Here is a 72089-nt window from a genome sequence, read left to right as displayed (position 1 = left end):
TCCAAAGATTCTTGGATTAGGACATCTTATTGCGTTAATGGACTTTACTAATGGTTGTGGTGACATCTTCCTACTTGGATACTCAAAGCTTGGTTCTACCAGCTGCGATAATCCAGCTGCGATGCCCAAACCTTAATTCTAGAAGATTCATTTAAGGTAGGTATTGTTTTCCTTTACTACCATAATGAAAGTAATGGTACTTAGTAAGGTATTTACAATAGGCATTGTCCTGGTGGTTTAGTCCTACGAATGGATTAGACTCATTTAGTCCATCCAATCATGGCTTCTAGTTTATACTAGTTATCTTCCTTTTGGTTTCTTTAGGTTCCATGAAAGGAATTTTTCTAATAATCATCAATTTTGGTATGGTCAAACCCTTCGGTCTTTTGTTTTCTTAGGCTTTGATTGTCCTCCGATAACTTATTCCTCCAACTTCAGTATCTAAGGCTTACTTAAGTTCTCTTGGTTTCGAGTACTTATAACTACCCACGCAAGTTAAGGTCTAACCCTTACTTCCTCGAGATATGAACCTCGGCTTCTGGTCTGACAACATCCTGAGAGTACCATTATATGGATAGTTTCCAACAACCTTATGAAAATAAGATCGGACTTCCTCTCAGTTCAGACCTTTTTCTCCGCCTATCATACTACAAATAATATCTTATTACTTCTCCTTCAGCCTTCCTCTCCCCCTTGGAGTTTACTAATGATCTTCAAACTTCCTTTCTTCTAATCATTAAACTCCAAGGTTAGGTAGTTGGTCTAAGTCTGGTTTATATTTCGTACCTTTCTAAAGTCTCACGAAGAATTCTTTGTGGTGTATCCACACAATTGTGGATATCCATTGTAAATCCTCCAACTAAATATTTATTAGCTACGGAATACCAGCTACGGAATCCCTCTTTCCTTTAGAGTGAAAGAACGATTAAGTTGTGGACTATTTGTTACCAGCTGCAGACTATCTAACACAAGATGTGGCTTATTGGATACCAGTTGTGGCTATGTTATGGGCCTAGTCAATATCTACCTACCAGCTGTGGCTACTTACATAGTTTTAGTTAAGATATACCTCACTTTACAATCTTTATCTTCATGATTATCCTATATCAGCTGCGGTCTTATTATACCAGCTACGACTTCACTTGTCTATTTTCCTTCTTCCAGGGTTTGTTTTGCAAGAAAACTACTTGTTGACACTATGAAAATAGTATTGTAAGTGACTCTACTTGCAATCCCTTCTTCCAGAATGAATATGGCTCTACTTCTACTGCTCCATATTCACTATTTTTCTCACTTTCATGGTACTTCCAGGTTGAAGTACTCCTTAATTAAGGATAAAAGTGAGTTTTGATTAGTCCTTCCTTTAGAGTATTGTGGTTGCTTCCCACAAAATTACTTCCTTCTTTAAGTGAACCTTCATCATGTCTTCAAAATCTTCAGAATTCGTCACTTCCTTACACGAATACCTTTACCCTCTAGACCTATAACATCAAGTAAGAGCTTGATATTGCAACATGCATTTGCATATCAAAATCAAACTTCATGTATGGATCTAGTCAAACAATGAAAATCCAAGAAAATCCAGCTTTGTGCTTATAATACACCTCCTTATATGCCTGAATAAAATAGTTGGGTAAGACATCCCTAAACATCAGGATCAGATGTGTAGTATATAACACCACATAAGATAGGTTTAGGTTGTGATACTTAGCACAATACGTGAATTTCTACTATTTCTCTCAACATTTGTCTTGATTGCACATTTGCAATGAGACAACTTGAAACAAAATGGCCTGGGATAGTTGAATTAATCTAGTTTTCTTTGGAAGTACTAACAAAATAGTATACCATATATATGTGCTATTGAGTACTACTTCCTATAATACAATTAGTTCTAACATGTCTACTCTAAACACATGATTGTTTCGAATATACCACCTATAACTCTAGGATTTCTATGTGTGATATGCTCTAAATAAGCCTTCTTCAAATTAAGGACTATGGTTCTAACATACTTGGTACAGTTATTAGGATTTTAAGGCCTAAGCTTTCGAACTATTCCTTAAATCCTACTCCTCATCATCCTTTTGTTATCGTACTTATGATGTTCTACTCCATCATACCATAATTCTCCAGTGAATCATATATGAGTACCTAATTTATTATTGAAAGTAGACTCATGTAACTCCTATCACTCTTCCTTACCTCCTATGATTGACTTATCATAGGTATATATTACGTCATATTACTTATCTACATTACTTAACATTAGTCATTTGACATTTTAAATGATTCTTACTTAACTATAACTTGCATTGGTATACTTCTTCCAATAGGATATCTTCCTTATGGTTGTATCCTCTCTTTGGACTACCATGTGTTGTATACCAACTGTGGTTTACTACCACCATTTATCTTAAGCTTCAATGGTGTTCTAATTATTTGGAATGAAGCCATATAACTAACTAACTTTACTTAAGAAAGATAGATAAGAAAGATTGACTCAAGTGTGTCAGGATTATTCTCAAGTGAATACCCATCTCAAGTCAAAAAAGAATAGTTGGTTTGGCTAAGACAACTTCCTATAGACACTACCAAACCTATAGGTCTCATTTAAAGGGTTTTAATCCTAGGGTCAAAGCATTTGCTCTGATACCAGCTGTGATGACCCAGCGTACCACTGCATGGTGTAGTACACAAGTCGTTGATATAACACAAGTGAAACACCGTTCCACTCATATTACATCTCTCAGAGTGGTACAACAGAAACATATGCGAGTCCAAGGTATGTCTATAGAAGTACACACGAACTGTTACATAAGATCACACAGCCTCCTACTTTACATTGAGGTAAAACTTCAAATGAAGCTCCAGAAGAACGACTCGTAGTCTATCTTATTGCTAACTCAAGTTTAAGAGTTAATTGGCTTGCTATAGAACTCTAGCTACTTAGGTGCTAGGATTAGGGAAAGGTTCCCTTCTATTACTATTCTAGGTTTCCATTATAGCTGATGCAGAAGTTGAATCCATTGGCTTCTTTGATTGAATTCTTCATCTTGTTGCAGTTGACTCCTTTGTCTTCGAGTTCCACGATAGTTTCTCCTTCGGTGCATTTATCTAAGAAGGGGGTTCAAATGGGATAGAATGAGTACGAGCGTACTCAGCAAGTTCATATTAGGAAATAGGTGTATCATGCACTAGCTACAGCCATAGACCAGAAAGTCATAGGCCAATGCAAGTTTTCATAAACATTTCTTCAAAAGGTTTATTTTATTCTGAAAACTATGCCCGTCAGTCTTCACAGGTTGACTAGAACTTCGTGGAGTTCCTTTCCTGCCGCGTTCGCGATTCCTTCGGAACAGGGAGTGACAGTCACAATTCTTGATACCCTCTGCAGAGGTGCGTTACTTTACCCCACAAGAGATCTTAACTTTGTTGCCGACCGAGAGTATGTCCTCGTCCACACTTCCTTTGGTGTGAGGCCTAGTATAAGATCCAAGCCAATCACTGCCTTCTCCGCGACCCTGCAAACCCACCCTTTTGTCCGACCCTACACCCCCAGTAGACTTCTCCCGATAATACGGCTTTACTCACGATGTACTCCGGACAATCCATCATAGATCGTAGAGCTTATCATCACTAATGGATGGGGATTTAAAAGGCTATCCCAACCTACGGCAGTGCCTCCAACACCCCGCCAGCTCTACCAATCCGTTGGCGTGCAGAAGGGAAAAGATACAGCTGACTTCCCCAGAGCCATTATAGATCTTATGGATAACGCGATATGTACGGCGCTAGAATCACTGGACGGCATTGGTACTTAGTCCTAGATGAGTAGTACCCATGCAATGGAACCTCCACCATATCAACACATACCATGGTTCCATTGCCCACCACATAGTCATATTCATAATTGTAAAATAATACTTTGCTTTTCAATGCATGAGTGATAAGTATAGTACTTTGCATATAGTTTGATACAAATAATCAAATGACATGAGCAAGCGATGAACTTGCCTTTCTTGACTGCAAGATTATGCAGGCAAAAGCTTCGATATGTGATAACTCCAAATTCTGAAATACCCAGAGGTTCTTCTCGACGAGGCGCTTCCAACGAGCCACTGCACGGACTCCGGGGTGCTCTCAATCGACGGCTAGCCGGAGAACAGCCGTCGGTGATTCTTGTTGATTGCGAGAGATGGAGAGAGATTGAGGAAGAATGGGTAGGCGGCGAGGTTCTAGGGTTTCCTGGAGAAGCTCTAGGCCTATTTATAGAGCTTGGCGAGGTCAAATGAGGAAGTTCACCGCCGGCGACGGCCGAGATGTGGCGGTGACCTTTTTACTGCAAACAAGCACGAATCGGGACGCATTTAGGATCAAACGGACGTGAAGAGGATTGGACGCGATTCTAAGATGAGGGGCGAGGTCCAGGCCATCTTTATCGTCGGCGAGGACGTGGCCGAGCTCCTCCATCGCGCTGTCGTCCCTGGAGAAGACGACGGTCTCGTTTTTCCTCTCGCACGATTTTTAAAGTCATCGAAACGGTATGGTGGGTTGGTTTTGTTCACGGGCTGGGCTACGTCGTGGGCTGCTGTTGGGTTACTTCTGGGCTGCGTTGGTCCACGGTGGTAAGACAGGTGAGCCTTTCTCTTTTTCTGTTTTCCTTTTTATTTTCTGTTTTCATTTCCTATTTTCTGTTTTGTTGTTTGATTTCAAATTTTATTTCTGTTTTTGCAGGATCTAAAATATTTGAGTATCAAGATAATTTGATAACAATGCTCACTGTATTGTTTTGTTGTTAAACAACCATTTTATAATTGATTAATTTTAGTTCTTATAAGGCACAAGTTAAAAGTGCAAATAGATATTAATTTTAGGGTTCAATTCAATTACTTTAAATTTAGGAATCAATTCTGTTTTAAAAGATCTGAAATTGAGAACATGTGAATGGTGAACATATTATATTTTGCAAGTGCTTAACCATATTGATTATTCACATATAAATTAATTATGGCTAGGGTTTAACAAATGGTAAAGGAAATGGGTTTGGTTCATGATTTTATGTGTATGATAGTTCTTAGGGTTTAAGAAGAGTGGTGATATAACCTCTATAATCATCAATCCAGCTTTGACTTAAATTATTTAGGATGAATCCTATATTCCTCATGGTTAATTCAATTGCTCTTGTGGTGATTCTATTTTATAAACTACTATTTCATTTGGTTCCCAAAGCAAGTACTTGGGAAGCAAAATAGAATTGAATATTGGTTCACTCTACTCACCAAAGGCATTTATTCCTAAGTATAGATGGCTTGATTTATATTTGTGATCCATGATACACAAGTGGGGACATAATATTTTACGTGGGGTGGATCCTACATGAAAAGGTTTAGGGTTTTGGGAATGCTTCACTAATTGAAGTATAAATAGGCATGAGGTATGGCAGGGTTTTACTTATGATCCAAAGTAATGCTTGGATTGGAATTCAAATATGGCTTAGGGTTTTAGTAGTGATCATCAATGTGATACACAACTAGGATTAAAATATGGTATAAGATTTGATCATGTTTTAGTGGCTAGGGTTATCCTCCTCACTTAGGTGGAATTATTGTTTCAAGGCAATGCTATGTTTGTCTCAAGTGTTTGAGTAGGCAAGGTTTAAATACAACATCATGACTACTCTATACAAGGCATGAGTATTGGTTTGGTTAACTACTATTGATATATTTATCATTTCATGTGAAGAATGAGATCTATGGATCACATATATAGGTTTAACTTATCATCTCAATTTATAAAGTAAAATCATGCATTAGACAAGATTCACTCATTCCTCACTAATCCTTCTTTAATATTCCTCTCATCACACTCATCCTAGATTCTTAGGGTTTATGATCATCACCCAATTGTAATGATCAAAGTATGGGACTTATAATTATTCATTACTGAAACATGGTTCTTCTCTCCAAGATCAAGTATTGGTCCATATACTTGAGTATACCTCTTTAAGTTGAGCTCTTCTGAATAGGTAGGGTTTCTCTAGGGTTTATGATCATTACCAAGTTGTAATGATCACAACACTTGCCTCTCTATAATTACTAGAAGAATAGGTTTTTACTTACTATCAAGTATTAGCTAGGTCAAGTAGGGTTTAATACTTGACTTATATTTCTTGTATCATTGGTTAGTATCAGCAATTACCTCACTTGGATAAGGTTGTAAATAGTAAGCTAGGTTCTATTGAATACCTAATATAAGCATATGAATGGTACTCTCCTTTCTCTAAGGTTTAATGGAATGAGTTAGGAAACAAGGTTGGAATGGTCAAAGTTAATGAAGAATGATTATGAGTGTTCTTGACTTGGATTCAAGTCATGTAGTTGAAAAGATATACCATGTGACTCATGGTAGGAACATTTATTTAGTAGAAAACATGGATAAGATAATTATAGAATGGTTCCTTAATTCATTGAGTTCTTTGTTTTATAGTTGAATACTATTCATGAGTGGTTATTAGAATTATCATGTTGAGATCCTCTATAAGATCTTTTAGTTGATCCTTACTTAGGGTGTTGTTTGTTATAAAACTAATTCTATTTGATCTAGCCCATAGATCAAATCATCTCTACCCAAAACAAGGTTTTAGTAAAGGTCACAGTGAAGTTTATAGCGCTTGACTTGATGATCTACTTCAATTCCAGCAAGTCAAGTGAAACTTCAGTTACTGTGGTAAGTTTTATTTGAAAGCGCGAAAAATTCCCCGGATTTTCTATGCATGAATGCAATGCACACTTTGGTGTTCTCTCATTTTATTGCCTCTAAACCTGGGATATTACAGCCTCTCCCCCTTAAACTGAACTTCGTCCTGAAGTTCGAACGCTCTCATGTTTCAGAATGTTGAAATGTCTTGAACAGATCACCATCCTTCAACTCCATGGTGATCACACTAGATATAATTGGATATATCCCTTGTCCAGATCCTTCCTGGAGTCTTCGATGTACGCATGCGATACTTGCTTTAATTCTATGATTTCTTCCAACATTCTAAGCTTATAGGCTTACTCTCCAAAGATTCTTGGATTAGGACATCTTATTGCGTTAATGGACTTTACTAATGGTTGTGGTGACATCTTCCTACTTGGATACTCAAAGCTTGGTTCTACCAGCTGCGATAATCCAGCTGCGATGCCCAAACCTTAATTCTAGAAGATTCATTTAAGGTAGGTATTGTTTTCCTTTACTACCATAATGAAAGTAATGGTACTTAGTAAGGTATTTACAATAGGCATTGTCCTGGTGGTTTAGTCCTACGAATGGATTAGACTCATTTAGTCCATCCAATCATGGCTTCTAGTTTATACTAGTTATCTTCCTTTTGGTTTCTTTAGGTTCCATGAAAGGAATTTTTCTAATAATCATCAATTTTGGTATGGTCAAACCCTTCGGTCTTTTGTTTTCTTAGGCTTTGATTGTCCTCCGATAACTTATTCCTCCAACTTCAGTATCTAAGACTTACTTAAGTTCTCTTGGTTTCGAGTTCTTATAACTACCCACGCAAGTTAAGGTCTAACCCTTACTTCCTCGAGATATGAACCTCGGCTTCTGGTCTGACAACATCCTGAGAGTACCATTATATGGATAGTTTCCAACAACCTTATGAAAATAAGATCGGACTTCCTCTCAGTTCAGACCTTTTTCTCCGCCTATCATACTACAAATAATATCTTATTACTTCTCCTTCAGCCTTCCTCTCCCCCTTGGAGTTTACTAATGATCTTCAAACTTCCTTTCTTCTAATCATTAAACTCCAAGGTTAGGTAGTTGGTCTAAGTCTGGTTTATATTTCGTACCTTTCTAAAGTCTCACGAAGAATTCTTTGTGGTGTATCCACACAATTGTGGATATCCATTGTAAATCCTCCAACTAAATATTTATTAGCTACGGAATACCAGCTACGGAATACCAGCTACGGAATCCCTCTTTCCTTTAGAGTCAAAGAACGATTAAGCTGTGGACTATTTGTTACCAGCTGCAGACTATCTAACACAAGATGTGGCTTATTGGATACCAGTTGGGGCTATGTTATGGGCCTAGTCAATATCTACCTACCAGTTGTGGCTACTTACATAGTTTTAGTTAAGATATACCTCACTTTACAATCTTTATCTTCATGATTATCCTATATCAGCTGCGGTCTTATTATACCAGCTACGACTTCACTTGTCTATTTTCCTTCTTCCAGGGTTTGTTTTGCAAGAAAACTACTTGTTGACACTATGAAAATAGTATTGTAAGTGACTCTGCTTGCAATCCCTTCTTCCAGAATGAATATGGCTCTACTTCTACTGCTCCATATTCACTATTTTTCTCACTTTCATGGTACTTCCAGGTTGAAGTACTCCTTAATTAAGGATAAAAGTGAGTTTTGATTAGTCCTTCCTTTAGAGTATTGTGGTTGCTTCCCACAAAATTACTTCCTTCTTTAAGTGAACCTTCATCATGTCTTCAAAATCTTCAGAATTCGTCACTTCCTTACACGAATACCTTTACCCTCTAGACCTATAACATCAAGTAAGAGCTTGATATTGCAACATGCATTTGCATATCAAAATCAAACTTCATGTATGGATCTAGTCAAACAATGAAAATCCAAGAAAATCCAGCTTTGTGCTTATAATACACCTCCTTATATGCCTGAATAAAATAGTTGGGTAAGACATCCCTAAACATCAGGATCAGATGTGTAGTATATAACACCACATAAGATAGGTTTAGGTTGTGATACTTAGCACAATACGTGAATTTCTACTATTTCTCTCAACATTTGTCTTGATTGCACATTTGCAATGAGACAACTTGAAACAAAATGGCCTGGGATAGTTGAATTAATCTAGTTTTCTTTGGAAGTACTAACAAAATAGTATACCATATATATGTGCTATTGAGTACTACTTCCTATAATACAATTAGTTCTAACATGTCTACTCTAAACACATGATTGTTTCGAATATACCACCTATAACTCTAGGATTTCTATGTGTGATATGCTCTAAATAAGCCTTCTTCAAATTAAGGACTATGGTTCTAACATACTTGGTACAGTTATTAGGATTTTAAGGCCTAAGCTTTCGAACTATTCCTTAAATCCTACTCCTCATCATCCTTTTGTTATCGTACTTATGATGTTCTACTCCATCATACCATAATTCTCCAGTGAATCATATATGAGTACCTAATTTATTATTGAAAGTAGACTCATGTAACTCCTATCACTCTTCCTTACCTCCTATGATTGACTTATCATAGGTATATATTACCTCATATTACTTATCTACATTACTTAACATTAGTCATTTGACATTTTAAATGATTCTTACTTAACTATAACTTGCATTGGTATACTTCTTCCAATAGGATATCTTCCTTATGGTTGTATCCTCTCTTTGGACTACCATGTGTTGTATACCAACTGTGGTTTACTACCACCATTTATCTTAAGCTTCAATGGTGTTCTAATTATTTGGAATGAAGCCATATAACTAACTAACTTTACTTAAGAAAGATAGATAAGAAAGATTGACTCAAGTGTGTCAGGATTATTCTCAAGTGAATACCCATCTCAAGTCAAAAAAGAATAGTTGGTTTGGCTAAGACAACTTCCTATAGACACTACCAAACCTATAGGTCTCCTTTAAAGGGTTTTAATCCTAGGGTCAAAGCATTTGCTCTGATACCAGCTGTGATGACCCAGCGTACCACTGCATGGTGTAGTACACAAGTCGTTGATATAACATAAGTGAAACACCGTTCCACTCATATTACATCTCTCAGAGTGGTACAACAGAAACATATGCGAGTCCAAGGTATGTCTATAGAAGTACACACGAACTGTTACATAAGATCACACAGCCTCCTACTTTACAGTGAGGTAAAACTTCAAATAAAGCTCCAGAAGAACGACTCGTAGTCTATCTTATTGCTAACTCAAGTTTAAGAGCTAATTGGCTTGCTATAGAACTCTAGCTACTTAGGTGCTAGGATTAGGGAAAGGTTCCCTTCTATTACTATTCTAGGTTTCCATTATAGCTGATGCAGAAGTTGAATCCATTGGCTTCTTTGATTGAATTCTTCATCTTGTTGCAGTTGACTCCTTTGTCTTCGAGTTCCACGATAGTTTCTCCTTCGGTGCATTTATCTAAGAAGGGGGTTCAAATGGGATAGAATGAGTACGAGCGTACTCAGCAAGTTCATATTAGGAAATAGGTGTATCATGCACTAGCTACAGCCATAGACCAGAAAGTCATAGGCCAATGCAAGTTTTCATAAACATTTCTTCAAAAGGTTTATTTTATTCTGAAAACTATGCCCGTCAGTCTTCACAGGTTGACTAGAACTTCGTGGAGTTCCTTTCCTGCCGCGTTCGCAGTTCCCTTCCCGGAACAGGGAGTGACAGTCACAATTCTTGATACCCTCTGCAGAGGTGCGTTACTTTACCCCACAAGAGATCTTAACTTTGTTGCCGACCGAGAGTATGTCCTTGTCCACACTTCCTTTGGTGTGAGGCCTAGTATAAGATCCAAGCCAATCACTGCCTTCTCCGCGACCCTGCAAACCCACCCTTTTGTCCGACCCTACACCCCCAGTAGACTTCTCCCGATAATACGGCTTTACTCACGGTGTACTCCGGACAATCCATCATAGATCGTAGAGCTTATCATCACTAATGGATGGGGATTTAAAAGGCTATCCCAACCTACGGCAGTGCCTCCAACACCCCGCCAGCTCTACCAATCCGTTGGCGTGCAGAAGGGAAAAGATACAGCTGACTTCCCCAGAGCCATTATAGATCTTATGGATAACGCGATATGTACGGCGCTAGAATCACTGGACGGCATTGGTACTTAGTCCTAGATGAGTAGTACCCATGCAATGGAACCTCCACCATATCAACACATACCATGGTTCCATTGCCCACCACATAGTCATATTCATAATTGTAAAATAATACTTTGCTTTTCAATGCATGAGTGATAAGTATAGTACTTTGCATATAGTTTGATACAAATAATCAAATGACATGAGCAAGCGATGAACTTGCCTTTCTTGACTGCAAGATTATGCAGGCAAAAGCTTCGATACGTGATAACTCCAAATTCTGAAATACCCAGAGGTTCTTCTCGATGAGGCGCTTCCAACGAGCCACTGCACGGACTCCGGGGTGCTCTCAATCGACGGCTAGCCGGAGAACAGCCGTCGGTGATTCTTGTTGATTGCGAGAGATGGAGAGAGATTGAGGAAGAATGGGTAGGCGGCGAGGTTCTAGGGTTTCCTGGAGAAGCTCTAGGCCTATTTATAGAGCTTGGCGAGGTCAAATGAGGAAGTTCACCGCCGGCGACGGCCGAGATGTGGCGGTGACCTTTTTACTGCAAACGAGCACGAATCGGGACGCATTTAGGATCAAACGGACGTGAAGAGGATTGGACGCGATTCTAAGATGAGGGGCAAGGTCCAGGCCATCTTTATCGTCGGCGAGGACGTGGCCGAGCTCCTCCATCGCGTTGTCGTCCCTGGAGAAGACGACGGTCTCGTTTTTCCTCTCGCACGATTTTTAAAGTCATCGAAACGGTATGGTGGGTTGGTTTTGTTCACGGGCTGGGCTACGTCGTGGGCTGCTGTTGGGTTACTTCTGGGCTGCGTTGGTCCACGGTGGTAAGACAGGTGAGCCTTTCTCTTTTTCTGTTTTCCTTTTTATTTTCTGTTTTCATTTCCTATTTTCTGTTTTGTTGTTTGATTTCAAATTTTATTTCTGTTTTTGCAGGATCTAAAATATTTGAGTATCAAGATAATTTGATAACAATGCTCACTGTATTGTTTTGTTGTTAAACAACCATTTTATAATTGATTAATTTTAGTTCTTATAAGGCACAAGTTAAAAGTGCAAATAGATATTAATTTTAGGGTTCAATTCAATTACTTTAAATTTAGGAATCAATTCTGTTTTAAAAGATCTGAAATTGAGAACATGTGAATGGTGAACATATTATATTTTGCAAGTGCTTAACCATATTGATTATTCACATATAAATTAATTATGGCTAGGGTTTAACAAATGGTAAAGGAAATGGGATTGGTTCATGATTTTATGTGTATGATAGTTCTTAGGGTTTAAGAAGAGTGGTGATATAACCTCTATAATCATCAATCCAGCTTTGACTTAAATTATTTAGGATGAATCCTATATTCCTCATGGTTAATTCAATTGCTCTTGTGGTGATTCTATTTTATAAACTACTATTTCATTTGGTTCCCAAAGCAAGTACTTGGGAAGCAAAATAGAATTGAATATTGGTTCACTCTACTCACCAAAGGCATTTATTCCTAAGTATAGATGGCTTGATTTATATTTGTGATCCATGATACACAAGTGGGGACATAATATTTTACGTGGGGTGGATCCTACATGAAAAGGTTTAGGGTTTTGGGAATGCTTCACTAATTGAAGTATAAATAGGCATGAGGTATGGCAGGGTTTTACTTATGATCCAAAGTAATGCTTGGATTGGAATTCAAATATGGCTTAGGGTTTTAGTAGTGATCACCAATGTGATACACAACTAGGATTAAAATATGGTATAAGATTTGATCATGTTTTAGTGGCTAGGGTTATCCTCCTCACTTAGGTGGAATTATTGTTTCAAGGCAATGCTATGTTTGTCTCAAGTGTTTGAGTAGGCAAGGTTTAAATACAACATCATGACTACTCTATACAAGGCATGAGTATTGGTTTGGTTAACTACTATTGATATATTTATCATTTCATGTGAAGAATGAGATCTATGGATCACATATATAGGTTTAACTTATCATCTCAATTTATAAAGTAAAATCATGCATTAGACAAGATTCACTCATTCCTCACTAATCCTTCTTTAATATTCCTCTCATCACACTCATCCTAGATTCTTAGGGTTTATGATCATCACCCAATTGTAATGATCAAAGTACGGGACTTATAATTATTCATTACTGAAACATGGTTCTTCTCTCCAAGATCAAGTATTGGTCCATATACTTGAGTATACCTCTTTAAGTTGAGCTCTTCTGAATAGGTAGGGTTTCTCTAGGGTTTATGATCATTACCAAGTTGTAATGATCACAACACTTGCCTCTCTATAATTACTAGAAGAATAGGTTTTTACTTACTATCAAGTATTAGCTAGGTCAAGTAGGGTTTAATACTTGACTTATATTTCTTGTATCATTGGTTAGTATCAGCAATTACCTCACTTGGATAAGGTTGTAAATAGTAAGCTAGGTTCTATTGAATACCTAATATAAGCATATGAATGGTACTCTCCTTTCTCTAAGGTTTAATGGAATGAGTTAGGAAACAAGGTTGGAATGGTCAAAGTTAATGAAGAATGATTATGAGTGTTCTTGACTTGGATTCAAGTCGTGTAGTTGAAAAGATATACCATGTGACTCATGGTAGGAACATTTATTTAGTAGAAAACATGGATAAGATAATTATAGAATGGTTCCTTAATTCATTGAGTTCTTTGTTTTATAGTTGAATACTATTCATGAGTGGTTATTAGAATTATCATGTTGAGATCCTCTATAAGATCTTTTAGTTGATCCTTACTTAGGGTGTTGTTTGTTATAAAACTAATTCTATTTGATCTAGCCCATAGATCAAATCATCTCTACCCAAAACAAGGTTTTAGCAAAGGTCACAGTGAAGTTTATAGCGCTTGACTTGATGATCTACTTCAATTCCAGTAAGTCAAGTGAAACTTCAGTTACTGTGGTAAGTTTTATTTGAAAGCGCGAAAAATTCCCCGGATTTTCTATGCATGAATGCAATGCACACTTTGGTGTTCTCTCATTTTATTGCCTCTAAACCTGGGATATTACATGGTACTTGCTAAACTTGAGCTTGAAGTCTGCCCAAGTCATGAATTGACCTCCGTTCATGGCACGGGTGCTTGTCCACCAAGCTCGGGCTGGTCCGGCGAGATAGTGGGTTGCAAACAAAACCATCTCGTTGGCTTCCACTCCGGCTACTTCCAAGTTGTTCTCCATAGTCTAGAGCCAGTCGTCAGCGTCGAGGGGTTCTTCAGTCTTGCTAAACACCGGAGGGTTGGTGTTCTGAAAGTTCTTGAGCTTGGATCCGGGGTGGTCATGATTTCCATGGCCTTGGTTGGCAAGTTTTTGCAGTGCTGCGATGTTGGCTTGGCGTTCAGCTCTTTCAGTCTCCCTGTCAGCCATCAGGGTTTGCAGTAGTTGCATCATCGCATCGTTGTTGCGATTGGGAGGGGCCATCTGAACATAGAGAAGATCATGAGATAAGAGGGAAATTTCTACGGTTTATTTTGAGTAAGTTCATAAAATTTGAAACTTGAAGTCTTTTCATGACAAACACAACATTCATTCATTCATTCAACACACATTACAAACTAACACTTAACACTTCCAATGGGTTTAAGACCCATTCTCTCATGCTACGATACAACGGGCGGGGATACAACTCACACCTACATAAGTGCTCTAGTGTAACTACTCCTCATCCTCGACATCGATCGGGACGAAGTCGTCAGGTCCTGCCTCCAGGAACTCGTAGTCCTCCTCCTCGGTGAACTCGTCCTCCTCAAAGTCGTCGTCGTCACTCAGGAAGGCTCCTCCTCCCAGAAGTTCGATACCTCTGTCGTCCTCCTCCATCTCTCTCAGCTGATCCTCCTGGGCCTTGATAGTGGCCTCAAGGGATGCTATCTTGGCGCGAAGGCGCACAATCGTAGCATCCTTCTTGGCACGCTGCTGGCGAAGGGTCTTGCGGTCGTTGTTGAGGAGCTTGATTGCCTCACCCTGCTCGATGATGTGAGCATGGGTCTGGTTCGCGTAAACGCGGGAGGCGTCCAGATCCTTCTGAGTCTGGTAGAGCATGAAGTCAAGGTGCTCAGCATGGTGCCTCAACTGCGGGTGCGGCTGCAGCTCCATGGGCACTCCCATGGCATCACACCTCACGAGATGCGCGAAGTGAGAAGCGAGGAGGCGCACCACGTTCTGTCCACAGAGACGCGCAAGTGCCTCCTGAAGGTCACGTGCGAGTCCATCGAGCCAGTTGCTCTCGCGGAAGGAGAAGAGGATCCTCTCCGAGGTGGGAGGCTCCATCTTGCCCCTCAAGTCGGCAGTGATGATCCACTTCAACTCTCCTCCAGGCGTCTCGTTCACCTGAATTCCGTGGAACTCAGGGTGTGGGCGCTCAAGGAAGTCCGAGACGGTGTTGAGGTCGTGCTCGAAGATCAAGCTTCCCCCATTCCCAAGCTGGTAGAACTTGGTGTTGATGGGTTCATTCGGCTCCATCTGAAAGCGAAATGGATGAGTAAGTTAGAGAAGGAACAAGTGTGGCAAAATTTTAAGTAGATTCAAATAAGATAGAACATGATTCATCAAATTTTGAAAAAGTCTCAAAGACAAGAGTGTAAGTAAATTTTCACAAATATTCTCTTCATTAGATTTCAAAGTTAAGTTTTTCCGAACGTCCATTCTAACTAGGGTCTTCTAAGGTCAAACAATGGCTCTGATACCAACTTGTCAACACCCGGATTTTTAAGTCCGGATGCCTATTATGTCATTCATCGCAATCCCAGGAATATTGTTGTTGCGAGGCATAATAGTTAAGTATCATAGTCATCATTCATTACAAACCATATTGTCTTACAACTTGAATCACATGATCCATATTACACGAATAGTTGATCTATCGATCAACGAACAAACACAAGTTCATAGCGGAAGCGTAAAGATAAATGGACTCTCTAGTCCACAGGCCAACGCTTGACGTCGGAAGACTCCTAGTTGTCGTAGGCGTCCTGCTGGTCATCTCCTTGGTAGTTCTGTTCATCTTCATACTCTGGCCATTTGAATAGCCAGGGACAAAGCCGTGAGTACTTTAAGTACTCGCAAACTAATACTAGTGTAAGTGCTAACATTTCTAGTAAGGGGTGCTAAGCTCTAGTTTATTTGCATAAAGCCAATTTTAGTTCACAAGTATTTGAGAAAAGACTTATTCATGTGCTAACTAACTCAAGTGGGAACATTAGTGTCATTCCCACAACATTTGTTGTGATTCACCACAACTCACAAATTCACCATTCATTTCACCAACATTTTCAAGAATCTGACATCGGAAACTATATGGCCTTTCCAGCCGTCCGTAACCATGGACACGGCTATTTGAATAGATTTACACTCTGCAGAGGTTGCACACTTGTGCCACAACATTTGATTTCATCTGCCGGGATTACCCCGAATCATCGTAACACTGTACGCGGATCATCAACCATAACCTTTCACTTACAAATCCTAGTATGAGCACCTCTCCCCATGAGCTTGGCCTCCCAGTGAAGACCAACTGTCAACCTGGGAACTGCACAGGGCTTGGCCGTACAATTCACCTCAATTCACATCATTTCTCAACAACAGAGGCAGCCTCAAGCATAACCCCTATGATGTGCGTTCAGAGGGAACCCATACTAAGATGCATAAATTTCCAGTTAAGCCCTACCCATAATCAGGTATTGTGGGGGTACTCAATATTGGAAAGGTATCGCATTCAAACCAACATCAGTTTATCAAAAATCACCATCTTCTCTTGGTCATATTCACCTTCAAAATTCATTCAATGGAATGACTCATCATTCCAAGGTTTCAAATTCATTTCAAGTCACACGTTCCCATCTAGAGTAGTCAAGTTTTAGTATTTAGCACTAGCACTAATCATGAGGGGTGCTATCTTGCTTGGCTAGCTTGAGACTAACTTTGCTACTCTAGTAACCATCTTTAACTTAGACCAAAGTTAACTATAAAAGTAACTCTTTGAATAAACAAGTAAAAACTTGTAAGGTAGAAACTTGGGATAGGCTTATGGTAAGAAAGGTAAGACTAATGGTGCCTTGCCCCAAAGGGCTTTGCACTTTGCAAGAATATTAGCTTGCCTTGGTAGTGGTCAAAGTTCTCCTCCTCCTCCTCTTGGTAGCAACCTTCTTCCTCCGGGTATTCTCCGGTGCTAGCGTCTAAATTGGAATACGAGGTATGATCACTCAACCAATTCATTGGCTATTCTAAACATCACATAAATTCACACAAACTGTTCTAAGCACACACTTAATACAATTTGGGTGCATTAGTTGTGTTGCTTGAGGAAAAAATAATTTCCTCTCATTACCTATGTAAATGATAGTTTCCATATAGTTCTTGAGAAATAATTTCCTCTCATTAATTTCTCAAACAATCATACATGAATTCATGTTGACCTAAGTCAACCATTCATCATCATCATTTGTGAAAATGATTTAAATGAGGTAGACCACCTCAGACTATTTAAAAATTCTACAAATGATTTAAAATCTCCAAGTATTTCATGTGAGAGTATTTGACCAGGGGTTCAAACTTCATATGAAATTACTTGAGACAAGATTTAAATGAAGTAAAATACTTCATATGAATTGCATAATAGTTTTGGACAATATCACTTAAGTAAACTATCCATATTGTCCATTATTTAAACTAGGGCATGATCATACAAAGTGACCACACCATTTTATAGCAGAAACAATTAGTGTAAGTTAAATGTGAGCTATTGGAGTTGGAACTAACTAAATATCTATTTTGGTTGATTTTTAATATTTATTTGAATGTGCAAAAGTCCCTGACTTAATCTTTTTGTCACTTTATTTCTACAACAGATCTCAAGTTGAGACCAGTGGCAAGTTGTAGAACTTTTCATTAGCTTTCCAACAATATCAAATTTGCTAAATTTGGCCAAGCCAAATAGATTCTATTGAATTTCAAAGTGGGAGCCAGTATTGAATTTGAGTTGAAATTATTTAAACTAGATTTGAATTAAAAGGGCCGGCGGGAACTGGAATTGGGCCGAAAGGGTTTGAATTAACGAAAAACGGCCCAGCAACGCATCCAGTGCGCGTGGGCTTGCTAACAGTGTGGGGGGCACCCGTCAGCGAGTAATAAAACCCGAAACGGTATGTTTGATGTGGGGCGTTGGATTAAAACAAGATCTAACGGCGCAGCTGCGTCGTCTTCTCCGACGAGAGCCCGACGCTCTGGCGGCGAGCCTAGGGGGTCAGAGGGCTAACCAGTGGTCCGGCGAGCGGTGGCGATGTTCAGGGCGAGGTTGTCGACGATGGTGAAGCAGCCTGTAGCAGTGGCGGAGCTCGAGGCGGCTCCAATCGACGGCGATTCCTCCAGGGCTTCCGCGGCTCCGATCGTCCAATTGGGGCTGCTCCGGCGTCAATCGAGTGGGTGGAGTGGTTGTGGAGAAGCAGAGATGGGAGGAGAGGATGGTGGTGTGCTTGGATTGCTCAGGGGAGCTCTCTATTTATAGAGGAGCAAGGGTGCTGCGGGGCAGGGTTAGGGTCGACATGCATGCGGTGGTTCCGGCGAGCTAGGAAGCTAGGCGTGGGCGTGGCACTGTTCTACGGTTCCTGGCGAAGCTATTGGCGGCGACAGCGCGGTCGGGCGACGTCTCGTTTGCTCGCATTGCTTCCATGTCTGCCGCGGCGGTTACGGGATCTTGCTCATCGTCTCCGGCAGCGGCGGTCCAGGGTTCGGTCTTGCGCGTGTCTGGCGGGGTCGTGTTGTCACGGTGATGCTCAAGGCGTCGAGAGAGGGGCCAAGGGGTGCGTGTGCTGGCGAGGCGGCAGGTGGCCAGTGCGTGTCTGTGGCGTGCGCATGCGCGACGCGAGCGGCATGCTGGCTGATCCTGGGCGCGCGATCTCCGGCGAGCTGCTGCTGCTTCCTCGACAATGGCTGGTGTAGGCGGTGCTAGGGTGGTGCGGTGGCGCGTTTTGGCAAGGTGGCCGTGGCAGGGGAGGAAGGGGAGAGGAGATGGTGCGGCAAGGTGGCGACATGGCCGGCATGGCTTGCACATGCAAGCTATGCATGGTCCTCTAGGGTTCCTATGCTGGCCTTGGTGAGAGAGGGGACCAGGGGACCAGTTAGAGTGAAGAGGGGCAGTAGGGTTTAGGTTAGTGTTTGCATGGTTCCATAATTGCAATTTGCAAAATTTGCCCAAATTTGGTTGAATTCATGTAGTTGCAAAATTTGAAAATGGTGTATTTGGGTAAGTTGTAATTGACCAGAGACAAACATGTGTGGTGGTGGAATTTAGAAAATCAAAGAATGGCAAATTTGCAAAGTTGGAGATTGTTCCACATATTAAAAAGTTCCAACTTTGCATGAGCATAGAATTTGATACAAAGTGATTTTGGCATGGTGGTCTTTACCAAAGTTGTTCACCTTGATGTGCTCTTGGATGAGGTGCAAAGAATTATGAAAGTTCAGTTTGAAAAATTTGAATTGCAAGGGCTCAAAGTAGGGATCAGACTATAAATGGCAGATTTGACCATTATCATATGTGATCCCAATTTGAGTTTGAATTTTATTTGATTTGTGTTTCTTTGATTTCAAAAGTTGTAATAAGTGTTTAGTAACATTATTCAACTAATGGTGAAGTAATTTATAAAAATGGCATAAACCATATGTGAGGGTTTTTAGGGTTTTATTCTTATTTGATTTCTTTCTCCTTTTGATTTATTTGGTTTGTGATCTTCACTTGATCACATTAGGATTTTAGGGTTTATCACATAAACATAATAACAATCATCATGGCATATCACTCAAATGCACAAGTTCTATGCATGGCACTATATGCAAATAAAAGTTTTTATTGGCTCTGAATTTTGAATCTCTGAAATTCTTCTAACTTTCTTTTATTGAAAATTGGGATGTTACAAACATCCACGAAAATATACCTGATGTGCATGCTCCAGCAGCTAACCAAACACATCACAGAATGACTACAACACATACGGGATACAAAGAAGACAGTCAGGCACGACCGAGTCCTGAAAAGTACACTTGCTAAGGGAACATGACGCGTATTCACTATTCACATTCGCTGCTCCAGCTCCACCATCTAAGAAATAACTAACTTAAATTTCTTCAACGCCACTATGGTAGCACAGTCTTTGCTCATCTCTCTCATTTTCAAGCTTCTCTTCGTCAGTTCAATCTTCAATGTCTACTCCACCTGGGTATGAGCATTCATTTCACACTCCTTTTGCATATTATCTGCACAACATTTCAGACCTATCTTCAATGAAAAGGACTAAGAACATCAGAAAAAAATCTTAAATGGTTCATACAATGCAGAAAAGAAATATAGCGGTTACAAAGTAGCGGCAAGTTGTGGCCTCTCCGCGGAGTCAAGCTCTTGGCTCTGAGAAGAGTGATGTTGTTGACGCTGCAGGCAGATCTAGCACAATATAACAGGGTGGTCCAACAATGTATTTTTTCATTTAATTATTTTTTTATTTTTTTTTCAATGGTATATTAACTAAGTAGAAATTCCAGGGTCGTCCATGCACCACCCTGGCCACGTTAGGGTGGCCCCTTTTGGTGATGTGTTGCTAAGTTAGGGTAGTTGGCTACGGTGCCCGATGCTATCGTCGACAGAGAGGTTTGCGATTTTCTTGCCACGTTAGCTACTGCATACCCTGGATCCAGTGGCGGACGTACAAGAAATCTGTAGGGTGGGCACACCCCCTAATTTTTAATTTTTCCTGCCCGTGTGTGATAAAAATTTACCCAAATGACTAAATATTAATGGTTTTCCAAAAAATAAGGGTGGGCCGGGCCCACCCAGCCACCCAGCTGCGTACGCCACTGCCTGGATCCACAATTGATTGATGCGGCCCCCCAATGTCATGGCCAGTCTTTGTTGGGGCGGCGCTGGGGTGTTGGGTAGTGAGTGTTTGTTGAGGTCACTTTGTGGTCTCTTGTGTTCGCTTGAGTGAGTGAAACTTTGCTGTCCGGGTCTCTTGTTTTTTTCTTTTCGAAACGGAGGCAAAACCTTTGCCTCATTCCATTAATTAAGAAGAAAGTGCCCAATTTTTAGGAGAAAATCGGGCGAAAACCAACAACACACACTTAGCACCCCAGCCAATCTGGCTACCCACACGACATAGTAGCGCCCCCAACCCTAGAACCAAAAAGCCCCAAGATCTCAGCGCCCCTGGCCGCTGCCGCCGGCGGTGGTGGTGGCGCCCGGCTGCCAAAGGCGGAGGGCATGGCGGGCGCTCCCCTGCGCCTCCTCTACGCGCGGAGCGGCGGCGGTTCTAGGGGCTGCGCGGTGAGCGTTTCGGCTCGTCGACGGCGTGGTGGTGGCGCGGCGGGAAAGCAAGGCGAGGCTGTGGTGCTAGGCGAGGCGGCCAGGAACGTGGCAGGGTTCATCGACGGCGGCTGTGCGGGCCCGATCTGGGCCAGTTCTGGCTCGTCAGGGCCGCGGCACGGACAAGCTGGTGGAGGCAGCACAGTGCCGTTTCTGCCTCTCCCGGCGCTGCCGACGGTCGGCCTTCCGGCTGTGGTGGAGGGGAAGGTGGTGTGGCCGGCGGCTGGGCATGGGCGGGCTCCCTCTGGACCGCGCCTGGGCTCCATCTAGGTGCTGCAGGGACCTGTGAATCGATACCGTGGATGGCGGGGCGGTGGCCCTGTGTGCGCAGCGGCTCCGGGACGGTGGGGTGGCGGATCAGGGGCCTACTCGCCCGGATCTGATGGGGAGGCGGGCCGTGGCGGCGGCTCGGCGGATGCGGCGAGGTGCTGGTGGGCAAGATGGAAGAAGGTGGTCCGGTCTTGGGCACGAAGCAGGATGGCGCGACAAGTCCCGGGCTAACGTCTTGGCTCGGTTGCTGACCGGCCGGCAGCTGGCCGAGGCCGGCGATGGCGGCGGTTTCGGACGCCGCTCCCTTCTTGAAGGCATCGCCGAGGAGACGTTGTGGCTTCCTGTCTGGGTATGCTCCGGGGAAATCCCTAGATCCATCGTGATCGGTCGATGGCGGCACTCTTGTGTCGTCCTCCCTCTTGAGGGCATCGATTTGGAGCTGCTTAGGTCGGAGGGACCGTGGAAGTTGGATGGTGTTGGCGTCATGGGTTGCGTGGCGACGATGACAATGGTGAGCGGATCGGAGTTGCGGCATGTCCTTCGTCACCCCTGCCGTGATGGTGAAGTCGGAGCTGCGAGGCGACTTGTGGCAACGATGCCACTTGATTGGTGCTTGCGTCGGTGCAAGGCGTGCAACCTCTCCTATGAAGGTCACGGTTGAAGTCGGAGCTGCCTCCTCCTCGACGTGCTTGGGGGCCGACTGTTTGGCATAGGCTCACTTGGGTTCCGATGCCGTTTGCGGCGAGGGTCTCGGTGGCGGTTGTCTAAGGTGAAGTCGGAATCGCTGTCTCATGGAGGAGTGATGACGATGACGCTCGGTGACATCGTCAACGATGGCATTTCTCCTCGATTTCGTTTCGGGTCTCTTGTTAGATTTGGTTGCAGGTGTGTGTAGGTGTTACTTGTGTGGGCTTGGCCCTGTGGTTGTAGGTTCTTGCCCGGTTCTCTCCTCCTAAAAACTAGACACCTTCTTCTTAATTAATTAATTAATTAATTAGTGAGGCAAAGAGCTTTTGCCTCGGTTTAAAAAAAAATACAAAGTAGCGGCAAAATGCTTAACACCTACCCTCAGCGGAGCAGATCCTTCCCAAGGCAAGCAGTCCCTGGAGAAGAGGATCATACTTCAAGGGCAACGTATCTGTCCAGTTAAAACTTGTCAGTTCAAACACTTACAAACAAGACATCCCAGGATCATAGAAATATGATAGTTCAGTACACAAATCCCTACTATTGTGCTAACCATTTGACCGGCTGAGAAGCAAACTTACTTACATTGATTAATAATATTCAGTAGCTAATTGCTTGAATCAAGCATCAATGCTCGAAGAAATAAATAGATATCATCATGCATCTACTGAATCACTTAGCTCTGAAACAACCGTTAAAACTGATCCAGGAACGCAAGACACAAACCAGTGTAAATGATTGACAGCCAAATCAGGGAAACCTTACCGTTAAAAAAGGAAATCAGTACATTCCCGTGAGTAGGTCAGATGGAACTAAAATATCAACCATTACATCTCAATTATAAACCAGTCTGCTATAACATTTACCCTCAAGTCTGAAATATTTGGGTCTTCCAAGTGGAAAACAATCTAGGCACAGAATGCGATGGTTATGGTTAGTGCATGACAGAGACCAGAAGCTTCGGTTGAGATTGAGGCAAGAGTAGCGGCGGAGTGTGTTAGTGTATCATTAGCATACTAAATGGCAGCATTGTAGGCAACATTTTGCTTGTGTTGAAGGGAAAACAGGTCATTATATTGCCGGTTCTGTGGTCTCCTGAACACGGTAAACTTGCATCTATGTTTTCTTTCCAAGTTCATGTGGTGCATTCATCAGATTTTTCAGAAATTAGCTGATTTGCTGAAGATTTTCATAATATGTGTCAATTTTATTACGATTGTCTATTCCTAAGATATGCATGTTGTATGTAGGGGAAATCGGGGGCACAATGATTGTACTATTTCTAACCTTAAACATGGTTTTGAAACAATGAGAAGGTTGTGGGTTGATCGTAAATTCGTAACAGTTACCGCAGACCAATATAACACATAATTTGGATCGTATATCTTCTAGGGCTGTCATATTGTGAATGAAGGGGAACTATTTATTTCTCCTCACTCAGCATTACCATACTCTACGCCTTCTGACATGTTCATCTATCAGTGCAAAATGCTACTAGAATTCTCTTCCAGACCATGTGGAAAATACTGAATAGTAGATCAGACACACACTACCTTTTAAATTATTTATAGCATATCTTACGCCATTCATATTAGTAATTAAAAGAGATAGTATTTCAGGGATAATAAGAAGAAAGAATGCAAGGTGTTAATGTGGTACTATGACATCTGACCATTATATCAGTTTAAGAGATGCTTACTTGATAGTTTGAAGTTAAAAAAAATCTCATTGTAAAGGATATTGATACAAGAAAAATCATCACATAACTCTAATAACATTGACCCAAAGTATGTGCTAATGAATGAAAATAACAAGATCTTTTTCCTTTTTTGGTGTGAGCAGAGTTATGAAGGATTTTGATTATTAGCTATAATTCATCTTAGAGAGCAGAAGAATCTATTGATCTTTCTTGTCCATTGTTTTGTCAAGTTAGCATGAACAAAACACGTAATTTTCTTATCCTGAAAGGCTAAGATCTTCATGTTCTGTGAGCAAATGATTAAAAAAAAAGCAGATTACAACACAACAAATTAAGAGACAGCGACATGGTAATTATAATGCAGGGAGCAGCGTAAATAAGTTTCTTGATATTCAGAAACAATTCAGCATATAGTCTATTAATATAATGTAGTTACAAATATGTAGCTGAATGTACAATCGAAAATCTAAGCTAAAAACTATGAGTAAAAAGGAACAACAGAAACCAGATCAGTTTGGGTTATGTACCAAGTCAATAAATAGGGTTGGATACTTGATTCCAGATCCTTGGGAGCATTCCTTACTTGCGATTCAGGTTGAATATTTTTGTATTTACCTGTTGAAGCTCCACCAAAATGAAGAACCACTAATCCGAACATTAACGTTGTCCTACATTTGGTATCCAATCCATTCATGTCCCTGAATAAAGTTCTCCACCGAGTAGAATCTGACATGCTGCTCCGGCGTCTGACTGCTCCACCCAACCCTCGAAGTGTGATTTGCACCAGGCCCTCGACTATCAAACTCCCCATAATACAGCGTCCCGAGCGCAAACTCCCCTCGCCAAGGAAGCCACCCCTCCGGTCTGACAACCTTCCCCAGATAACAGCTGACGTACAGCGTCCTCGCATACTCCTTCCACGGACGCCCCAGATAGAGCCGGTAAGACTGCGGCTTCGACCGGTGCAGCGCAACGAAATCCCGGTCGCCATCCACCGTGCAGTTCCGAAACACGAACCCCGTCGTCTGCCCTGGATCGATCCTCCCGTTCGCCGCCACCACATTGCGTGCAGTCTTCCAGGTTCCCTCTGCCCGCGGCACCGTGTTAATCATACACTCCTCAAACATAGCTGCTGCATTCCCAAATACAAAATCCACAGTTCCGGTGATATGGCACCGCCGATACAGATGCCGCATTGTGCGAGCGTACAGCGTGTCCTGGTGCCCTCGGAGCTCCACGCTCTCCAGCACCGACCGGTCGCTGTCCGACCGGAATGCAACCGCCTGATGAGCTCCTGCCCCTGCAGTATTCTCAAATGTGATATCTCTCGCTCGGAACCCGTCGCCGGTAACAGCCACGGTGGCGGTGTCGTAGGTGCCAAGCCCTTCGATCCCGACGCTCCGTGAGGCGGTGATCACGGTAGCCCCCATTCCCTCGCCCACTAGCAGAATGTTGGTCTTTTCGTAGGGGATTACGACGGTTTCCATGTATATACCTGCAGCGACGGCGATGACGAAGTGGCCGTCGGTGTAATTCGGTGCCGCATTGACAGCATCTTGCACATTGGAGAAGTCGCACGGCGTCTCTGCTGGACTTGGCTTGCAGACGGTCGCTGCCGGACGGATCCGCGCCGGGAAGGCCGCGGCGGTGGAGTGGGAGGAGGAGGGTTTGGGGTCCGCGGTTAGAGCTTGCGGGGTGAGGGAATTGAGGAAGCGGGAGGTGAGTGGGTAGGAGGGGAAAGCGGGGAGGGACAGCAGGTGGGAGCAGTCGTACTGGTACTGGAGCGAGGCGGACGCGAGGTGGAGCGCCCCCGGTAGGTCGCCGGACTCGAGGGAGGAGAGGGCGGCGCGGAGGCGGTGGAGCGAGAGTGAGAGGTGGTCGGCGCACGGGTGCGCGTAGGAGGTGGGGGACGGGTGCGCGGCGATGGCCGCGCGGAGGAGGGAGGCGGGTCCCCCTGGCGGCGCGGTGGGTAGGAGGATGATGAGCGCGAGGAGTACGAGTGCGGCCGCCGCCGCGGCGGCCGGAAGGAGGCGGCGGCGGCGGGGCAGGGCGTGCTGGTGGTGGCCGGCGTGGGTGCGCGGCATTTGGGCGCGCGTCGGAGAGATCCCGATGCCTAGATTGCGTTCATTCCTTAACCATTTTTTTACTTGTTTTGATGCGTACTAGATTGTGTTTCATCTGGAAACGGGGAGCTCCAGCTCCGTGTTTCGGATCTGAAGGCGTCTTTTCGATAGGCGTTTTCGGGGTGCGCAGCTTTAACCAACCGATAACTCTGATAAGAAACCGCCTCTTCACTTCAGTGGTGCTCTGCCGCTCTCGCTCCCTGTAATTCTCCTGTGAGCTTTACTGGTTTAATCGATGGATTTGGCCATTGCGAGAGTGGTCCACGGGTGCTCTCCTTCCTGGAGATGCATGAAATCGCCAAGAACTTCTCTGCTGCTCGGTTCTTGGGCTGCTGCCGGTGGCGCGTTTCCTGGATGCTCATGCCCTCTAGCTGTTTGTCGAAATGCCACAGCCGTGGTGCCCTTTGCCAAGAAGAAGAGGAAGGGGTACACTCAGGTAACGCCTGATGGGGAGGAGGACGATGATGTCGCTGATGAGTTGGAGGGCGAGGCCAAGGATGATGATGATAATGAAGAGGAGGAGGAGGAGGAGGTCAGTGGTGACGGTATGGTTCTGTGAATTCTGGTGATGTTTCTCTGTTTCCTTTTGATTAGGGGTTTTGGGTTTAGTCTACTACTCTGCTGTGCCCTGTGGAAGGGGGATGTTTGCTGGGGCTCTGCATATTGGCTTCATTTCTTGCATTACTTTATCTGAATGTTTCGTTCAGAAAAGAAAAACTGTATCTGACTTGGGCGCTTCAGATATTCATATCCATGTAAGGTCTGCATACTATGTAAGGTATAAGATGCATGATTTGCCGATTGTTGAATAACATCCACCTAGAGAAGGCGCAATGTACAACTATTTCATGCATCTGCATTGCGCTTACTTGGCACCCTAAATCAGGCTGAATTGGCTAAGCTTATTGAACATGTGCTGTTTCTTATTTACTTACCTCATTAGTTAACTGAATTAAATACTACTTTATTGGAGTACTCTTTATATATAGTTAATGAGTACAGTCATGTTTCATGTCCTACTCATCTAAAAACTCAAGCGCAGTGATGAATTTGGGTGGTGCACTAGTTCCCATTTCTGTCAGCTGATTCTGGGCAGGACATGTTTAATCTTGCAACAATACACTCCAGTCTATTCATGTATCACCTTCAACTAGTGTTAATGTCTCTGGATCGTCGAATAATGCAGTAATATGCTGTAAGCTAGTATCAGTAAAGCAATTATGGCCCTCGTACCATATGCAGATATAGTGGATGAAGACGACTATGACGACGATGATGAGTATGACTTTGGAGATGATTTTGAGAGTGATGATGAACACGACCTTTATGTAAGTTACTTTTATCTATTCAAATCTACAACTTTTACCAGGTAACACTGACCATTGACCACGGATGTGCATTCATATTGTGGAGGCTGGAGATGGAGGTGCTGGTGGTGGAGTATCACTTGCTGGCACATGGTGGGGCAAGGAAGCATTGGCTTTGGCTGAGCAGGTTTCGGAATCATTCGACGGTGACTTGAAAATTTATGCTTTCAAGGCAACTGCAAACTTGGAGATCAGAGTACGCATTGAGAAGATGTCCACTAGGTATGTTTCAGTGTCCACTGGGTATATATCAATATTAGCACATGCATATGCTGTAGTTTACAGATTCTGTCTAGTTTATGTGAGTGTGTGATTGGGATGTAGTGATTTGATAGATTAACTCATAATTTTGAGTAGGTTTAACTAACTGTTTCAAGGGTGCGGGGTTAGTAAATAAAGGCCAGTGCACGACAGATAACACTCGAAGTTGCCTTCTTAATTTGTAGCTGTCTTTCTATTTTTTTGTCATTTCTCTAAGATTTCTTATGAAGCACTTGCTATTAGGTATGGTTCTCCAACTATCGATGACATCGAAGCGTACACAATTGCATTGCGTGCAAAGTTGGATGATGCAGAGTCAGCAGGCAGGATACCAAAAAACATATCCTTGGAGGTTGGTACTCTAGAACCATACTCAGAGCTAGTTAAAGCCTTCTCCGGATGCTCTCCTTGGAACAAACCGATAACTTCAGTAAGATTATTGTTTCTCTATGCTGTTATTAGCATTAATGTTTTCCATTAATGACTTTGAAGGTGTCATCCCCTGGCGTGGAAAGAGTTGTCCGTGTCCCGGACGAGCTTGAACGCTTCAAAGAACGGGCGATGTATGTCAGATATGTTGCAGCAAGCGAGGATTTAGCCACGCCTCAAGAAGCGGACGGTGTGTTCAGGCTCATTTCCTACGACATGGACCTGTGCGAGTGCACCTGGGGCATAGCGGATGTGAAGATAAACCGGCAGCAGACCGGCAAGGGCAGGCCCCTGAGCAAGAAGCAGAGAGAATGGCGTCTGCAGACGCGGTTCGAGTCGCTGAAGTTGGTTAGGGTGTACTCTGAATGTTGAGGGCTCCTTTGAGTTAGTCTGCGTGTCCATCTGAGGTATTCTAGCACCTCATCCAATTTTGTTGAACGAACCCTGATAGGCCAGTGTTTGTGCAGTAGCTAGGTTGTTGTAACACTTGTTCGTATTCAATGATGAGATGAGTTATTCTTCTACACAATAAGATAACACCTGAACTGTCCTGCAATTTTACTCGCAAAGCAGGAAGCTCTTTGGCTACCCCTTTGCTCTCTTGCCTGCGGTTTTACATAGCTATGTAACCCTTTTGTCTAATTATCAATCTTCATGTAAATAGCACTCTTGTTTCTCCTGCTAAATGAAACCGGCACACAGCAGCCTTACACATAAAAGATAATTAATATTAGCAATCTCTTGTCAACGGAATAGATGGCTTCTCCAACTGAACAAACTGTCAGGTACGAACTAGGGATGTTCTTTCAGCAGCTAGACCAAAATAAGAATGAGCATATAATACCGGAGGAATGTAGTAACTCCATAGTATAGCATGTTGTGAATGAGCAACTAGTATTCACAGAGGGCCATAGGCCAGTACATGTACATGTGTGACAATGTGCAGGTAAGCCCCTCATACACTGGGGAATAACAGAGAAAGAACTATACAACTCTAACACCCCCCCTCAAACTCATGGTGGGTCAACAACACTGAGTTTGGAGAGAAAGAAACCATGTTGTGCTCTAGTCTGGGCCTTCGTGAAGAAGTCAGCAAGCTGAAGCTCTGAAGGCACGTAATGAAGAGCCATAACCTGATGCTGCACAGCATGACGCACATAGAAGGCATCAACACCGATGTGTTTGGTGAGCTTGTGTTTCACCGGATCACGCGCAATGCTGATGGCACCAGTACTATCTGATAAGAGCGAAGTCGGAGCGTCAGCAGAAACACCAAATTCCGCAAGTAACCAGCGTAACCAAGTCACCTCAGCCGTCAAGAGAGCCATCGCTCGCAACTCAGCCTCAACACTCGAACGAGAGACTGCAACCTGCTTCTTGGTCTTCCAAGCAATGAGAGAGCCACCAAGAAAGACACAGTAGGCAGAGAGACTTGCGATCCTCTGGATCACTAGCCCAGGTAGCATCTGAGTAGGTCTGGAGCTGTAAGGAGCTGGAGCGAGGAAAGAAAAGCCGACGGGAGATAGTGCCACGAAGATAGCGAAGGACACGAAGAAGATGACTGTAGTGGACACTAGTGGGAGCAGCCATGAACTGACTCAGAATGTGGACTGGGTAGGAAATGTCAGGACGTGTGACAGCAAGGTAGACAAGGCTGCCAACCAAGTGACGATAGCGAGTCGGGTCTGGAAGAAGATCACCATCAGTGGAACAAAGGCGGACATTGAGCTCCATAGGAGTCTCGACAATGCGCTCATCACCAAGAGCAGCACGAGTGAGAAGGTCCTGAATATACTTCTCCTGGGAGATATAGAAGCCATCAGAGGTAGAGGAAACCTCAAGCCCAAGAAAGTAGCGGAGAGGACCTAAATCAGTCATGAGAAACTGATCGCGAAGACGGGCCTTGACAAAGGCAATGTACTCAGGGTCGTCGCCTGTGATGATCATGTTATCAACATAAAGAAGAAGCAGAGTCCGACCACGAGAGGATGTGTGGACAAAGAGCGCAGGGTCATGTGCGCTAGGGACGAAACCAGCAGCAGTGACCACAGAGGCAAAACGCTGAAACCAGGCGCGCGGGGCTTGCTTAAGGCCATAGAGAGAGCGCAGGAGACGACAGACCATGCCATCAGGAACAGAGTAGCCAGGAGGTGGCTGCATGTAAACCTCCTCAGTCAACTCACCGTTAAGAAAAGCATTCTGCACATCAAGCTGACAGACAGACCAGTGACGAACAGAAGCAACGGCAAGAAGAGTACGAACAGTGGTCATGTGAGCCACCGGAGCAAAGGTCTCGTCATAGTCACGGCCATGCTCCTGCTGAAAACCGCGAGCGACAAGTCGAGCCTTGTAGCGCTCAAGAGAACCATCGGAGCGAGTCTTGATCTTGTAGACCCACTTGCAGGTGATGGGACGAACAGAGGAAGGAGGAGTGACAACATCCCAAGTGCCAGTACGCTCAAGAGCAGCAATCTCCTGAGCCATCGCTAGCTGCCATTCGGGATGAGCAAGGGCATCCCGATAAGAGGTCGGCTCAAGGGCAGCAGAAAGACCGTAGTGAGTGGGAGAATAGCGATTAGGAGGAGGACGAGGACGAGCACGAGCATGAAGATGATGAGTCGGCTCGGACGTAGAGGGCATCGCATCAGAGGTAGGGGCATGTCAGGAGAAGCAGCATCATCCTCACGGGGGCGACGGGAGTAGTGAAAAGGGTAGGGAGGAACGACCGTAGTCGAGGAAGGTGACATGGGAGAGGAGGGTGTGGAGGGTGGTAACGGTGGTGAGGGAGGAGAGGGAGGTCTGGCGGGTGAGGGAGGAGAAGGTGGTGAGAGACTCGGCGGAGCAGGGACCGGAGGCACAGGAGGAGGGGAGTCAGGGAACATGAGAAAAGAGATATCAGCCACCGAGAAGGAAGAGGAGGAGGGACGCGGGTAGAAAGGACGGGACTCATCAAAAGTGACATCCCGATATATGCGCATCCGACGACCAATAGGATCCCAACACTTATATCCTTTGTGCTCAGGGTTGTAGCCAAGGAAGGCACACTCAACAGATTGAGCAATCAGCTTGGTGCGTTCGCGTGGAGCAAGAAGAACATAGCAAACGCAACCAAAAAGACGAAGGGTCGAGTAATAAGGATTGTGACCAGTGAGACGCTCAAGAGGAATACCACCCTGCAAGGCTGTGGAGGGCTGAAGGTTGATGAGATAGGTGGAAATAGACACAGCCTCAGCCCAGAAGTGAGGAGGAAGAGGGGCAGCGATCATCATCGCACGAGCCGTCTCAAGCAGGTGGCGATGCTTGCGCTCAGAAACACCATTTTGGGCATGGGCGCCAGGGCAGGAGAATTGGGCAAGAGTGCCCTGCTTAGCAAGGAAAACACGCAATAGCTGGGAGATATACTCACCGGCAGAATCAGCCCGAAAGACACGTACAGGCGTGGAAAACTGAGTATGGACCATGGCAGCAAACCACTTATATATCGAGAGAACCTCGTTTTGAGAGGTCATAAAATAAATCCAAGTGTGGCGAGAGAAGTCATCGATAAAAATAGCATAGTAGCGGTGGCCCCCCTTGGAAGCAAAGGGAGCAGGACCCCATACATCAGAATGGACTAAGTCAAACGGACGCTGAGATACAGACTCACTGGTAGGATAAGGTAACTGATTCTGTTTACCAAGCCGACAACCCTGACAACCCTGAAGCGAGACATCTACTGAGACAGGCCCAGAAGACCTCGACGAAGTAAGGACGACAAGCGAGAACCACAAAGATGACCAAGATGATGATGCCACTGCTGGAAGGAGGCGGGAGTGGAAGCAGCAAGCACACATGGTGCAGTCGGTGAAGTGGTGGAGGAAGGAACATGAAGCCAGTCAAGCTCACAAAGTCCCTGGGAGTCACGGCACCGAGGGCCAGCCCCAACCAGTGCCCGAGTGCGAGTGTCCTGAACAAAACAAGAATCAACATCAAGAATGACCCGACAACCAGAATCAGTGAGTTGAGCAGCGGAAAACAAGTTCATGGTAAGACGGGGAACATGAGAAACATCAGGAAGGGAAAATGAGGGAGTAGAAAGAGTGCCATGACTAGCAACAGGGAGAGAAGTACCATCGGCAGTAAGAACACGAACAGGAAGAGGAAGAGGTCGAAGAGAAGAAAGAGAGGAAGAATCAGGAGACATGTGAAAAGAAGCTCCAGAATCCAGAACCCACGACGATGTACCTGACTGTGGCGAGGAAACGGCTGCAGAGGCAGCAGTACCCGTCGAAGCAGAGTCAGAGGAGGCAAGGAGACGCTGAAGTCTCGCTATATCCTGCTCAGTGAAGCCCGTGGCGACAGGTGCTGAAGGTGGAGCATGAGGAGGCACACCCCGCTGCTTCTGATAGCAGTCAGACTCAAGGTGACCAGACCTCCGACAGTGAGTGCAGAACCGAGGAGGGCGAGGGCGACACCCACCGCGAAAAGGCCGGGATCCTCCAGAAGCAACAGGCGCTGGGGTGGGTAGAAGCGGCGGTGCAGGAGCAGTGGGAACTCGAGCAACAAGAATAGAGGGTGTCCCAAGCAGTCCAGCACTGATACGTCTCCGACGTATCGATAATTTCTTATGTTCCATGCCACATTATTGATGATATCTACATGTTTTATGCATACTTTATGTCATATTTATGCATTTTCCGGCACTAACCTATTAACGAGATGCCGAAGAGCCGATTCTTTGTTTTCTGCTGTTTTTGGTTTCAGAAATCCTAGTAAGGAAATATTCTCGGAATTGGACGAAATTAACGCCCAGGGGCCTATTTTCACACGAAGCTTCCAGAAGACCGAAGGAGTCACGAAGTGGGGCCACGAGGTGGCCAGACGCTAGGGCGGCGCGGCCCAAGCCCTGGCCGCGCCGGCCTAGTGTGTGGGCCCCCTGTCAGGCCCCCTGACCTATCTCCTCCGCCTACTTAAAGCCTTCGTCGCAAAACCCCCAGGACCGAGAGCCACGATACGGAAAACCTTCCAGAGACGCCGCCGCCGCCAATCCCATCTCGGGGGATTCAGGAGATCGCCTTCGGCACCCTGCCGGAGAGGGGAATCATCTCCCGGAGGACTCTTCACCGCCATGGTCGCCTCCGGAGTGATGTGTGAGTAGTTCACCCCTGGACTATGGGTCCATAGCAGTAGCTAGATGGTCGTCTTCTCCTAATTGTGCTTCATTGTCGGATCTTGTGAGCTGCCTAACATGATCAAGATCATCTATCTGTAATGCTATATGTTTGTTTGTTGGGATCCGATGGATAGAGAATACTATGCTATGTTGATTATCAATCTATTACCTATGTGTTGTTTATGATCTTGCATGCTCTCCGTTATTAGTAGAGGCTCTGGCCAAGTTTTTACTCTTAACTCCAAGAGGGAGTATTTATGCTCGATAGTGGGTTCATGCCTCCATTAAATGCAGGACAGTGTGAGAAAGTTCTAAGGTTGTGGATGTCTTGTTGCTACTAGGGATAAAACATCGATGCTATGTCTCGAGGATGTAGTTATTGATTACATTACGCACCATACTTAATGCAATTGTCTGTTGTTTTCAACTTAATCTTTGGAAGGGGTTCGGATGATAACTTTGAAGGTGGACTTTTTAGGCATAGATGCATGCTGGATAGCGGTCTATGTACTTTGTCGTAATGCCCAATTAAATCTCACAATACTCATCATATCATGTATGTGCATGGTCATGCCCTCTTTATTTGTCAATTTCCCAACTGTAATTTGTTCACCCAACATGCTATTTATCTTATGGGAGAGACACCTCTAGTGAACTGTGGACCCCGGTCCATTCTTTTGATCGAATACAATCTACTGCAATACTTGTTCTACTGTTTTCTGCAAACAATCATCATCCACACTATACATCTAATCCTTTGTTACAGCAAGCCGGTGAGATTGACAACCTCACTGTTTCGTTGGGGCAAAGTACTTTGGTTGTGTTGTGCAGGTTCCACGTTGGCGCCGGAATCCCTGGTGTTGCGCCGCACTACATCTCGCCGCCATCAACCTTCAACGTGCTTCTTGGCTCCTACTGGTTCGATAAACCTTGGTTTCTTACTGAGGGAAAACTTGCCGCTGTACGCATCACACCTTCCTCTTGGGGTTCCCAACGGACGCGTGCTGTACGTGTATCAAGCTCTTTTTCTGGCGCCGTTGCCGGGGAGATCAAGACACGTTGCAAGGGGAGTCTCCACTTCCAATCTCTTTACTTTGTTTTTGTCTTGCTTTATTTTATTTACTACTTTGTTTGCTGCACTAAATCAAAATACAAAAAAAATTAGTTGCTAGTTTTACTTTACTTGCTATCTTGTTTGCTATATCAAAAACACAAAAAAATTAGTTACTTGCATTTACTTTATCTAGTTTGCTTTATTTACTGTTGCTAAAATGGGTACTCCTGTAAATACTAAGTTGTGTGACTTCACAACAACAAATAATAATGATTTCTTATGCACACCTATTGCTCCACCTGCTACTACAGCAGAATTCTTTGAAATTAAACCTGCTTTACTAAATCTTGTTATGCGAGAGCAATTTTCTGGTGTTAGTTCTGATGATGCTGCTGCCCATCTCAATAATTTTGTTGAACTATGTGAAATGCAAAAGTATAAGGATGTAGATGGTGACATTATAAAATTAAAATTGTTCCCTTTCTCATTAAGAGGAAGAGCTAAAGATTGGTTGCTATCTCTGCCTAAGAATAGTATTGATTCATGGACTAAATGCAAGGATGGTTTTATTGGTAGATATTATCCCCCTGCTAAAATTATATCTTTGAGAAGTAGCATAATGAATTTTAAATAATTGGATAATGAGCATGTTGCATAAGCTTGGGAAAGAATGAAATCTTTGGTTAAAAATTGCCCAACCCATGGACTGACTACTTGGATGATCATCCAAACCTTTTATGCAGGACTGAATTTTTCTTCACGGAACCTATTGGATTCAGCTGCTGGAGGTACCTTTATGTCCATCACTCTTGGCGAAGCAACAAAGCTTCTTGATAATATGATGATTACTTACTCTGAATGGCACACCGAAAGAGCTCCACAAGGTAAGAAGGTAAATTCTGTTAAAGAAACCTCTTCCTTGAGTGATAAGATTGATGCTATTATGTCTATGCTTGTGAATGGTAGGACTAATGTTGATCCTAATAATGTTCCGTTAGCTTCATTGGTTGCCCAAGAAGAACATGTTGATGTAAACTTCATTAAAAATAATAATTTCAACAACAATGCTTATCGGAACAATTCTAGTAACAACTATAGGCCATATCCTTATAATAATGGCAACGGCTATGGGAATTCTTACAACAATAATAGGAACACACACCCTGGACTTGAAGCTATGCTTAAAGAATTTATTAGTACACAAACTGCTTTTAACAAATCTGTTGAAGAAAAGCTTGGGAAAATTGATATACTTGCTTCTAAAGTCGATAGTCTTGCTGCTGATGTTGATCTTTTGAAATGGAAAGTTATGCCTAATGAAAATCATAATAATAATATTGTTACTACAGAAAATGCCATCCAAGTTAGAATTAATGATAATATAAGATTGATGGCCGAATTGCGTGCTAGGTGGGAGAAAGAAGAAAATGCTAAAGAAGATAATATAGCTAAAGTTTGGACTATTACCACCACTAGTAATGCTAATGCTCCACATGTTGCTGCACCTCCTACTATTAATGGTAAAATAATTGGTGTTGGCAATGTTTCCACTTCTAATGCAAAGCGTGAAAAACTGCCTGAAACTGTTAAAACTGCTGAAACTTCCTGTGATAAAACTGCTGAAATTTTTTCCAACATTGAGGATAATGATCCCATTGCTTTAGATTATAATGGTTTGGATTTTGATGATTGTCACATCTCTGAAGTTATAAAGTTCTTACAAAAACTTGCTAAGAGTCCTAATGCTAGTGCTATAAATTTGGCTTTCACGAAACATATTACAAATGCTCTCATAAAAGCTAGAGAAGAGAAATTAAATCGCGAAACTTCTATTCCTAGGAAGTTAGAGGATGGTTGGGAGCCCATCATTAAGATGAAGGTCAATGACTTTGATTGTAATGCTTTATGTGATCTTGGTGCAAGTATTTCCGTTATGCCTAGGAAAATCTATAATATGCTTGACTTGCCACCATTGAAAAATTGTTATTTGGATGTTAATCTTGCTGATAATTCTACAAAGCTTTGGGGAGAGTCGATAATGTTAGCATTACCGTTAACAATAACCTTGTCCCCGTTGATTTTGTTGTCTTGGATATTGAATGCAATGCATCTTGTCCCATTATATTGGGAAGACCTTTTCTTCGAACTGTTGGTGCTATCATTGATATGAAGGAAGATAATATTAGATATCAATTTCCTCTCAAGAAAGGTATGGAACACTTCCCTAGAAAGAGAATGAAGTTACCTTTTGATTCTATTATTAGAACAAATTATGATGTTGATGCTTCGTCTCTTGATAATACTTGATACACACTTTCTGCGCCTAGCTGAAAGGCGTTAAAGAAAAGCACTTATGGGAGACAACCCATGTTTTTACTACTGCACTTTTATTTTATATTTGAGTCTTGGAAGTTGTTACTACTGTAGCAACCTCTCCTTATCTTAGTTTTGTGCATTGTTGTGCCAAGTAAAGTCGTTGATAGTAAGGTTCATACTAGATTTGGATTACTGCGCAGAAACAGATTTCTTGCTGTCACGAATCTGGACCTAATTCTCTGTAGGTAACTCAGAAAATTATGCCAATTTACGTGAGTGATCCTCAGATATGTACGCAACTTTCATTCAATTTGAGCATTTTCATTTGAGCAAGTCTGGTGCCTCTTAGAAATTCGTCTTTACGAACTGTTCTGTTTTGACAGATTCTGCCTTTTATTTCGCATTGCCTGTTTTGCTATGCTTGATGGATTTTTCGATTCCATTAACTTTTAGTAGCTTTGTGCAGTGTCCAGAAGTGTTAAGAATGATTATGTCACCTCTGAACATGTAAATTTTAATTGTGCACTAACCCTCTAATGAGTTGTTTTGAGTTTGGTGTGGAGGAAGTTTTCAAGGATCAAGAGAGGGAGATGATACAATATGATCAAGGAGAGTGAAAGCTCTAAGCTTGGGGATGCCCCGGTGGTTCACCCCTGCATATTTCAAGAAGACTCAAGCGTCTAAGCTTGGGGATGCCCAAGGCATCCCCTTCTTCATCGACAACATTATCAGGTTCCTCTAGTGAAACTATATTTTTATTCCATCACATCTTATGCACTTTGCTTGGAGCGTCTGTTTGTTTTTATTTTTGTTTTGTTTAAATAAAATGGATCCTAGCATTCATTGTGTGGGAGATACACGCGCTCCGCTGTTGCATATGGACAAATATGTCCTTAGGCTTTACTCATAGTATTCATGGCGAAGGTTGAATCTTCTTCGTTAAATTGTTATATGGTTGGAATTGGGAAATGCTACATGTAGTAATTGCTATAATGTCTTGATACTTGGCAATTGTTATGCTCATGTTTAAGCTCTTGCATCATATACTTTGCACCCATTAATGAAGAAATACATAGAGCTTGCTAAAATTTGGTTTGCATAATTGGTCTCTCTAAGGTCTAGATAATTTCTAGTAAAGAGTTTGAACAACAAGGAAGTTGGTGTAGAGTCTTATAATGTTTACAATATGTCTTTTATGTGAGTTTTGCTGCACCGGTTCATCCTTGTGTTTGTTTCAAATAACCTTGCTAGCCCAAACCTTGTATCGAGAGGGAATACTTCTCATGCATCCAAAATCCTTGAGCCAACCACTATGCCATTTGTGTCCACCATACCTACCTACTACATGGTATTTCTCCGCCATTCCAAAGTAAATTGCTTGAGTGCTACCTTTAAACAATTCAAAATTTATCACCTCTGATTTGTGTCAATGTTTTATAGCTCATGAGGAAGTATGTGGTGTTTATCTTTCATTCTTGTTGAGCAACTTTCACCAATGGACTAGTGGCTTCATCCGCTTATCCAATAATTTTGCAAAAAGAGCTGGCAATGGGATTCCCAGTCCCCAATTAATTAACAAAAATAGACACTCCTCCATGGTATGTGATTGTTGGACGGCACCCGAAGGATTCGGTTAGCCATGGCTTGAGAAAGCAAAGGTGGGGAGGAGTGTCATCCAAATAACTAAAATAAAAAGGCACTCCTTCATGGTATGAGATTGTTGGCAGGCACCCGAGGATTCGGTTATCCATGGTTTGTGAAAGAAAGGTTGGAAGGAGTGCCACCCAAAAATAAAAATAAAATGGGAGCCGCTCTTTGAAGGTTTGTCTGGCAAGGGGGTTAGAGTGCCCACTACCATTTGTTGACAACAACAAACACCTCTCAAAATTTTACTTTTATGCTCTCTATATCTTTTCAAAACCAAAGCTCTAGCACAAATATAGCAATCAATGCTTCCCTCTGCGAAGGGCCTTTCTTTTACTTTTATGTTGAGTCAGTTCACCTATTTCTCTCCATCTCAAGAAGCAAACACTTGTGTGAACTGTGCATTGATTCCCACATACTTGCATATTGCACTTGTTATATTACTTTACATTGTCAATATCCATGAGATATACATGTTATAAGTTGAAAGCAACCGCTGAAACTTAATCTTCCTTTGTGTTGCTTCAATGCCTTTACTTTGAATTATTGCTTTATGAGTTAACTCTTATGCAAGACTTATTGATGCTTGTCTTGAAGTACTATTCATGAAAAGTCTTTGCTTTATGATTCATTTGTTTACTCATGTCATTTACCATTGTTTTGATCACTTCATTCATTACATGTGCTTACAATAGTATGATCAAGGTTATGATGGCATGTCACTCCAGAAATTATCTTTGTTATCGTTTACCTGCTCGGGACGAGCAGGAACTAAGCTTGGGTATGCTGATACGTCTCCGACGTATCGATAATTTCTTATGTTCCATGCCACATTATTGATGATATCTACATGTTTTATGCATACTTTATGTCATATTTATGCATTTTTCGGCACTAACCTATTAACGAGATGCCGAAGAGCCAGTTGTTGTTTTCTGCTGTTTTTGGTTTCAGAAATCCTAGTAAGGAAATATTCTCGGAATTGGACGAAATTAACGCCCAGGGGCCTATTTTCACACGAAGCTTCCAGAAGACCGAAGGAGTCACGAAGTGGGGCCACGAGGTGGCCAGACGCTAGGGCGGCGCGGCCCAAGCCCTGGCCGCGCCGGCCTAGTGTGTGGGCCCCCTGTCAGGCCCCCTGACCTATCTCCTCCGCCTACTTAAAGCCTTCGTCGCGAAACCCCCAGGACCGAGAGCCACGATACGGAAAACCTTCCAGAGACGCCGCCGCCGCCAATCCCATCTCGGGGGATTCAGGAGATCGCCTCCGGCACCCTGCCGGAGAGGGGAATCATCTCCCGGAGGACTCTTCACCGCCATGGTCGCCTCCGGAGTGATGTGTGAGTAGTTCACCCCTGGACTATGGGTCCATAGCAGTAGCTAGATGGTCGTCATCTCCTAATTGTGCTTCATTGTCGGATCTTGTGAGCTGCCTAACATGATCAAGATCATCTATCTGTAATGCTATATGTTGTGTTTGTTGGGATCCGATGGATCTATGCTATGTTGATTATCAATCTATTACCTATGTGTTGTTTATGATCTTGCATGCTCTCCGTTATTAGTAGAGGCTCTGGCCAAGTTTTTACTCTTAACTCTAAGAGGGAGTATTTATGCTCGATAGTGGGTTCATGCCTCCATTAAATGCAGGACATGTGAGAAAGTTCTAAGGTTGTGGATGTGCTGTTGCTACTAGGGATAAAACATCGATGCTATGTCCGAGGATGTAGTTATTGATTACATTACGCACCATACTTAATGCAATTGTCTGTTGTTTTCAACTTAATACTGGAAGGGGTTCGGATGATAACCTGAAGGTGGACTTTTTAGGCATAGATGCATGCTGGATAGCGGTCTATGTACTTTGTCGTAATGCCCAATTAAATCTCACAATACTCATCATATCATGTATGTGCATGGTCATGCCCTCTTTATTTGTCAATTGCCCAACTGTAATTTGTTCATCCAACATGCTATTTATCTTATGGGAGAGACACCTCTAGTGAACTGTGGACCCCGGTCCATTTTTTTAATGGAATACAATCTACTGCAATACTTGTTCTATTGTTTTCTGCAAACAATCATCATCCACACTATACATCTAATCCTTTGTTACAGCAAGCCGGTGAGATTGACAACCTCACTGTTTCGTTGGGGCAAAGTACTTTGGTTGTGTTGTGCAGGTTCCACGTTGGCGCCGGAATCCCTGGTGTTGCGCCGCACTACATCTCGCCGCCATCAACCTTCAACGTGCTTCTTGGCTCCTACTGGTTCGATAAACCTTGGTTTCTTACTGAGGGAAAACTTGCCGCTGTACGCACCACACCTTCCTCTTGGGGTTCCCAATGGACGCGTGCTGTACGCGTATCAAGCACCACGCAGACGAGTCTCCTCAGCACGAAGCTCAGTCAGTACCTCTGAGATAGGAACACGGCCTCTAGCAAACAACTGAGCACGACGAGGCTCAAACTCTGGGCGAAGCCGAGACAGGAACTCATGGATCCTCTGGAAGTCCATATCTGAACGTACGGTCCGGCAACACTGGCAAGTACCACAGACAGCACTGCGAAGAGAGTCAAGCTGGCGCCAGATCGCCGCACTCTGGGTGTAGAACTCATCAACAGTAGAGTCACCCTGCTGAAGATCATGCTCCTGGCGCAACACAGACAAGTACAGAGAATCCCCAGAAGGCTGATAACGCTGACGAAGGTGAGACCACATCTCAGCAACAGTGGCGAGGCCGATAAACTCAGAAGCAAACTGTGGTTGAACACTCTGAGAAAGAACGGCAGCGGCCCTGGCATCCTCATCACACCACTGAGTATAGGTAGCCAAACTGTCACGGTAAGAGCCAAGAGCCTCTGAATAAGCAAGTACCTGCTCCTCATATGCATCATCAGCAGTAGCCTCGGCAGACTTGGCTGCATCCCGATCAGCCTGAGTAGCATCCTCAGCAAGGGCATGTGGCACGGACGGCGGAGTAGGAGGCACAGGAGCAGTGGGGCGCGACGGACAAGTGACCTCGCCAGTAAGAACACCCCACAGCCGAAGACCGCGCATGTGAATGCGCATAAAGGCGGCAAACTCTCCATAGTTGGTACCATCAAAGATCACTGGGCACCGAGGAATACTGACATACCCGGACGAAGACGACGCCATTTTTTTTCACTCAGATCTGGATCGGGCCAGATCCAGCTTTTCGTGGGAGCACACGGGAGAACCGCCCGTGGCCAGCAGCTGGCCGAACAGAGGAGGGCCCAGCCGGGGCGGGCACAGCCAGGACGGCGCCAGGCGGCGCAGCCAGCAGACACTGGCGCGGCCATCCGGGGCGGGCCAGCAGGAACGCGGCCGGGGCGTGGCCGAGTCGGGCCAGCAGGGGCTCGGCCGAGGCGCGGTCGGCAGGGGCGCGGCCGAGTCGAGCCGGGGCAGCGCCGGGTCGAGCTTGATGGCCTGAATGGAGCCGGAGACAGCAGATCGAGGCAGCGGGAGCTTCAAATCGAGCTCCAAAACGACGAAAAAGAAGATTATGGTGGAGAGAAGGAGGAAGGTGGAGCAGCGGCGACCGGAAAGATCATCGGCGGCGGTGCGGATCGAGCACGGAGTTGCAGCGTGCAAAGAGCTAGACCTAGAGCTCTGATACCATGTTGTGAATGAGCAACTAGTATTCACAGAGGGCCATAGGCCAGTACATGTACATGTGTGACAATGTGCAGGTAAGCCCCTCATATACTGGGGAATAACAGAGAAAGAACTATACAACTCTAACATATCACACACTCTGCACGTCATACGAAAGAACATTGGTACAATTTGCTGATGTTCTTGTAGTTTCACACGTGTGTATGCATGTGTGCTAGTTTGACGTTAGACAAACCGTAGTAAAAAGGTGAGACTTTGAGATAGATGGCTCATTTTCCTGTATAAATTATGTTACTAGTACATAATTAATAACCAGAACAAACAAACTAAATTTCAGTTTTGGGCGGTCTAGCTGCTGTTCGCTAAATATGCCCCCATCGATGTCTTTCTTAAGTGCAAACCGAGTGACGGCAGCTCGGTCAGCCAATCATTCAAGCATATATATATGCACGTCAAACTTTTGTATTTAAGGATAAGCGATGCATGATCTATCGGCCAATATTCAAAATCTTGCGAATTTTCTGTAATTTAAACAGGTAGTTGACCTAGACATATAGTATTTGCCAAATTTATACCTTATAGGCAGATCGATCTAGCCAGTGAAGCGCTCCACAGGTTCGTGACTATAGATAGTTTGCTTGTACGTACTGCACATACTGCATGCTATCTATATATTCTAAGTAGCTACTTGCAATATTACTATGAACCTCAGACCAAGCAAGTACATTGCATGCGATTTCACATTCCTTAATTAAGCATTGGGTTTATTTACGTTCGTGCGTAGGTCTCTCTAGCTACTTGCACATATGTTAGGTTTTATAAATGCGCCTACGACGTAATTAAACCTCAAGTGGCCACAGGGTTTATGCAGGCATCTACTGGTGAAAAGCACCATCAAGTTCACCATAATTGATCTCACAATTCTGGGTTCAAGTAGGACAACCCACCGCAAAGGCAATTCTACACCCATGCCAGGCCCCTCCACTCCACACTACGGGAAAACAATTCTTTGCCGTGCGACAGATCACACGGCAAAGGCCCTTATTTGCCCGGCAAAGGTTTTGCCATGCATCGACGCACGGCAACGTCTGCACGGCAACGCCTCCGACGGCAACGAAGACATTGCCGTGCGCCTGACCAAACTGCACGACAAAGGCCTTTGCCGTGCGCGGGATCTTTGCCGTGCGCGCGCCCCTTTGCCGTGCGCCACCTCGCTGCCGTGCGCCACCTCGTTGCCGTGCGCCACCTCGCTGCCGTGCGCCACCTCGTTGCCGTGCGCCATCAATCTTTGCCGTGCGCCCCCTCGTTGCCGTGCGCCTGCCTCTGCCGGACGTGCTCCCTTTGTCGTGCGGCAACACCCCAGCCCGCACGGCAAAGCCTCCTCCAGGCACACCCAGCAGCGTGCCAGGAGCACAGGTGAGCTCCACGTGGCGCCTTTGCCGTGTGTATGCACACGGCAAAGTGACCAAAAGTCCTTTGCCGTGTGCGGCCCCTGGATTTTTTTTTTCTGTTTTCCACTAATCCCTGCATTTCAAAATTGCATTTCACATATATATAACATATACAACATATATATTCACCATAGCATCACCAAACACATCAACAACACCACAAATACATCAACACACATAGTTTATGCATAACAAGTGCAATGTCCACAAATACATCAACACACATCAAGTACAAGTACAATCCATAACAAGTGCAATGTCCACAAATCCATCAACACACATCAAGACCATGCCATCAACCTTATTGTCCTCCTCCGCTTCCGCCGGCCTCATCGTCATTGCCTTGTGACATATAATCTACAAGGTTGATGGAATGAACATTTGCATTTGCATATTGAACACTTGAACAAGTACAAGTAGCGGGTTGGGCACAAGAGGACTCACCGCGGTTCATGCTCCGGATGATGTTCATGTTGTTCACGGTGAGAGGTGTCCCCGGGGTCTGAGTGGGCGGTGGCGGCATCCACGACATGGAGTAAGGTGGAGGAGCAGGAATACTCCCCGGTGGAGAAGACAGAGTCGTCTGGCTCATCAGCCAGCTCATCTGTGCCTGATGCTGCTGCATCATCTGCTGCTGCTGTTGCATCTGCAGCATCATCTGTGCCTGCTGCTGCTGATACTCCAGAACCTGCCGCTCCAAATTCCGTGCGTGTTCCTGGGCCGCCTGCTCCTTTTCTGCCATCTCCGCCTACGATGTGTCCGCGGTGTCATTAACATTTCAATGGAAAGCATGTGCATGTAAAGGAAAGGTAGAGGTCGGAGGAAGAACATACCCGTAACCGCTCGACAGCTAGATCCGAAGCCCGTGGCCGGGGCTCTACCTCAGGCTGGCCGCTCTTACGACCACGGCGGATCTGGCGGAGAGAGGGGACCGTCGCTGGGTCGACAACCCCGTCACCAAACCATAGGCGGCCATGCTTCAAGCCTTCTCCCGCAAGCACCGCAACCTCAGGGTCAAAGTCCTCGGCCTCTGGGTTGGCCTCCTCGCCGTACTTCTGCTTGAACTTGGAGACATAGGACGTGCACTGGGTCTCGGATTGCGGGTTAACCCACACGGACCCCGTCTCAGGATGCGGCGTCTTCCTTTGCTTCATCTTCTTCAGCACGGCAAAGACGTTAGGCTTCGCTCCTGTCCTCACTTCCTGCAAAAGAGAACATGTAATAAAGTGAAGTGGCACACCCTTGCAGAGTTAGCAAATATATAACATGAATTCAAATAATGAAGGAACCATTAATTTGCTCACCTCCTTCTGCAGGTGAAGAGAGATGGGGAGGCTGCCTTGGATATGCGATCCACCTCGCATCTCTGCCCGCTTCTTCTTGCCCTCCTCGTGCTTCTTGAGGTACTGGGGGCATGTCCACCACATGACCATCGCAAGGAAGCACCTGTCGTCTTCGCCGACGTACTGAGGAGGGTTCTACATGCACAAGATAAACCCATTATGGTAAAATAAACTACATGACGATAAAGAAATCAATAACACACAAATGCAAATACCTGCATGTACTGCCACGGCTGCATGAGCGTGTCGCGAGCGTCCTCCTTAGTCATGTGGACGAAGCGGTCGGCATGCCAGTTGCGGACGCACTGAATACGTGCCTCGTAGTGCATGCCAGTCACCCTCTTCCTTGCAAGCTGGTGGAGGACATCATCGCACGCATTTTCCTTGCCCTCGGCCTTCTTGAAGTATTTCTGCAACCATGCACATAGGTAAAACAAGGGGCATTAGTGCAATTATTGTCAACCAAGGAGAGTGTATGAATGGTAAGAAGTCCAAAGTCACGTACCCAAAATTTGCCAACAACGCAGTCCGCCAAGGTGCCGCGGCCAAGAGCATCTTCCGCGAGGCTGTAGTGCCACCACCTCCAAGCTACGTCGCAGCCACCACTAGGGAGATTGACTATCCCAGGGAAATACCTTCTAAGTAGGCCCCCAAGGATGTTCGAGTACCCACGTGGCGGCTTCTGCGACGGGTCTTCATACGTGAACGAGCTGCACCATGAAACGACAACATCAATATGTATGTGATAATAATTTTGATAATGACAAAATTGTGATAACGAAATGCCAAAAATTAACATGTACCTCCTTCCATAGGGCACTAGAACAACATGGCTGTAGCGCCAGTGCTTCAGCGCGGGGAGCTGTGTTATCCCACGCCGATATGGCCTCCTATCACGTGGCCTCAGTCTCTCCAAAGCTGGAACGTACTCGTAATCCGGCGGCGCATCCCAAACTAGGTTTGGATCAGGATCAAACGGTAAGTTCCCCAACCCCTCATCCTCCGAGAGGTCCTCCTCGTCATCCGTGATTGGACCGCGTGTCTCCTCATCGTCATCAGGCTCGGCAAACCAATAATCATCAATGAAACCTGGAGGTGGTCCATCTGCATCGAGGTCAATCCCTGCTTTGAACGCCTCGAGCAAACTCAGGTCTTCCGGGGCACAAACATCCTCAGCTTCATCTTCTGCATTGTCTCCATCCATGCCCGCGTCTTCTTGTTCATCGTCTACGACCATGTCATCGATAGTCGGCAAGCCGATTGTGAAATGGCCGGGGAGCCCTTCTTCCTGATAAAACTCGACACTCCTTGCTGAGGGGTCTACGCGGCGGTAATCGTCCTTGTTTGGCGGGGGCGGCCTATTGCGTGAAGGCACCGTCATCACAACATCCCATCCATGTAGACGTTTTGTCGGGTTTTTGCACGCGTACGGGAGATAGAATACTTGAAAGGCCTGGGTAGCCAAGATGTACACATCCTCTCCCTTATAAACGGAGTTCCTTTGAACTTCAACCAACCCAATTTCAGGATCCCGTCTCACCCGACGTGGGTCAAACCAATGGCATTTGAAGACGACGGGATTTAGCCCTTTGTGAAACCCGTAATTCAGCTCGTATATACCCTCGACTCTTCCATAGTAATGGAGCCCATCATCACCTTGACATACCACCCGTAATTCAGCTCGTATATACCCTCGACTTATCCGCTCAAGCCATATGTGGTAGTCATGACTCTTCAGTCCTTGTACTCGCAGCGTTTCAATGTTCAGGCCCCTCATCCAGTTGGCTGCGAACCCATCGGGGAAAAACAAGGAGTCCTTCATCCATTGGAAGACCTCCCCTTTTTGGGCCTTTGTGAGGCAGAACGGAGCGTGTGGCTTAGTCCAAGTTTTTTTGGCACCATTAGGTGGCTGCATGTTCAACTCCGGCCTATCACACCACATTTCTTGATCAATTCGAGCCTTTATGTTATCCTTCGTCTTCTCAGTGTCCACAATCGTGCTCCAAATGGCTTCACTGATATTCTTCTCGGTGTGCATTACATCAATGTTATGCGGGAGCTCGAGAAACTCAAAGTAAGGGAGCTTCCATAAGCACGGCTTGTGAGTCCATTGGTGTGTCTCCCCATATCCCAAGAAACCATTCCCATCAGGGCTAGGCTGAAGAGCATCTAACTCGGCCTTGATTTCCGTTCCGGTCTTCAGAATTGGCTTCGGGCCACGGACAACACGGCCTTTCTTGAAACTCTTTACATCACTCCTGTATGCATGCCTCCGCTCAAGGAACTGTCGAGCTTCATCAAAGCATGAATACTTGCCTCCCTTGTTTAGCCAGAATAAAGTAACGGCCTGTCTGCACTGTGGGCAAGGCCACTTCCCATGTGTACACCACCCGCAGAACAAAGCACGTGCTGGCAGGTCATGCAGGGACGTGTGGTACCACACATACATATCGAAGTACACCTTCTTTGATGTGTCATATGTTCGGATCCCGCGACCTTCCCAGCCACGAACCAAGTCATCCACCAGCGGTTCCAGGTACACATTCATGTTCTTACCCGGGTATTTGGGCCCTGGGATTATCATCGACACAAACATGTTCTCTGATCTCATGCAGACGCCAGGGGGAGGTTCATGGGAATAACAAACACTGGCCAACAACTGTATACTGCAGCCGACATACCATATGGATTGAACCCATCAGTTGATATCGCAACTGCTATGCTCCTCGGGTCACCTGCTTTCAGTGGAAATTTCTTGACAAAGTTCTTCCATGCAGTACCATCCGACGGATGTATCATCTTATCGGTGTATCTGTTTCCTTCCACGGCCCACCTCATCTGCTGGGCAGTATCCTCGGTCATGAAGAGCCGCTGGATCCTCGGTAGAACTGGAAGATAGCGGAGGATATTCTTGGCAATCATGGTCTGCCTCTTCTGACCATCACCATTGCGGTCTACCTCAAAGTACCTAGAGGAATTGCATTTGATGCAATAATTTGTGGCAGCGTGCTCCTCTCTGAATAGCATGCATCCCTTTGGACAAGCGTGTATCTGCTGAGATGTCATCTTAAGGTCACTGAGCAATTTGGTCGAATAGTAGAAGTTTTGCGGTAACAGGTGCCCTTTCGACAGAAGGCTGCCTACGATGACCAGAAGTTCATCGAATCCATCTCTGCACAAGTTCCTATGGCACTTCAAGGCCATAAGGCGAGCGATGGCATCTAGTTGGGTAAACTCTGTATTTTCATGTAGGGGTTTCTGCGAAGCAAACAGAGCCTCATAATACTCCTTTGTGTTTTCCTCCGGGTCCTCACTTGTCTCCGCATCCTGAGGTGTCTCCACCTCTACATGAGAGCTTTCAGGCACATTACAATTAGCCAAGTTTTCTAAGCACCTATCAAAACCAGTGTCATATTCCCCCCTAGGTTGAATCTGCCGCACCTCCTTCCTAGCACGTTTCTTTGCCTTTTCTCCATGGTAAGTCCAAATCTTGTAGGACGGTGTGAACCCAAACTTGATCAGGTGCATACTCATAGTGTCCTTGTCCTGTGCCTTTTGGTTAGCGCACTTACTACAAGGGCACCAAACTCTTATAGGTCTGCTAGGGATGGCAAACGCCCTATCCACAAACTGCTCGGTCTTTTCTCCCCATTCATCAGTATAGTTCCACTGACTGATTCTGCCATCGTACATCCAGCCACGATTATCCATCCTCTAATCAGCAACAAAACAGACGAACATAGCATTTATATATCAAATAGGAAATAAATGCATCATATCTTTTTTTTACGCGTGCATCAACCTGAAACTCTACTAGGTGGGCTCCTAGCAGCCGCCGGATCCGTAGATTGAGTACGTTCTCCCAGCTCTACCCCGATCCGAGACAGAATTTCGGCAGCACCTCCCCGCTGCTCTCCCGATACACGTCTCGGCAAAAAGCCGAGAGGGGTGTGCATCCGGAGAACAACGGGGAGGCGCTACCGAAATCCTATCTCGGATCGGGGTAGAGCAGGGAGAACGTACCCAACTACGCATCCGCCGGCTGTCCCGATAAATGCCGTAAGAGTTACGGTTCATAATATGCGAGACCACTAATGCATAATTATCCGCGTAACCCTTACGGTCGGGAAGAGACGCCTAGGTATCGCGACAGACTTGGTGATCTAGACACAAAAAAAACCTAGGTACAAGAGAGGCGAACAGATTCTCACCCTCGAAGCGTGATCGACAGCCGGCGAAGAAGACCAACGACCCTCCAGCAACGCTCCTCAAGCACCCCGACAACGCCGGCCCCTGTGTCCACCTCGAAACATCGTCTGCATAGCGAGAAAAGTAATTAGCGATAAAGAACTTTTGCTAAATCCCACTATTTTAAATACAATATTTGTAATAAATTGTGCCCTCCAATTTCTAAAATAATTTCTATACTAAACTTCCCTATTTTCATGCATATTTATTGTAACTACTAATTACCATGCATATTATTTTATACAAGGTTCAAAAAAGCATGTAACCCTATAATATGTTGTAAATTTGTATCCTAAGCGAGGGGATGAAGGCGCCGCACATGGCACGGAGCGCCTCCATTCTGCGTCGGGTGCAGCCCGTGCATGTACTTGCGGCCATCCCGCCTCCATCCACACAGCCGCGGGTGCGGCCTCGGGCGCCTCCCCTTCTCCTCCTGCTCCTCCTCCTTCCCCTGGCCGTTGCCGCCCTACACCGCCATTGCCGCGCCTCACGCAATATCACTTCTTCTACTCCTCTACTACATGGTTTGGTGCACCAGCTCGTCCGGTTTGGAACTTCGCGCTCATCCCCTTCCCTCTATCTATCGACGAGTGCAGGGCACAACAACGGGACAGAGAAGGGGAGAGTTGCCATACCTATCGCGCGGGAGGCTGGCCGGGGCGGCGACGGCGGACGGGGCAGGTGGGTCGGGGGCGAGCAGCAGCGGGCGAGGCCACGGGCGAGCTCGGGGGCGAGCAGCCGGGGGCGGGCGATCAGCGTCGGTGACATAGGCATCCCCAATGGGCCTGCCGAAGATAGTACCCTGGGTTTACTGAAGGCCCACGACCCGAAGAATATGAAGATTCGGAAGCCCAAGTTGATATTAAGGAAAGTTAGAATTGTAATAGAGGTGGTGTTTGTAATCTTGCGGGATGAGTTGTAAACCTTCCCGGACTTTGTAACTTGTACAACACGAATCCCTCGGCTCCACCTCCTATATAAGGGGGAGTCGAGGGACAAAGAAAGCATCGAATCATTGTCTCTCAAACCCTAGTTTTCATAATCGTCGAGTACTTTTCGGCTGAAACCTTCGAGATCTACTTGCCCTCTACTTCCAACGAAAACCTAGTCTACAACCCGTAGGCATTGGCAAGTTAATCCCTTGTCAATTGGCGCCGTCTGTGGGGATTAGAGGCGTCAAGGATCTGGTCTCGATGGCACGTTCAAGATCGTCGATTTCGTCAACTGCAAGATCATCGACTTCGTCAACTGCAAGCAACGCAATGGATCGAGGTAAACAGATCGCAACTGATCTTGTCGATTTTGTGCCTCACCCACCCTCCCGTTTGGATGCATATGCGTATCTGGCGGAGCCTATGGAGATGACGTTCGGAAGATTCCACTTTCGAGTCGAGAAAGAGGGAACGTATCGTCTCGAAGTTCCGATCTCGTCGGGATTTTCGGCGGTCGATTCCGATTTTTCAAGCTCAACATCATCGATCGAGTCAGGAGAGGAAGAAACTTCGTCGTCACGCTTCATCAGCACTAGGGCAAGAGAAAAGCTCGCCAAGATCTTCAATGACATGTCGCTTGAGTCATCTGCGGACTCCTATATAAGCGATGACTCAAGCAGTGTCGACAGCTTCAACTTCATCGACAAATCCACTACAGTGGGCAAGGTCTTCACCAATCTTCATGATGGTGTCACCAAACCCAGCATAGATCTGAATGCAAAATATCATCAGATTTATGTCATCGGAGAGCCAAGCCATGATCAAGAGGAAACATCGGAGGCTTTCGACGATTTGGGAAATCCATACGTTGATCCCTCTGATTTGCGACGTGGCCTAGGCAACAAATATATCGGGTCACAGCCGTGAGACAGAGTTCAACTTCCACAAGCAGCATGGGATAGAGCCGCAAGAGCTATGGATGGTTCAGAACCAATGGCCACCACAGCCACGTGATACGTCTCCGACGTATCGATAATTTCTTATGTTCCATGCCACATTATTGATGATATCTACATGTTTTATGCATACTTTATGTCATATTTATGTGTTTTCCGGAACTAACCTATTGACGAGATGCCGAAGGGCCAGTTCCTGTTTTCTGCTGTTTTTGGTTTCAGAAATCCTAGTAAGGAAATATTGTCGGAATCGGACGAAATCAACGCCGAAGATCTTAGAATCCCCGGAAGCATCCAGAACACACGAGAGAGGCCAGAGGGGGGCCACAGGCCCACCAGAGCATAGGCTGGCGCGGCCTAGGGGTGGCCCGCGCCCCCTATGGTGTCGTCGCCTCGTTGACCTTCTGACGCCGCCTCTTCGCCTATTTAAGCCCCCTCGACCTAAAACCTCGATACGAAAAGCCACGGTACGAGAAACCTTCCAGAGCCACCGCCATCGCGAAGCCAAGATCTGGGGGACAGGAGTCTCTGTTCCGGCACACCGCCGGGACAGGGAAGTGCCCCCGGAAGGCTTCTCCATCGACACCACCGCCATCTCCATCAACGCTGCTGTCTCCCATGAGGAGGGAGTAGTTCTCCATCGAGGCTCGGGGCTGTACCGGTAGCTATGTGGTTCATCTCTCTCCTATGTACTTCAATACAATAATCTCATGAGCTGCCTTACATGATTGAGATTCATATGATGATGCTTGTAATCTAGATGTCGTTATGCTAGTCAAGTGAATTTTACTTATGTGATCTCCAGAGACTCCTTGTCCCACGTGTGTAAAGGTGACAGTGTGTGCACCGTGTGGGTCTCTTAGGCTATATTTCACAGAATACTTATTCACTGTTATGAATGGCATAGTGAAGTGCTTATTTATATCTCTTTATGATTGCAATGTGTTTTGTATCACAATTAATCTATGTGCTACTCTAGTGATGTTATTAAAGTAGTTTATTCCTCCTGCACGGTGTAATGGTGACAGTGTGTGCATCCGTGTTAGTACTTGGCGTAGGCTATGATTGTGATCTCTTGTAGATTATGAAGTTAACTATTGCTATGATGGTATTGATGTGATCTATTCCTCCTACATAGTGTGAAGGTGACAGTGTGCATGCTATGTTAGTACTTGGTTTAGTCGTGTTGATCTTTCATGCACTCTAAGGTTATTTAAATATGAATATTGAATTGTGGAGCTTGTTAACTCCAGCATTGAGGGTTCGTGTAATCCTACGCAATGGTGTTCATCATCCAACAAGAGAGTGTAGAGTATGCATTTATCTATTCTGTTATGTGATCAAAGTTGAGAGTGTCCACTAGTGAAAGTATGATCCCTAGGCCTTGTTCCTAAATACCGCTATCGCTGCTTGTTTACTGTTCTACTGCGTTACTACTGCTGCGTTACTACTGCTTGTTTACTGTCCTGGGCAAAGCACTTTTCTGGTGCCGTTGCTACTGCTCATACTTATTCATACTACCTGTATTTCACTATCTCTTCACCGAACTAGTGCACCTATTAGGTGTGTTGGGGACACAAGAGACTTCTTGCTTTGTGGTTGCAGGGTTGCATGAGAGGGATATCTTTGACCTCTTCCTCCCTGAGATCGATAAACCTTGGGTGATCCACTTAAGGGAAACTTGCTGCTGTTCTACAAATCTCTGCTCTTGGAGGCCCAACACTGTCTACAGGAAAAGGAGGGGGCGTAGACATCAAGCTATTTTCTGGCGCCGTTGCTGGGGAGGAAAGGTAAAAGGCACTCATACTTCGGTTCCAGGTAACAGTACTCTTCTGGCGCCATTGTGTTTGTGCTCGAAGCTATTTCCTTTAGATCCTGCAATTGCAACTTTTTGTTTCTTGTTTACACTAGTTAGGCATAATGGAAAACAACAAAAATATGAGAGATCTTTATGAACTTTATCTTGAATTAGGACATGATGTGTTTGAAGAGAGAATTAAGAAACCCATGGAACTTTATATGCATGCTAATGGGAATGTTATTAATATGAATGCTTTGAACACTATTGTTGCTAATGCTATGGAAAATTCTAAGCTTGGGGAAGCTGGTTTTGATGAGCATGATATTTTTAGTCCCCCAAGCATTGAGGAGAAAATTTACTTTGATGATACTTTGCCTCCTATTTATGATGATTATAATGATAGTAGTCTTTTGCTGCCACCTGTTATGGAGGATGAATTTGATTATGATTACAATATACCTCCTATATTTGATGATGAGAATAATAATGATAGCTACTTTGTTGAATTTGCTCCCGCTACAACTAATAAAATTGAGTATGCTTATGTTGGGAGTAGTAATAATTTTATGCATGAGACTCATGATAAGAATGCTTTATGTGATAGTTATATTGTTGAGTTTGCTCATGATGCTACTGAAAGTTATTATGAGAGAGGAAAATATGGTTGTAAAAATTTTCATGTTACTAAAACACCTCTCTTTCTGCTGAAATTTTTGAAGCTACACTTGTTTTATCTTCCTATGCTTGTTACTTTGCTCTTCATGAACTTGTTTATTTACAAGATTCCTATGCATAGGAAGCATGTTAGGCTTAAATGTGTTTTCAATTTGCCTCTTTGATGCTCTCTTTTTGCTTCAAATACTATTTCTTGCGAGTGCATCATCAAAACTGCTGAGCCCATCTTAATGGCTATAAAGAAAGAACTTCTTGGGAGATAACCCATGTGTTATTTTGCTACAGTACCTTTGTTTTATATTTGAGTCTTGGAAGTTGTTACTACTGTAGCAACCTCTCCTTATCTTAGTTTTGTGTTTTGTTGTGCCAAGTAAAGTCGTTGATAGTAAGGTTCATACTAGATTTGGATTACTGCGCAGAAACAGATTTCTTTGCTTTCACGAATCTGGGCAAAATTCTCTGTAGGTAACTCAGAAAATTATGCCAATTTACGTGAGTGATCCTCAGATATGTACGCAACTTTCATTCAATTTGAGCATTTTCATTTGAGCAAGTCTGGTGCCTCGATAAAATTCGTCAATGCGGACTGTTCTGTTTTGACAGATTCTGCCTTTTATTTCGCATTGCTTCTTTTGCTATGTGGGATGGATTTCTTTGTTCCATTAACTTACAGTAGCTTTGGGCAATGTCCAGAAGTGTTAAGAATGATTGTGTCACCTCTGAACATGTGAATTTTTATTATGCACTAACCCTCTAATGAGTTTGTTTCGAGTTTGGTGTGGAGGAAGTTTTCAAGGGTCAAGAGAGGAGGATGATACAATATGATCAAGAAGAGTGAAAGCTCTAAGCTTGGGGATGCCCCGGTGGCTCATCCCTGCATATTTCAAGAGGACTCAAGCATCTAAGCTTGGGGATGCCCAAGGCATCCCCTTCTTCATCGACAAATTATCAGGTTCCTTCTCTTGAAACTATATTTTTATTCGGTCACATCTTATGTACTTTACTTGGAGCGTCTGTGTGCTTTTGTTTTTGTTTTTGTTTGAATAAATGATTATGTGAGAGAGAGACACGCTCCGCTGGTTCGTATGAACACATGTGTTCTTAGCCTTTAATTTTCATGGCGAAGGTTGAAACTGCTTCGTTAATTGTTATATGGTTGGGAACGGAAATGCTACATGTAGTAATTGGTAAAATGTCTTGGATAATGTGATACTTGGCAATTGTTGTGCTCATGTTTAAGCTCTTGCATCATATACTTTGCACCTATTAATGAAGAAATACATAGAGCTTGCTAAAATTTGGTTTGCATAATTGGTCTCTCTAAAGTCTAGATAATTTCTAGTATTGAGTTTGAACAACAAGGAAGACGGTGTAGAGTCTTATAATGTTTACAATATGTCTTTTATGTGAGTTTTGCTGCACCGGTTCATCCTTGTGTTTGTTTCAAATAGCCTTGCTAGCCTAAACCTTGTATCGAGAGGGAATACTTCTCATGCATCCAAAATACTTGAGCCAACCACTATGCCATTTGTGTCCACCATACCTACCTACTACATGGTATTTCTCCGCCATTCCAAAGTAAATTGCTTGAGTGCTACCTTTAAATTTCCATTCTTCACCTTTACAATATATAGCTCATGGGACAAATAGCCTAAAAACTATTGTGGTATTGAATATGTACTTATGCACTTTATCTCTTATTAAGTTGCTCGTTGTGCGATAACCATGTTCCTGGGGACGCCATCAACTACTCTTTGTTGAATATCATGTGAGTTGCTATGCATGTTCGTCTTGTCTGAAGTAAGGGCGATCTACCACCTTACGGTTAGAGCATGCATATTGTTATACAAGAACATTGGGCCGCTAACTAAAGCCATGATCCATGGTGGAAGTTTCAGTTTTGGACATATATCCTCAATCTCATATGAGAAAATTAATTGTTGCTACATGCTTATGCATAAAAGAGGAGTCCATTATCTGTTGTCTATATTGTCCCGGTATGGATGTCTAAGATGAGAATAATCAATAGTGAGAAATCCAATGCGAGCTTTCTCCTTAGACCTTTGTACAGGCGGCATAGAGGTACCCCTTTGTGATACTTGGTTAAAACATGTGCATTGCGATAATCCCGGTAGTCCAAGCTAATTAGGACAAGGTGCGGGCACTATTAGTATACTATGCATGAGGCTTGCAACTTGTAAGAAATAATTTACATGATACATATGCTTTATTACTACCGTTGACAAAATTGTTTCTTGTTTTCAAAATCAAAGCTCTAGCACAAATATAGCAATCGATGCTTTCCTCTTTGAAGGACCTTTCTTTTTCTTTTATGTTGAGTCAGTTCACCCATTTCTCTCTATCATAGAAGCAAACACTTGTGTTAACTGTGCATTGATTCTTACATACTTGCTTATTGCACTTGTTATATTGCTTTGCATTGACAACTATCCATGAGATATACATGTTACAAGTTGAAAGCAACCGCTGAAACTTAATCTTCCATTATGTTGTTTCAATATCTTTACTATGAATTATTGCTTTATTAGTTAACTCTTATGCAAGACTTATTGATGCTTGTCTTAAAGTACTATTCATGAAAAGTCTTTGCTATATGATTCCCTTGTTTACAAATGTCATATACATTGTTTTGATCGCTGCATTCACTACATATGCTTACAAATAGTATGATCAAGGTTATGATGGCATGTCACTTCAGAAATTATCTTTGTTATCGTTTACTTGCTCGGGATGAGCAGAAACTAAGCTTGGGGATGTGATGCGTGTGGTTGACACGTCCGTTGGGAACCCCAAGAGGAAGGTGTGATGCGCACAGCGGCAAGTTTCCCTCAGTAAGAAACCAAGGTTTAATCGAACCAGTAGGAGTCAAGAAGCACGTTGAAGGTTGATGGCGGCGGGATGTAGTGCGGCGCAACACCAGAGATTCCGGCGCCAACGTGGAACCTGCACAACACAACCAAAGTACTTTGCCCCAATGAAACAGTGAGGTTGTCAATCTCACCGGCTTGCTGTAACAAAGGATTAACCGTATTGTGTGGAAGATGATTGTTTGCAGAAAACAGTAGAACAATATTGCAGTAGATTGTATTTCAGTATAGAGAATTGGACCGGGGTCCACAGTTCACTAGAGGTGTCTCTCCCATAAGATAAACAGCATGTTGGGTGAACAAATTACAGTTGGGCAATTGACAAATAAAGAGGGCATGACCATGCACATACATATTATGATGAGTATTGTGAGATTTAATTGGGCATTACGACAAAGTACATAGACCGCTATCCAGCATGCATCTATGCCTAAAAAGTCCACCTTCAGGTTATCATCCGAACCCCCTCCAGTATTAAGTTGCTAACAACAGACAATTGCATTAAGTATTGCGCGTAATGTAATCAGTGACTACATCCCCCTTGAACATAGCACCAATGTTTTATCCCTAGTGGCAACAGCACATCCATAATCTTAGAGATTTCTGTCACTTCCCTAGATTCACGGAGACATGAACCCACTATCGAGCATAAATACTCCCTCTTGGAGTTACAAGCATCTACTTGGCCAGAGCATCTACTAGTAACGGAGAGCATGCAAGATCATAAACAACACATAGACATAACTTTGATAATCAACATAACAAGTATTCTCTATTCATCGGATCCCAACAAACGCAACATATAGAATTACAGATAGATGATCTTGATCATGTTAGGCAGCTCACAAGATCCGACAATTAAGCACAATGGGGAGAAGACAACCATCTAGCTACTGCTATGGACCCATAGTCCAGGGGTAGACTACTCACACATCACTCCGGAGGCGACCATGGCGGCGTAGAGTCCTCCGGGAGATGAATCCCCTCTCCGGCAGGGTGCCGGAGGCGATCTCCTGAATCCCCCGAGATGGGATTGGCGGCGGCGGCGTCTCTGGAAAGTTTTCCGTATCGTGGCTCTCGGTACTGGTGGTTTCGCGACGGAGGCTTTAAGTAGGCGGAAGGGCAGGTCAGGAGGCGGCACGAGGGGCCCACACCACAGGGCCGCGCGGCCAAGGGGGGCCACGCCGCCCTAGGGTGTGGCCACCTCGTGGCCCCACTTCGTCTCCTCTTCGGTCTTCTGGAAGCTTCGTGGCAAAATAGGACCCTGGGCGTTGATTTCGTCCAATTCCGAGAATATTTCGTTACTAGGATTTCTGAAACCAAAAACAGCAGAAACAAGAATCGGCACTTCGGCATCTTGTTAATAGGTTAGTTCCAGAAAATGCACGAATATGACATAAAGTGTGCATAAAACATGTAGATAACATCAATAATGTGGCATGGAACATAAGAAATTATCGATACGTCGGAGACGTATCAGCATCCCCAAGCTTAGTTCTGCTCGTCCCGAGCAGGTAAAACGATAACACAGATAATTTCTGGAGTGACATGCCATCATAACCTTGATCATACTATTTGTAAAGCATATGTAGTGAATACAGCGATCAAAACAATGTATATGACATGAGTAAACAAGTGAATCATATAGCAAAGACTTTTCATGAATAGTACTTCAAGACAAGCATCAATAAGTCTTGCATCAGAGTTAACTCATAAAGCAATAATTCAAAGTAAAGGCATTGAAGCAACACAAAGGAAGATTAAGTTTCAGCGGTTGCTTTCAACTTGTAACATGTATATCTCATGGATATTGTCAACATAGAGTAATATAACAAGTGCAATATGCAAATATGTAGGAATCAATGCACAGTTCACACAAGTGTTTGCTTCTTGAGGTGGAGAGAAATAGGGGAACTGACTCAACAATGAATAGTAAAAGAATGGTCCTCCATAGAGGAAAAGCATCGATTGCTATATTTGTGCTAGAACTTTGATTTTGAAAACATGAAACAATTTTGTCAACGGTAGTAATAAAGCATATGTATCATGTAAATTATATCTTACAAGTTGCAAGCCTCATGCATAGTATACTAATAGTGCCCGCACCTTGTCCTAATTAGCTTGGACTACCGGATCATCACAATGCACATGTTTTAACCAAGTGTCACAAAGGGGTACCTCTATGCCGCCTGTACAAAGGTCTAAGGAGAAAGCTCGCATTGGATTTCTCGCTATTGATTATTCTCAACTTAGACATCCATACCGGGACAACATAGACAACAGATAATGGACTCCTCTTTTATGCATAAGCATGTAACAACAATTAATAATTTTCTCATATGAGATTGAGGATATATGTCCAAAACTGAAACTTCCACCATGGATCATGGCTTTAGTTAGCGGCCCAATGTTCTTCTCTAACAATATGCATGCTTAACCATAAGGTGGTAGATCTCTCTTACTTCAGACAAGACGAACATGCATAGCAACTCACATGAAATTCAACAAAGAGTAGTTGATGGCGTCCCCAGTAAACATGGTTATCGCACAACAAGCAACTTAATAAGAGATAAAGTGCATAAGTACATATTCAATACCACAATAGTTTTTAAGCTATTTGTCCCATGAGCTATATATTGCAAAGGTGAATGATGGAATTTTAAAGGTAGCACTCAAGCAATTTACTTTGGAATGGCGGAAAATACCATGTAGTAGGTAGGTATGGTGGACACAAATGGCATAGTGGTTGGCTCAAGTATTTTGGATGCATGAGAGGTATTCCCTCTCGATACAAGGTTTAGGCTAGCAAGGCTTATTTGAAACAAACACAAGGATGAACCAGTGCAGCAAAACTCACATAAAAGACATATTGTAAACATTATAAGACTCTACACCGTCTTCCTTGTTGTTCAAACTCAATACTAGAAATTATCTAGACCTTAGAGAGACCAAATATGCAAACCAAATTTTAGCATCCTCTATGTATTTCTTCATTAATGGGTGCAAAGCATATGATGCAAGAGCTTAAACATGAGCACAACAATTGCCAAGTATCACATTACCCAAGACATTATAGCAATTACTACATGTATCATTTTTCAATTCCAACCATATAACAATTTAACGAAGAAGAAACTTCGCCATGAATACTATGAGTAGAGCCTAAGGACATACTTGTCCATATGCTACAGCGGAGCGTGTCTCTCTCCCATAAAGTGAATGCTAGGATCCATTTTATTCAAACAAAACAAAAACAAAAACAAGCCGACGCTCCAAGCAAAGCACATAAGATGTGATGGAATAAAAATATAGTTTTAGGGGAGGAACCTGATAATGTTGTCGATGAAGAAGGGGATGCCTTGGGCATCCCCAAGCTTAGACGCTTGAGTCTTCTTGATATATGCAGGGGTGAACCACCGGGGCATCCCCAAGCTTAGAGCTTTCACTCTCCTTGATCATGTTGCATCATACTCCTCTCTTGATCCTTGAAAACTTCCTCCACACCAAACTTAGAACAACTCATTAGAGGGTTAGCGACAATAAAAATTAACATGTTCAGAGGTGACACAATCATTCTTAACACTTCTGGACATTGCATAAAGCTACTGGACATTCATGGATCAAAGAAATTCATCCAACATAGCAAAAGAGGCAATGCGAAATAAAAGGCAGAATCTGTCAAAACAGAACAGTTCGTATTGACGAATTTTATCGAGGCACCAGACTTGCTCAAATGAAAATGCTAAAATTGAATGAAAGTTGCGTACATATCTGAGGATCACTCACGTAAATTGGCATAATTTTCTGAGTTACCTACAGAGAAAACAGCCCAGATTCGTGACAGCAAAGAAATCTGTTTCTGCGCAGTAATCCAAATCTAGTATGAACTTTTCTATCAACGACTTTACTTGGCACAACAAAACACTAAACTAAGATAAGGAGAGGTTGCTACAGTAGTAAACAACTTCCAAGACACAAAATAAAAACAAAGTACTGTAGGTAAAAACCATGGGTTATCTCCCATAAGCGCTTTTCTTTAACGCCTTTCAGCTAGGCGCAGAAAGTGTGTATCAAGTATTGTCAAGAGACGAAGTGTCAACATCATAATTTGTTCTAATAATAGAATCAAAAGGTAACTTCATTCTCTTTCTAGGGAAGTGTTCCATACCTTTCTTGAGAGGAAATTGATATTTTATATTACCTTCCTTCATATCAATAGTAGCACCAACAGTTCGAAGAAAAGGTCTTCCCAATATGATGGGACAAGATGCATTGCATTCAATATCCAAGACAACAAAATCAACGGGGACAAGGTTATTGTTCACGGTAATGCGAACATTATCAACTTTCCCCAAAGGTTTCTTTGTAGAATGATTAGCAAGATTAACATCCAAATAACAATTTTTCAGCGGTGGCAAGTCAAGCATATTATAAATTTTCTTAGGCATAACAGAAATACTTGCACCAAGATCACATAAGGCATTACAATCAAAATCTTTAACCTTCATCTTAATGATGGGCTCCCAGCCATCCTCTAGCTTTTTAGGAATAGAGGCTTCGCGCTCTAGTTTCTCTTCTCTAGCTTTTATGAGAGCATTTGTAATATGTTGCGTGAAAGCCAAATTTATAGCACTAGCATTAGGAATTTTAGCAAGTTTTTGCAAGAACTTTATAACTTCAGAGATGTGGCAATCATCAAAATTCAAACCATTATAATCTAAATCAATGGGATCATCATCCCCAATGTTGGAAAAAATTTCAGCAGTTTTATCACAGGCAGTTTCAGCAGTTTTAGCAATTTCAGGCAGTTTCTCGCGCTTTGCATTTGAAGTGGAAACATTGCTAACACCAATTCTTTTATTATTAATAGTAGGAGGTGCAGCAACATGTGTAGCATTAGCATTACTAGTCGTGGTAATAGTCCAAACTTTAGCTATATTATCTTCTTTAGCTAGTTTTTCATTTTCTTCTCTATCCCACCTAGCACGCAGTTCAGCCATCAATCTTATATTCTCATTAATTCTAACTTGGATGGCATTTGCTGTAGTAACAATTTTATTATGATGATTCTCATTAGGCATAACTTTCGATTTCAAAAGATCAACATCAGCAGCAAGACTATCGACTTTAGAAGCAAGTATATCAATTTTCCCAAGCTTTTCTTCAACAGATTTGTTAAAAGCAGTTTGTGTACTAATAAATTCTTTAAGCATGGCTTCAAGTCCAGGTGGTGTGTTCCTATTATTATTGTAAGAATTCCCATAAGAATTACCATAGCCGTTGCCATTATTATAAGGATATGGCCTATAGTTGTTACTAGAATTGTTCCGGTAAGCATTGTTGTTGAAATTATTATTTTTAATGAAGTTTACATCAACATGTTCTTCTTGTGCAACCAATGAAGCTAACGGAACATTATTAGGATCAATATTAGTCCTATCATTCACAAGCATAGACATAATAGCATCAATCTTATCACTCAAGGAAGAGGTTTCTTCGACAGAATTTACCTTCTTACCTTGTGGAGCTCTTTCCGTGTGCCATTCAGAGTAGTTGATCATCATATTATCAAGAAGCTTTGTTGCTTCACCAAGAGTGATGGACATAAAGGTACCTCCAGCAGCTGAATCCAATAAATTCCGCGAAGAAAAATTTAGTCCTGCATAGAAGGTTTGGATGATCATCCAAGTAGTCAGTCCATGGGTTGGGCAATTTTTAACCAGAGATTTCATTCTTTCCCAAGCTTGAGCAACATGTTCAGTATCTAATTGTTTAAAATTCATTATGCTACTCCTCAAAGATATAATTTTAGCAGGGGGATAATATCTACCAATAAAAGCATCCTTGCATTTAGTCCATAAATCAATACTATTCTTAGGCAGAGATAGCAACCAATCTTTAGCTCTTCCTCTTAATGAGAAAGGGAACAATTTTAATTTTATAATGTCACCATCTACATCTTTATACTTTTGCATCTCACACAATTCAACAAAATTATTAAGATGGGCAGCAGCATCATCAGAACTAACACCAGAAAATTGCTCTCGCATAACAAGATTCAGTAAAGCAGGTTTAATTTCAAAGAATTCTGCTGTAGTAGCAGGTGGAGCAATAGGTGTGCATAAGAAATCATTATAATTTATGGTTGTGAAGTCACACAACTTAGTATTTTCAGGAGTGGCCATTTTAGCAACAGTAAATAAAGCAAACTAGATAAAGTAAATGCAAGTAACTAATTTTTTTGTGTTTTTGATATAGCAAACAAGATAGCAAATAAAGTAAAACTAGCAACTAATTTTTTTGTATTTTGATTTAGTGCAGCAAACAATGTAGTAAATAAAACTAAGCAAGACAAAAAACAAAGTAAAGAGATTGGGATGTGCAGACTCCCCTTGCAGCGTGTCTTGATCTCCCCGGCAACGGCGCCAGAAATTTGCTTGATGTGTGTGGTTGACACGTCCGTTGGGAACCCCAAGAGGAAGGTGTGATGCGCACAGCGGCAAGTTTCCCTCAGTAAGAAACCAAGGTTTAATCGAACCAGTAGGAGTCAAGAAGCACGTTGAAGGTTGATGGCGGCGGGATGTAGTGCGGCGCAACACCAGAGATTCCGGCGCCAACGTGGAACCTGCACAACACAACCAAAGTACTTTGCCCCAACGAAACAGTGAGGTTGTCAATCTCACCGGCTTGCTGTAACAAAGGATTAACCGTATTGTGTGGAAGATGATTGTTTGCAGAAAACAGTAGAACAGTATTGCAGTAGATTGTATTTCAGTATAGAGAATTGGACCGGGGTCCACAGTTCACTAGAGGTGTCTCTCCCATAAGATAAACAGCATGTTGGGTGAACAAGTTACAGTTGGGAAATTGACAAATAAAGAGGGCATGACCATGCACATACATATTATGATGAGTATTGTGAGATTTAATTGGGCATTACGACAAAGTACATAGACCGCTATCCAGCATGCATCTATGCCTAAAAAGTCCACCTTCAGGTTATCATCCGAACCCCCTCCAGTATTAAGTTGCTAACAACAGACAATTGCATTAAGTATTGCGCGTAATGTAATCAGTGACTACATCCTTGAACATAGCACCAATGTTTTATCCCTAGTGGCAACAGCACATCCATAATCTTAGAGATTTCTGTCACTTCCCAGTTCACGGAGACATGAACCCACTATCGAGCATAAATACTCCCTCTTGGAGTTACAAGCATCTACTTGGCCAGAGCATCTACTAGTAACAGAGAGCATGCAAGATCATAAACAACACATAGACATAACTTTGATAATCAACATAACAAGTATTCTCTATTCATCGGATCCCAATAAACGCAACATATAGAATTACAGATAGATGATCTTGATCATGTTAGGCAGCTCACAAGATCCGACAATTAAGCACAATGGGGAGAAGACAACCATCTAGCTACTGCTATGGACCCATAGTCCAGGGGTAGACTACTCACACATCACTCCGGAGGCGACCATGGCGGCGTAGAGTCCTCCGGGAGATGAATCCCCTCTCCGGCAGGGTGCCGGAGGCGATCTCTGAATCCCCGAGATGGGATTGGCGGCGGCGGCGTCTGCGGAAAGTTTTCCGTATCGTGGCTCTCGATGCGGGGGTTTCGCGACGGAGGCTTTAAGTAGGCGGAAGGGCAGGTCGGAGGCGGCACGAGGGCCCACACCACGGGGGCCGCGCGGCCAAGGGGGGCCGCGCCGCCCTAGGGTGTGGCCACCTCGTGGCCCCACTTCGTCTCCTCTTCGGTCTGGAAGCTTCGTGGCAAAATAGGACCCTGGGCGTTGATTTCATCCAATTCCGAGAATATTTCGTTACTAGGATTTCTGAAACCAAAAACAGCAGAAAACAGCAACTGGCACTTCGGCATCTTGTTAATAGGTTAGTTCCAGAAAATGCACGAATATGACATAAAGTGTGCATAAAACATGTAGATAACATCTCTTATGTTCCATGCCACATTATTGATGATATCTACATGTTTTATGCATACTTTATGTCATATTTATGTGTTTTCCGGAACTAACCTATTGACGAGATGCCGAAGGGCCAGTTCCTGTTTTCTGCTGTTTTTGGTTTCAGAAATCCTAGTAAGGAAATATTCTCGGAATCGGACGAAATCAACGCCGAAGATCTTAGAATCCACGGAAGCATCCAGAACACACGAGAGAGGCCAGAGGGGGGCCACATGCCCACCAGAGCATAGGCTGGCGCGGCCTAGGGGTGGCCCGCGCCCCCCTATGGTGTCGTCGCCTCGTTGACCTTCTGACGCCGCCTCTTCGCCTATTTAAGCCCCCTCGACCTAAAACCTCGATACGAAAAGCCACGGTACGAGAAACCTTCCAGAGCCGCCGCCATCGCGAAGCCAAGATCTGGGGGACAGGAGTCTCTGTTCCGGCACGCCGCCGGGACGGGGAAGTGCCCCCGGAAGGCTTCTCCATCGACACCACCGCCATCTCCATCAACGCTGCTGTCTCCCATGAGGAGGGAGTAGTTCTCCATCGAGGCTCGGGGCTGTACCGGTAGCTATGTGGTTCATCTCTCTCCTATGTACTTCAATACAATAATCTCATGAGCTGCCTTACATGATTGAGATTCATATGATGATGCTTGTAATCTAGATGTCGTTATGCTAGTCAAGTGAATTTTACTTATGTGATCTCTGGAGACTCCTTGTCCCACGTGTGTAAAGGTGACAGTGTGTGCACCGTGTGGGTCTCTTAGGCTATATTTCACAGAATACTTATTCACTGTTATGAATGGCATAGTGAAGTACTTATTTATATCTCTTTATGATTGCAATGTGTTTTGTATCACAATTAATCTATGTGCTACTCTAGTGATGTTATTAAAGTAGTTTATTCCTCCTGCACGGTGTAATGGTGACAGTGTGTGCATCCGTGTTAGTACTTGGCGTAGGCTATGATTGTGATCTCTTGTAGATTATGAAGTTAACTATTGCTATGATGGTATTGATGTGATCTATTCCTCCTACATAGTGTGAAGGTGACAGTGTGCATGCTATGTTAGTACTTGGTTTAGTCGTGTTGATCTTTCATGCACTCTAAGGTTATTTAAATATGAACATTGAATTGTGGAGCTTCTTAACTCCAGCATTGAGGGTTCGTGTAATCCTACGCAATGGTGTTCACCATCCAACAAGAGAGTGTAGAGTATGCATTTATCTATTCTGTTATGTGATCAAAGTTGAGAGTGTCCACTAGTGAAAGTATGATCCCTAGGCCTTGTTCCTAAATACCGCTATCGCTGCTTGTTTACTGTTCTACTGCGTTACTACTGCTGCGTTACTACTGCTTGTTTACTGTCCTGGGCAAAGCACTTTTCTGGTGCCGTTGCTACTGCTCATACTTATTCATACCACCTGTATTTCACTATCTCTTCGCCGAACTAGTGCACCTATTAGGTGTGTTGGGGACACAAGAGACTTCTTGCTTTGTGGTTGCAGGGTTGCATGAGAGGGATATCTTTGACCTCTTCCTCCCTGAGATCGATAAACCTTGGGTGATCCACTTAAGGGAAACTTGCTGCTGTTCTACAAACCTCTGCTCTTGGAGGCCCAACACTGTCTACAGGAAAAGGAGGGGGCATAGACATCACCACGCCAGAAGAGTTACAAGCATATCAATACAGGCTCGCACGAGCTGCAAGGGAATTGGAAAAACAGACAGCTGCTTTAAACAGAAGAAGGGAGGCAGCCTCTGCATCAAGTAGGCGAAGGGCAGAGCTGAGTCGACAATCTAGAACTTCGGGCGATAGCCACAGGGAAGCTCGGAACAGAGCAAGATCAAGGTTACAAAACGTACCTGAAGGAGAAAGAGAGCACTTGGTTCAAAACCTCGACATGTCTTTTATGTCGATAGATACGAGAGGGAACATCATCCCCAAGACACCAGAAGCTGGGTATATGGCGACACAAGCTTTCATCCTTGCATCCAGGCCACCCCCAGGAGATCCAAGGGAGGCATTGTATAACATGGCAATGGCAGGAGTTGGAGCCATGGGAACGGCGTTTGCATCAACACCTCCCGAAGGAGCAACAAGGCAAAATAGTCCGCGACCTGCGACAGCAACAACAGCAGCTCCCGAAGGACCAAGTGGAGCAAGGGACACGGCAGCACAAGCAAGGGTCGACAGAGCGCGACAAAGCAGAAGGGAACATCGGCATTCCCCAGAGCTAAACGACGAGGATATGTGCGGTCTGCCATGCTTCACGAGAAGAATCCGAAAAACTCGAGTCCCTTCGGGATTCAAGTTGCCTGATAACTTCAAGAAATTCGATGCCCTTCAAGATCCAGAGGATTGGCTAGTTGATTATCTCGAGACAGTGAAACTCACAGGAGGAACCAGAGCAACAGCTATGCAAAGCATCCAGGTGCATTTGAGTGGAGCCGCGCGATCTCTGATAAAGAAACTTCCTCCAGGATCTATCGACAGCTGGGATAGCTTCGAGGACGTGTTCGTCAAGAACTTCCGGTCCACATGCAAAAAACCTGCGTCATTAGAGGAACTGAGGGCGTGCTGACAAAAGCCAGATGAGCCAATGAGAAAGTATATCCAAAGGTGGAATATCATCAAAAACTCGGTAGAAAACATATCTGACGAGAGAGCAATAGATGCGTTCGTCACAGGAATCGGGCGTGGAGATTTTGTCGAGGACTTGGGGAGGACCAATCCAAAGACAGTATCCGCACTAATGGAAATAGCAAACAGATGGGCAGATGGAGAAGATGATGTTCACAACAAACGGCATAGGTCGCCAGAGGAAGACCGCGGTCGAAATTATCAACCAAGGCGACGATTTCCTCGACAGTACTCGAGCTATGATGCTCCAGGACAAATCTCGGCTGGCTTCCGAGCAAGCGCCGGAGGAAACAACAGAGATGATTACCAGAGAAGCAATGAGCAACGAGGCGACAATAGAGATGACTCTCGAAATAATAGGAAAAATAGCGGGCCAAGGTTCCAGAGGCCTTTCGTGTCTCCCGAAGAGATGATGAACGGGCCGTGTCAGATGCATTTTTTCCTCGATAGCAACGGAAAAAGACAGTCAGGACATCTGCAGAAGGATTGTCGAAATTTCCAGGCAATGCTAAGGTGGGCAGGGCATGCCAATGCTCAGGCAGCACATAGAAATCCTCGAGAACCCAGGAGTGAGATTCACCTACCACCCCCTCCCGCAATTACGGACGATAATCGACACCAGCTCAGAATTGCGGCAGCACCTGCACCACCGCCTTATGTAGATCCAAATTCCAATGGAGCGGTCTCGATGATTCAGAAAGGCAGGCCATCCAATAGAGCTCAGAAAGTAATCTCGCGACAGGTGTTCATGGCAGAAAAAATGCCTCCACCAACAGTCGAGTATCTTAATTGGTCAGGGCAGGATATTGGCTTCACAATAGCGGATCATCCACAGCAAGTTCCTCGACCAGGGAAATCAGCACTTATCTTACCAGCAGTGATTGCAGGGTTTGACGTATCTCAAGTGTTCATAGACGGCGGCAGCAGTTTAAACCTTATGTATGCAGATACATTAAGGAAGATGAATATATCCTTAGCAAACCTGAAACCAACAGACACAAGATTCCACGGTATCACACCAGAGAAGCCAAGTTACCCGTTGGGGAAAATTAATCTCGATGTTCAGTTCGGGACCCGAGAAAACTACAGAATCGAGAGGCTGGAGTTTGAAGTCATAGATTTTCCATCACAGTATCACGCTTTGTTGGGACGACCAACATACGCTAGGTTTATGGCGGTGCCACATTACACGTACCTGTTGTGGAGGATGCCTAGACCTAAAGGACCAATCACAGTCAAAGGAAGCTTTGCCCTAGCCGATAAGTGTGACAAGGATTTTCATCGATGATGACCCACAAGTATAGGGGGTGTATCGTAGTATCTTCGATAAGTAAGAATGTCGATCCCAACGAGGAGCAGAAGGTGTTGACAAGCAGTTTCGATGAAGGATTCACTGTAAATGCTCACAGACAAGTATTCAGGGGGTTTTGATGTAGCAGTTGAATAAAGTACGAGTAAGTAAAGTGCGAGAGTAACAATTGCAGCGAGTGGCCCAATCCTTTTTAGCACAAAGGACAAGCCGGTTTGTTTACTTATAATGACCAAACGTTCTCGAGGACACACGGGATTTTAGTCTAGTGCTTTCGCTACATACGGCTAATTAATCTTCATTGTTTTGATAAGTGTTGTGTGGGTGAACCTGTGCTAATGTACCGCCCTACCTAGGACTAATACATACTTGTGATTATACCCCTTGCAAGCATCCGCAACTACAAGAAAGTAATTAAGATAAATCTAACCACAGCCTTAAACTCTGAGATCCTGCTATCCCTCCTGCATCGATATACCAACGGGGGCTTAGGTTTCTGTCACTCCGGCAACCCCGCAATTGGCAAACGAGTACAAGATGCATTCCCCTAGGCCCATAAAGGTGAAGTGTCGTGTAGTCGACGTTCACACGACACCACTAGAAGAATAACACCACAACTTAAATATCATAACATTGAATATTACTCAACCATACTTCACTACTAACATTTAGACTTCACCCATGTCCTCAAGAACTAAACGAACTACTCACGAGACATCATATGGAACATGATCAGAGGTGATATGATGATGAATAACAATCTGAACATAAACCTTGGTTCAACGGTTTCACTCAATAGCATCAATAACAAGTAGAAATCAATACCGGTAGAGTTTCCCCTATCAAACAATCAAGATCAAACCCAAATTGCTACGGCGGTGACGATGTCCAGCGGTGGAGACGGTGGTGATGATGGTGAAGATGATGATGATGGTGATGGAGATGATGTCCAGCTCGATGACGGTGACGATGGCGTCGATTTCCCCCTCCCGGAGGGAATTTCCCCGGCGGATTTCAGCCCGCCGGAGAGCTCTTTTCTCTCTGGTGTTCTCCGCCTCGCAGAGGCGGCTGTAACTCTTCGCGAGGTATCCTCTGTGGCTTAGGTCTTCGGGACGAAGGATTTCACGAAGAAAAAGGAGGCGAGAGGGGCTGTGGGCCCCCCTCCTCACAGGGCGGCGCGGCCAGGCCTTGGGCCGCGCCGGCCTATGGGGTGGGCCCACCTCGGGTCCCCTCAACTCCCCCTTCTGGCTCACTTCGTCATCTGGAAAAATAGGATTTTTGGTATAATTTCCGTCAGCTGTCGATCTTCCGAAATATTGCATTCTGACGGTGCTTTTTCCAGCAGAATCCTGGCTCCGGTGCTCGATCCTCCAATAATCATGAAACATGCAAAATAGATGAAATAACATAAGTATTATGTCCAAATATGAAATATATCAATGAATAACAGCAAATTATGATATAAAATAGTGATGCAAATTGGACGTATCAACTCCCCCCAAGCTTAGACTTCGCTTGTCCCCAAGCGAAACTGAACTCGGTAAACAGGACCACATGTTTATGGAGTGAAGAGTCGATCAATAAAATACGGACAAGAAGCATCATATTCATTCACACAAGACATTCTAGTAAACAACTTCCTCATATAACTCAACTTGAGACAAGTATAAGGTAATCACAAATAAAGGTGCATAAGAAATCATAGCTGGTGATGGCAAACTTCGTTCTTGGTCAGAGAAAAATTAACAGGTTATTCTTATCTATCGAGCAGCGCTCTCATGTTAAAGTTTACATGGCACAACCTGCATACTCAATCATAGTAGTCTCCTCATGATCATTGATAACTTGCAAAGCTATATTCATTCAGATAAAACTTGTACTAAACAAGGAAGAATAAAAGACATGATGAAGCAAATCACAATATAATGGTTTGATCACAACTACTCAAATGCTTGCTTGAGATGGAGGGAAATAGGTTTACTGACTCAACATAAAGTAAAAGACAGGCCCTTCGCAGAGGGAAGCAGGGATTAAATCATGTGCTAGAGCTTTTTCAGTTTTGAAATCATATAAAGAGAATAAAAGTAACATTTTGAGAGGTGTTTGTTGTTGTCAACGATTGGTAGCGGGTACTCTAACCCCCTTGCCAGACAAACCTTCAAAGAGCGGCTCCCATTTTATTCTTATTTTGTATGGCACTCCTTCCAACCTTTCTTTCACAAACCATGGCTAACCGAATCCTCGGGTGCCTGCCAACAATCTCATACCATGAAGGAGTGCCTTTTTATTTTAGTTTTATTATGATGACACTCCTCCCCACCTTTGCTTTCTCAAGCCATGGCTAACCGAATCCTTCGGGTGCCGTCCAACAATCACATACCATGGAGGAGTGTCTATTTAGATTAATTAATTTGGGACTGGGAATCCCATTGCCAGCTCTTTTTGCAAAATTATTGGATAAGCGGATGAAGCCACTAGTCCATTGGTGAAAGTTGCCCAACAAGATTGAAAGATAAAACACCACATACTTCCTCATGAGCTATAAAACATTGACACAAATAAGAGATAGTAAATTTTGAATTGATTAAAGGTAGCACAGGAAGTATTTACTTGGAATGGCAGAAAATACCATGTAGTAGGTAGATATGGTGGACACAAATGACATAGGTTTGGGTTAAGGTTTGGATGCACGAGAAGTATTCCCTCTCAGTACAGGTCTTTGGCTAGCAAGGTTAATTAGCAAGCATAAGAGTTGAAGGAAACAAACAAATATACATGTGATAGGAATAATCATGCATCTTCCTTGTAAGCACAAACAGTTTTAACTTCAGAATAATAAGCTATGAGCTAACAAGAAAGAAAGATAATGAAACAACTACATGTATTTCTCTTTTCTACTTAAACCTCAAAGTGTTGTTACTATTGACCAATGCTAAGTTTGCCAAAACCAAATAGATTTATTCAATGCTCCCAAAGTGATACCAATACTAACAATAAGATAAATCATATAATAGAGATTGCAAACTAAACTAAGATGTGCAATATGTAAATGATAAGACTTCTCATTAATATCCCATAACGATAACTCACACCAAGGGATACATAGACAACCAACTAAAGGAGCGATACTTCCAAACTGCAACCCATCTTATATGATAACTTCCCTACTCATGATATGACACTACTTGACAGTAAAAAGTAAAAGGTAGTGATAATGTGATACCGCGGCACTCCCCCAAGCTTGGAACAAACCAAGGGGATGCCAATACCGATGATGAATTACTCCTGCGGCGGTGGTGATGATGAATCCCCGTCATCAGACTTCCAAGGAAGAGGCTCTCCATCAACAAACGACATCTTGGTCACGGGAATCCTGAAACTAGCAGTATGGCTTATGTATTTAAACCTGTTTTCATACTCACAGTTCTGGTTCTGAACGTCATAGAGTTGAGCTTGGAGTTTGTTGGTGGTGTCGTGAAGTGAGAGGATGTCGCCCCATAGCTTTGCAGTTTCCTTCTCGTGTTCAGCAATGAGTTCAGACACAATCTTGTGGAAGATATCCACCTCACGCTCAGCCATCTTCTTGTATTTGAAGACCTCTTGTTCTAGCTTCTCCATCCTGTCTTCCAAGCTTCATTCTCCTTTAGGACCCTGGACATCCTTGATCTGCAGTTCTCCATCAACGAGCAGCAACTCCTTGGGGTGCATCCTCAGCTCCTCCATGTACAAGTTGTCAACGTCCTTGCAGGGGCCGTCCTTCGGAGTTTCCGACAAAGACATGATGGCTCTAGATCCGAAGCAAATCCTGGCAGAAACAACTCGAAACAAAACACGTCGAGAAAACGATATACGGACCTCCAGGGGTCCGGGGGATTATATAGCAAAAATTTTCACGACAAAAGGAAAGTACCAGGTCAAACCAGAGTCGGAAAGGGGCGACGAGGCGGCCAGCTCATAGGGCGGCGCGGC

The 72089-nt window shown here is 43.9% G+C and overlaps 3 protein-coding genes across 3 annotated transcripts; 1 reads left to right on the top strand and 2 right to left on the bottom strand.

Moving 5' to 3' along the window:
• Positions 1–24279: 24279 nt before the first annotated feature.
• LOC127334917 (probable pectinesterase/pectinesterase inhibitor 51) lies at positions 24280–26031 on the bottom strand. Its single transcript, XM_051361465.1, has one exon. It carries the CDS (start codon positions 25988–25990, stop codon positions 24575–24577), a length of 1416 nt encoding a protein of 471 aa, XP_051217425.1. The 5' UTR covers positions 25991–26031; the 3' UTR covers positions 24280–24574.
• A 160-nt stretch (positions 26032–26191) lies between these two features.
• Positions 26192–28642, top strand: LOC127334918 (uncharacterized). The gene is made up of 5 exons (XM_051361466.2): positions 26192–26574; positions 27272–27357; positions 27443–27618; positions 27901–28009; positions 28150–28642. Exons 1-5 carry the CDS (start codon positions 26265–26267, stop codon positions 28456–28458), a joined length of 990 nt encoding a protein of 329 aa, XP_051217426.1. The 5' UTR covers positions 26192–26264; the 3' UTR covers positions 28459–28642.
• A 3752-nt stretch (positions 28643–32394) lies between these two features.
• On the bottom strand, positions 32395–41485 carry LOC139835732 (uncharacterized). The gene is made up of 2 exons (XM_071825596.1): positions 40668–41485; positions 32395–32619 (listed from the first exon to the last, which is right to left on the bottom strand). Exons 1-2 carry the CDS (start codon positions 41409–41411, stop codon positions 32395–32397), a joined length of 969 nt encoding a protein of 322 aa, XP_071681697.1. The 5' UTR covers positions 41412–41485.
• Positions 41486–72089: the final 30604 nt, after the last annotated feature.

Source organism: Lolium perenne, chromosome 2, assembly GCF_019359855.2.
Source record: "Lolium perenne isolate Kyuss_39 chromosome 2, Kyuss_2.0, whole genome shotgun sequence".
Lineage (NCBI taxonomy): Eukaryota > Viridiplantae > Streptophyta > Magnoliopsida > Poales > Poaceae > Lolium > Lolium perenne.
The sequence above is the reverse complement of the archived record's forward strand: the minus strand, read 5'-3'. Positions and strand labels throughout refer to the sequence as shown.

Excerpts from the sequence above, each read along its gene's own strand:
- LOC127334917 (XM_051361465.1), bottom strand. The coding sequence starts at position 25,990 with ATGCCGCGCACCCACGCCGGCCACCACCAGCACGCCCTGCCCCGCCGC.
- LOC127334918 (XM_051361466.2), top strand. The coding sequence starts at position 26,265 with ATGGATTTGGCCATTGCGAGAGTGGTCCACGGGTGCTCTCCTTCCTGG. Across the intron at positions 27,358-27,442 it reads ATGATGAACACGACCTTTAT|GCTGGAGATGGAGGTGCTGG; the intron begins GTAAGTTACTTT and ends CATATTGTGGAG. Across the intron at positions 27,619-27,900 it reads ATTGAGAAGATGTCCACTAG|GTATGGTTCTCCAACTATCG; the intron begins GTATGTTTCAGT and ends ACTTGCTATTAG.
- LOC139835732 (XM_071825596.1), bottom strand. The coding sequence starts at position 41,411 with ATGGCGTCGTCTTCGTCCGGGTATGTCAGTATTCCTCGGTGCCCAGTG. Across the intron at positions 32,620-40,667 it reads GCCGTGTTCCTATCTCAGAG|TTCCCACTGCTCCTGCACCG; the intron begins GTACTGACTGAG and ends TTGTTGCTCGAG.